General features: G+C 47.2%; 7 protein-coding genes across 11 annotated transcripts in view; 1 reads left to right on the forward strand and 6 right to left on the reverse strand.

Moving 5' to 3' along the window:
* Positions 1–5,456: 5,456 nt before the first annotated feature.
* On the reverse strand, positions 5,457–7,075 carry LOC124466214 (phospholipase A2-like). 2 transcript variants are annotated; one of them, XM_047017962.1, is made up of 4 exons: positions 6,920–7,075; positions 6,551–6,631; positions 6,057–6,190; positions 5,457–5,809 (listed from the first exon to the last, which is right to left on the reverse strand). In XM_047017962.1, the coding sequence occupies exons 1-4, from the start codon at positions 7,060–7,062 to the stop codon at positions 5,691–5,693; spliced, it is 477 nt and encodes a 158-aa protein (XP_046873918.1). In that variant the 5' UTR covers positions 7,063–7,075; the 3' UTR covers positions 5,457–5,690. The 2 variants fall into 2 exon arrangements, with proteins under 2 accessions (XP_046873918.1, XP_046873919.1); XM_047017963.1 differs by having other exon boundaries at positions 6,551–6,701; positions 6,920–7,023.
* A 1,337-nt stretch (positions 7,076–8,412) lies between these two features.
* prkab1a (protein kinase, AMP-activated, beta 1 non-catalytic subunit, a) lies at positions 8,413–12,403 on the reverse strand. Its single transcript, XM_047017896.1, has 8 exons — positions 12,093–12,403; positions 11,249–11,428; positions 10,947–11,116; positions 10,761–10,854; positions 10,492–10,606; positions 10,077–10,210; positions 9,822–9,890; positions 8,413–9,590 (listed from the first exon to the last, which is right to left on the reverse strand). The coding sequence occupies exons 2-8, from the start codon at positions 11,393–11,395 to the stop codon at positions 9,513–9,515; spliced, it is 807 nt and encodes a 268-aa protein (XP_046873852.1). The 5' UTR covers positions 11,396–11,428; positions 12,093–12,403; the 3' UTR covers positions 8,413–9,512.
* Positions 12,404–18,093: 5,690 nt separating this feature from the next.
* On the reverse strand, positions 18,094–32,816 carry phf24 (PHD finger protein 24). Its single transcript, XM_047017968.1, has 9 exons — positions 32,436–32,816; positions 26,296–26,724; positions 24,047–24,232; positions 21,594–21,672; positions 21,144–21,346; positions 20,691–20,857; positions 19,425–19,457; positions 18,378–18,479; positions 18,094–18,248 (listed from the first exon to the last, which is right to left on the reverse strand). Exons 2-9 carry the CDS (start codon positions 26,719–26,721, stop codon positions 18,152–18,154), a joined length of 1,293 nt encoding a protein of 430 aa, XP_046873924.1. The 5' UTR covers positions 26,722–26,724; positions 32,436–32,816; the 3' UTR covers positions 18,094–18,151.
* Positions 32,817–46,164: 13,348 nt separating this feature from the next.
* On the reverse strand, positions 46,165–47,589 carry ccl19b (chemokine (C-C motif) ligand 19b). Its single transcript, XM_047017921.1, has 4 exons — positions 47,426–47,589; positions 47,143–47,263; positions 46,804–46,937; positions 46,165–46,469 (listed from the first exon to the last, which is right to left on the reverse strand). Exons 1-4 carry the CDS (start codon positions 47,484–47,486, stop codon positions 46,441–46,443), a joined length of 345 nt encoding a protein of 114 aa, XP_046873877.1. The 5' UTR covers positions 47,487–47,589; the 3' UTR covers positions 46,165–46,440.
* Positions 47,590–49,452: 1,863 nt separating this feature from the next.
* pigo (phosphatidylinositol glycan anchor biosynthesis, class O) lies at positions 49,453–56,772 on the reverse strand. Of its 3 annotated transcripts, none has more exons than XM_047017964.1 (11): positions 56,609–56,772; positions 55,558–56,036; positions 55,253–55,396; positions 55,047–55,170; positions 54,605–54,764; positions 54,008–54,190; positions 52,119–53,709; positions 51,791–51,994; positions 51,380–51,570; positions 51,220–51,290; positions 49,453–50,845 (listed from the first exon to the last, which is right to left on the reverse strand). In XM_047017964.1, exons 2-11 carry the CDS (start codon positions 56,033–56,035, stop codon positions 50,716–50,718), a joined length of 3,276 nt encoding a protein of 1,091 aa, XP_046873920.1. In that variant the 5' UTR covers position 56,036; positions 56,609–56,772; the 3' UTR covers positions 49,453–50,715. The 3 variants fall into 3 exon arrangements, with proteins under 3 accessions (XP_046873920.1, XP_046873921.1, XP_046873922.1); XM_047017965.1 differs by lacking the exon at positions 56,609–56,772 and adding an exon at positions 56,363–56,599; XM_047017966.1 differs by lacking the exon at positions 49,453–50,845 and adding an exon at positions 50,895–51,123.
* Positions 56,773–56,991: 219 nt separating this feature from the next.
* Positions 56,992–61,881, reverse strand: stoml2 (stomatin (EPB72)-like 2). 2 transcript variants are annotated; one of them, XM_047017911.1, is made up of 10 exons: positions 61,712–61,881; positions 61,228–61,404; positions 61,003–61,102; positions 60,860–60,918; positions 60,653–60,754; positions 60,193–60,327; positions 59,684–59,828; positions 59,198–59,277; positions 58,061–58,189; positions 56,992–57,916 (listed from the first exon to the last, which is right to left on the reverse strand). In XM_047017911.1, exons 1-10 carry the CDS (start codon positions 61,751–61,753, stop codon positions 57,809–57,811), a joined length of 1,077 nt encoding a protein of 358 aa, XP_046873867.1. In that variant the 5' UTR covers positions 61,754–61,881; the 3' UTR covers positions 56,992–57,808. The 2 variants fall into 2 exon arrangements, with proteins under 2 accessions (XP_046873867.1, XP_046873866.1); XM_047017910.1 differs by having other exon boundaries at positions 61,228–61,413.
* Positions 61,882–62,881: 1,000 nt separating this feature from the next.
* The window catches only part of LOC124466199 (protein unc-13 homolog B-like), a 39,288-nt gene continuing 33,976 nt past the window's right edge, over positions 62,882–68,193 (forward strand). The window contains exons 1-2 of the mRNA XM_047017936.1: positions 62,882–63,132; positions 68,061–68,090. Of these exons, the coding sequence (XP_046873892.1) occupies positions 63,111–63,132; positions 68,061–68,090 (52 nt within the window). The 5' untranslated portion in view covers positions 62,882–63,110. The remainder of the gene's footprint in view (positions 63,133–68,060; positions 68,091–68,193) is intronic.

Consider the following 68,193-nt stretch of genomic DNA (forward strand, 5'->3'; position numbering starts at 1 on the left):
CGGGTGACCTTCGACTCCTGGAGGAGCTACAAGGATGTGCCCTGCACCCCGTCCGAGCTGCGCCGCGTCGGCCTGGGCGCCGACCTGTTTGTCTTCAGCGTGGCCGTGCCCCAGAACCTGGACCCCAAAGAACGCGTGGAGTTCTGTGTGTCCTGTCGAACCGGTATTGGTTCGACGCCTCTCTGGGATGACAACAGGGGGCAGAACTACCGACTGGTGGTGGAGCCTGAGGGCTCAGGGAACAACCAAGCCTCTTGGTCTCTGTCTCGTCCCCCCAGCCGCACCTTGCAGCGGCCCACCCTTGTGGTCCAGGATGGGAACCTTCGGCCCAAAGAACTCTGCAAACCCAGCCTGTACGCCTCAGATGTATTCACCCACCAGAACTGGAGAACTGAGAGAACTTCTCAGATCTAGAGCTGTTTAACTCTTTTGTTGACCCTGAGGGGAAAAGAATGTGAAGTTGTTGCTGATTGCTTCGTTTGTATTGAGCTTTAGCACCTTCCGATGCTCATTTGTGCCTTTTTAGTAAAATATGAATTGCTTTTGCACTTCTTATTTATTTAGCGTGTACTCTGCCTATTGACATGAAGCTCAGGGAAATGGGACCGTTTTTTTGTTGTTAAATGTTTATCACTGTGCACATGTGACCTTCTCTCCCAAAGCTGATACATAACGACTGTACTGAAAACATCACAGGCATCTTAGACTGAAGGCTGACAAATATATTTGTGCCAATACTTTTCGATTAAACATTTTTAAAGAAACAAGTCATTTTTGTTGTGTTTTGTTGTATTTTTCTATTCATGATCGATTAACAGAAAGAGAAAGTTACTCTCATATGAAGTGATGTTCTCTTGTTTCTCAGGGGGGTATTCCAGAAAGCAGGTCATGTGACATACCCGGGTATGTTAACTCCCCAGCTGACACCCAGTGTTGTCTGTAAAACTAAAAACACCATGCAGATCTATCGAAATGTTCTCTAACATTAGGACTAGGTTTAATCCATGTCTGGTTAACCAGGCCTAAATGTTCAACTGACTGATAATTAAAGTTTGATGAACAGAGTATTTTAAGCACAGGGGAAAAAACATTTTGAAAGCTACTTGTCAGAAGTTCTACCGTCCTGTTTTTCCAAAGGGCTGTCCTATTTCCCTTGGATGTTGACAGACTTCAGCGTGCCTTTGTGCCCTTGCGACAGACATTCCAGGTCAAGTTCACAGAAGACATTCTAGGAAAACTGAAAACCCTCTCCTCTCCCTTTCTGAGAACATCCTCCACCTGCTAAGACACACCCCTTACATGCGTGACCTTTCTGCTCCAGTACGCTTCTCCTTCACCATCTCCCATGTTCTCCTGCCAAGTGTTCTCCTGCCAAAGCTGTTACACCTCAGGCCACAGGAGTGTCAGTGTGTTATGGCGGTGAGCACGGAACAAGTGGTTGGTAACCATGGCAGCGTTTGGGCCTGTGTTTACATGCAGAGGCTGAGTCCCGGTGTCAAGTACAGATGGGCTGGAGGGAGAAAGTGTCATGCTGCGTTTCTCTTGTTCTCTTCATGACTCACTGCTCGCATGTCCTTTGGGCTGTCCTGTGTCCCAGTATGCGGCCTTTTGTGGCTATTTGTCCCCGGCCAGACTTGGGAAGCCAGCCTGAAACTCTACACTTCAGTTTGGGTCTTGTTTGCTCTCACTCTTGTGTGGTCGTTCTGAAAGCATTGAGCTGTCCAGACCCATTCCCCCACACACAACATCCCTCTTTCCTCTTTCATTTTTTAACTCAGGTGACTGGGAGAACCTTTTTGTTTCTCCTGAAAGATAAAGAACTTCTCACGCCGTGGGGAATGTGCAGTGATTCACTAGCCCAGTATGTAAACTTGATCAGAGAGGTTTGTCCTGTTTCCCTCTCGCCTCCCTATGATACTGATACGCCGCTGTGCCCGATGGTTGCCATGCGTGATTAGCATATCAGTAACCCAGAATGAACGACCGTATGGGTTCAAAAAGCACACGAGAGAGACTGCATTTCAACTCTGCGAGGCCTTCCAATCCCACGATGCATTGCGTTTCTACAATAACTTACAGCCCCGAGACCAGAGACCGTGCGCACATTGCTCTCAGCACAACAATAGGATCCGGACCGATGCGGTATTATTCCGGTTTTCAACCGGAGAATCACATAGCAGCACACTGTGTTCCCTCCAGAGGCTCTGTGAAAGGTTGGATGACATCCCACCCGGTGAGTTTCTCTCTCGGGCATTTCTCCTCCTCGCCCCTTCAGCTGGCACCATGGCAGAGAGATTCTGTTGAGCTGGGAACACTGTGTCTTTGTTGTTTTCACCCTGCTTACAGGGAGAGAGGGGGAGAGAGAGGGGGAGAGAGGGGGAGAGAGAGGGAGAGAGAGAGGGGGGGGAGAGGGGGAGAGAGAGGAGAGAAGGGGAGAGAGAGGGAGAGAGAGAGGGGGGGGAGAGGGGGAGAGAGGGGAGAGAGAGGGGGAGAGAGAGAGAGGGGGAGAGAGAGGGAGAGAGAGGGGGAGAGAGGGGGAGAGAGAGGGGGAGGAGAGAGGGAGAGAGGGGGAGAGAGGGGGAGAGAGAGAGGGAGAGAGAGGGAGAGAGAGGGGAGAGAGAGGGAGAGAGAGGGAGAGAGAGAGAGGGGGGGAGAGGAGGGGAGAGAGAGAGGGGGAGAGAGGGGGAGAGAGAGGAGAGAGGGGGAGAGAGGGGGAGAGAGGGGGAGAGAGAGGGAGAGAGGGGGAGAGAGGGAGGGGAGAGAGAGGGGGAGAGAGAGGGGGAGAGAGGGGAGAGAGAGGGGGAGAGAGAGGGGGGAGAGAGAGGGAGAGAGAGGGGAGAGAGAGGGAGAGAGGGGGAGAGAGAGGGGAGAGAGAGAGAGAGAGGGAGAGAGGGAGAGAGGGGAGAGGAGAGGGAGAGAGAGGAGAGAGAGAGGGAGAGAGGGGGAGAGAGGGGGAGAGAGGGGAGAGAGGGGGAGAGAGGGGGAGAGGAGAGGGAGAGAGAGGGAGGGAGAGAGGGGGGAGAGAGAGGGGGAGAGAGGGGGGAGGGAGAGAGAGAGGGAGGAGAGAGGGGGAGAGAGGGGGAGAGAGGGAGAGGAGGAGGGGGGAGAGAGGGGGGAGAGAGGGGGAGAGAGGGGAGAGAGAGGGGGAGAGGGGAGAGAGGGGGAGAGGGGGAGAGAGGGGAGAGAGAGGGAGAGAGAGGAGGGGAGAGAGGGGGAGAGAGAGGGGAGAGAGGGGGAGGGAGAGAGAGAGGGGGGAGAGAGGGGGAGAGAGGGGGGAGAGAGAGGGGGGAGAGGGGAGAGAGAGGGGGAGGAGAGGGAGAGAGGGGAGAGAGGGGAGAGAGAGGGGGAGAGAGGGGGAGAGGGAGAGAGGGGGAGAGAGGGGAGAGAGGGGGAGAGAGGGGAGAGAGAGGGGAGAGAGGGGGAGAGAGGGGGAGAGAGGGGGAGGAGGAGAGGGGGAGGGGGAGAGAGGGGGAGAGGAGGAGAGAGGGGGAGAGAGGGGGAGAGAGGGGAGAGGAGGGAGAGAGGGGGAGAGAGGGGGAGAGAGAGGGGGAGAGAGAGGGGAGAGAGGGGGAGAGAGGGGAGAGAGGGGGAGAGAGAGGGGAGAGAGAGGGGAGAGGGAGGAGGGGGAGAGAGGGGGGGAGAGGGAGAGGGGGGAGAGAGGGGAAGAGAGGGGAGAGAGGGAGAGAGGGAGAGAGGAGGAGAGAGGGGAGAGAGGGGGAGAGAGAGGGAGAGAGGGGGAGAGAGGGGGGAGTGAGGGTGAGAGGGGGAGAGAGGGGAGAGAGGGGAGAGAGGGGGAGAGAGGGGGAGAGGGGGAGAGAGGAGGGGAGAGAGGGGGAGAGGAGGGGGAGAGGAGGGGAGAGGGGGAGAGAGGGGAGAGAGGGGGAGAGAGGGGGAGAGAGGGGGAGAGAGGGGGAGAGAGAGGGGGAGAGAGGGGGGAGAGAGGGGGGAGAGAGGGGGGAGTGAGAGGGAGAGAGAGAGGGGGAGAGGGAGAGAGGGGGAGAGAGGGGGAGAGAGGGGGAGAGTGGGGAGAGAGAGAGGGAGAGAGGGGGGGAGAGGGGGAGAGAGAGGGGGAGAGAGGGGGAGAGAGAGAGGGAGAGAGGGGGAGAGAGGGGGAGGAGTGAGGAGGGAGAGGGGGAGAGAGAGGGAGAGAGGGGGAGAGAGGGGAGAGAGGGGGGGAGAGGGGGGGAGAGGGGTGAGGAGAGAGGGAGAGAGGGGGAGAGAGGGGAGAGAGAGGGGGAGAGAGAGGGAGAGAGAGGGGGAGAGAGGGGTGAGAGAGGGGAGAGAGGGGAGAGAGAGGGAGTGAGGGGGAGAGTGGGAGTGAGGGGGTGAGAGGGTGAGAGGGGGAGAGAGGGGGGGTGGAGAGAGGGGGGAGAGAGGGGGAGAGAGGGGGAGAGAGGGGTGTGGTGTGAGAGTGAGGTGGGGTGAGAGGGGAGAGAGGGGGGAGAGAGGGGGAGAGAGGGAGAGAGGGGAGAGAGGGGGGAGTGGGGGTTGAGAGGGGGGAGAGAGGGGGAGAGTGGGGGAGAGAGAGGGGGATGAGAGGGGGGAGAGAGGGAGAGAGGGGAGAGAGGGGGAGAGGGGGAGAGAGGGGGAGAGAGTGGGGAGAGAGGGGGGAGAGAGAGGGAGAGAGGGGAGAGAGAGGGGGGAGAGAGGGGGAGAGAGGGGGAGAGGGGAGAGAGGGGGAGAGAGGGGGGGGAGAGAGGGGGAGAGAGGGGGGAGAGGGGGGAGAGAGGGGGAGAGAGGGGGGAGAGGGGGAGAGAGGGGGGAGAGGGGGAGAGGAGGGGGGCCTGCCCTTTTATCAGAGAGCATTCATACCTGTGGGGCCCGGGGGGCTACCATGGACCGCCCTGAGGGAGACACTTTGTCTTTATTGAAAACATCTTTGTATGTCTCTGTATACAACACTGGGCTTAAGTCACAAAGGCAGTTTTACACAAATACAGAATCATGTAAGATATTGTGCATGCTGAAGACTTTTGCACAGTACTGTATACCGACATATTACATATTACATAAACCTCGCCGACGGGTGGAGGGGGGGGGGGGTGTTTCCAGGGGTAACCCTTGCCTAGGGCACCAAATGTGCTACGACTGACACTGAGTACAGCCCACCAGCTGTGGAATGGAGGATCAGTCTAAACCGGCTTCTTTAGTGCAATCTCAGTGCCAGGATGCTGCAAGCTGTCAGATATTTTCTTGCTATGGGACTTCAAATCCTTTCAGGCAACAAGGAAGGATTTTCTTGTCATAAATTGTTGTTGCATCCTATGAATATATTATTGAAGTGTGTTTATCATTTAAGCAAAAGATGGCATCCATAAACGATGTCTGTGACGTCCTTCCACTAAGTAGTCCAAAATGCAGTAGCGCTCTCTTGTGGTGATTGTGTAAATTGCTTTAATTTTAGAAATTGGGCAAGTGTTTACAATACTCTTAAATAATCTGACAGTAAACCAGCATGATGCAATGAGTCTTTTTTAGTTTATTGCTGGTAGACACCAGGGATATCTGAGGAGTAAATCTTCAGAGATTGACAATGAGTGGGACAACAGTAAGAGGTAGATTTAGATGTCCATGTCAAAATCAAAGGCAAGGTAACATATTTTCTGGCTTGAGGGTCTACTAAGCTTCTTGGTAATAGTAGTTTTTAGAGCAGGTGGCTTGTCCAGTGACTAAATGAACTACAGAAGCTTTTAATGACAGCGGTCGCTGGGAAGGTGATTGTTCTCAGGGTTGTAGCCGGCCGTGGCGAAACAATCGGCAGCCTTCCTGTCACAGTCGCAGATGAACATCTCACACTCGTCGTTGTTGCCTGGGAACACAAAGAGAGAGAGAAAGAGAGAAAGAGAGAGAGAGAGAGAGAGAGAGAGAGAGAGAGAGAGAGAGAGAGAGAGAGAGAGAGAGAGAGAGAGAGAGAGAAAGAGAGAAAGAGAGAAAGAGAGAAAGAGAAGAGAAAGAGAGAGAACCAGCAATGAGAAGCAGAACACAGAGATGCAGGTAAGTGTGGATTGTCTCTGATGAGGCGGAGTCAAGTCCACTTCTGTTTGGGTTCAACTCACTCTCACAGGTGACCTTCCTGGTGGCTTTGTCACACTTGAAGCTGTAAATCTCGGTGTAAGGGTTGTCAAAAATGGGCCAGCAGTCGCTGTGCTGCATGGCGTCAGAGTAACACCGGTCATGCACTTCACAGCACCTGGGACACGGTACAGAGTCGTCGCATTAGGGCGTAGGTCTCACCATACATGTCTCACAGGTTTTGAAAATGACCAATGTGTGCCCCCCCCCTCCCCCCACACACATACATACACACTTTTTACTAAGAAAATTCTATTTCATGGTTAGGATTAGAGATACCATCCTCAGTTGTAAATAACAAGCTGTCCCACCAACATTTGAAAACAAAACCTACAGCCCTACATCACAAGATGAAAAGAATATTCCTTACGCTCTCTTACTCCTAAAAAGGTTTAAATGTATTTATTTGGATCATTACTATGTCTATGTAGAACACACAACTACATGGCATCTAGGTCAGTAGCCCATGACCTCTGACCTGTCCAGATCATCCACAGGGGTTCCAGAACCTCCCTTGCCACAGTAGCATCCGTAGTCAGTGTACTCGATCACGGGCCAGCTGTCAGGAATAGTGCACAGGATCATGTCTCTAAACTGCCACAGGGCCCTGTAGTCAATGCCAGCCTGGGCTACAACACACACAAACACACAACACACGCATGGTGATGAGAAACGATGCAGCCAACTTTCAGCGCCACTTCAAAGATCTGAGGTTAAGCTTTTAGAGCTACCATCAGGTACCACCAGGTTTGTGGTGAGATTTTAATTTATTTCCTACTGGTGCTGTTTGCAATAAGTGCCCGCATTAAAATCGTTTTTTTAAATACAGTAAACTTTTCAAACTTACCAACAGAGAGGCAGAAGGCCACGAGTACAAAGGCTTGGGGGGAGTTCATGTTGAAATGAGGTTCCACTCAACACTTCTGTGACAGGGTGGTTATATACCAGCCCTCTAGCCTTGAGACCTGTCCAGTACAATACTGTGTACATTAAGGAACGTACGTGTCCAACAACATATGCACAGCCTTGAAAAAATCCCACACTTTAAATGTACTTCTGTCACATGTTTACATTTCCACCCACGGCCTGTTTGATTGGGTGCTGTGTGTTCCGGAGTCTTCACACTGGAACATGTCTCAGTGTACAGGGAATGTTCCTGTACTTAGTCTGCTAAATTTACGTTTAGTCATTTAGCAGATGCTCTTATCCAGAGCGAAATTACTAAATGTCAATGGCTTGAAGCATTTCTGTTTTTTGGGGGTAAATATTTATACCTCTACTTATAAAACTTTGATCTTTGACATATTTGTGGTTGCTCTCTTACTAGAAGTATTATCCTGACCTTTACGTAAGACGTTTTATTCATTACATCATTACATTAATGTCTTCAAATTATATGAGTGGTTGTGTTTAAATGTTTTATAGGTTTTACCTTTAATTATTTATTGACCTTGATCTTTTTTTGTTGTTGTATTATTAAACTTTGATTATTTTAAAATTTGTATTACAATATGCTTTGTAGCACTCGGATATTGCTTAAATATAGAGTGCAATATAAATATAATAAAGTACAGGGACATTCCCCCTGAGGCAAGTAGGGTGAAGTGCCTTGCCCAAGGACACAACGTCATTTGGCACAGCTGGGAATTGATCTGGGAACCTTCAATATAATAAATATAATTTATTATTATTGTGTCCCTTTTGCCAGATCAAACTAAAGATGGTGTTAGCTTCCAACCTGTTCTGCTCCATCCAGTATTTGTTCCACAGGTCAGGTGATTTTGTACATTTTACAATCTAAGTCTTCTAACCTTGAGGGCTCTGTTCTTTCAGATCAAACACACAGCTTTCTTACACAGTCTACTGGCCATTCTCTAGCACACTGCTATAGATGTTTCATGATAGAGAAGGCTTTTCATGGTCTGCTCTACAGTTCACATGTAGCTTGTAACAGTCACTCTCTAGTTACCATCTATGACTGAAGATATTCATTGGAGTCAGATGGCTGAGCGGTTAGGGAATCGGACTAGTGATCTGAAGGTTCCCAGATCGATTCCCAGCTGTGCCAAATGATGTTGTGTCCTTGGGCAAGGCACTTCACCCTACTTGCCTCGGGGGGGTTCAGGCCTTGCCTTGTGCCTTGCCTTGTGCCTTGCCTGTACTTACTGTAAGTCACTCTGGATAAGAGCGTCTGCTAAATGACTATATGTATGTAAATATTTAAATGTAAAGTAAAATGTCTTAGACATTCTTAATTATTAGAAATTCTTCTTTCTTAACGTCTAATAAATAATAAATCATTTTCTGTATCAGAAACTCAGAAAGAGGAAGTGTGTTTCAGTTAAATCATTTTATTTTAGAAATAACATTTATCGTGCAACACATTTAATTTTCATTTGAATAAAAACTGTGACACAAAGGGAAATAATTGACACAACAGCATAAAAATCAAGTTCACATTGATATGTCCGCCTCCTTCTCTGAAGTACTGGCCTCCAACTCAGATATGGACTATGTTACGAAACACTAATGTTCTTATAAGAACCCTCCTATTAGCTGTAACACCTTCCTAGACTGGTCCCTTAGACCAAGCGTACCACATGAGGAAATCATGTAGAAAATATACAGCTACATAAATACTCTTCTATGATTGAAAGAAAATACTATTCAACATTGTGTGAAGTGCTGAGAAGATGAAGGTGGACCACATGAAGAAGTCATGTAGAAAAATATACAGCTACATAAATACTCTTCTATGATTAAAAGAAAATACTATTCAACATTGTGTAAAGTGCTGAGAAAATAGAGTTAAATAAGTGCAACAAAAGTATACAGATGTCACCTTTGCCCAAATGTTAGCGGACACAAGAAGAAAAGGCCACTGAAGGAAGTCGGAAAAACTTGATGAAACAGTTTTTCATCACTAAGGTCCTACTAAAAAAAGCCCCTAGCGGATCCAACAGTGTTGCTGATCTATTATTTAGATCACAGAACGTCTGTTTGAAGCACATAAAAGAGTTCTTGTCGCGTAACGCAGACTGACAGCCTCTCTCCAGTCTCTACCCAGCGATTCTCTCTCATCAAACTTCCTTTCTGTTTCCAAACCATCATCAGAGTTCTGCCTGTTAGCTTACACAGTCTTCTATCTCCTACCCTCTCATTCTACAACTGAAGCAGGGGCTAGTGAACTATATACCGTGTATATATATACACATATACAGTACCAGTCGAAAGTTTGGACACATTTGGTACTGTATATATATTTCACGGTTCCTTTACAGAAGGAAAAGGCAGGCTTAGGAATATTGAGGTGATTGAGTGAGGTGAATCTCTAGCGAGGTATATGTATGTGCAGGTGCTGTGGGGTGTTGGGTTTGCAGGGAGGGAGGGAGGGAGGGAGGGAGGGAGGGAGGGAGGGAGCTGATAAGGCACACAACGGTTCATATGGGTTTGTACAGGAGGGTGGTCACATACTTCTTCTTGTAGCGGTGAGTCGCACTCAGCACCATCACACCATCCTGATGGAAAAAGATAGAGAGAGAGAGAGGGAGAGAGAGAGAGAGAGAGAGAGAGAGAGAGAGAGAGAGAGAGAGAGAGAGAGAGAGAGAGAGAGAATAAGTAACAAGTTGTATTTCTAGCAAAGCACCACTTTGGGAACCTATTCCATTACATGTTGCCGACTGGAAAAGATTCCGCGGTCTTCTCTCAGCAGGTGTGAAAGGGTCTGTTCTCTTTAGTGCTTGTCTCACCTTGATGGAGAGAGCGTACAGGTGGCTGAGCATGACGTGGTTGGGTTCAGGGAGCAGAGCAGGGTCACACTGAAAGCAGCAGGACAAAGTGCTCAACATTAAAAACACACATCTCCTCATGGACGTCAAATCATTTAGAATTCATCTTCATCCGGGAGCGAGCCTCGTCCATTACGGTACAAACTTAGGACAGAACTGACTAGTCATGAGTTTTGCTAGGCGGAAAAGGCGACAGCAAAGCAGCTGTGAACTCACAGATATCCCTGTGTCCTTGTTGAGAATGACCTGCAGCAGGTGAGGTGGTAGAATGGGAGGAGATTTAAACTTCTCTTCCTGTTTGGGGACGTAAGCCTCTTGATGATACGCTCCGGGAGGGGAACTGGACAGATCTGACTCAGCAGGAAAAAAGCATTTTAAAGTTAATGTATGAAAAGAGAATCAACATGAGTCTGTCTGAAGTTAATGTTTAGCTTTTTAATTTGACAACTCCATGGCAATTTTCTCCTCCCCCTATGCAGCTTTCTAATGCAAACCACTGTGTGGGATAAGAACCATACGTTTCTACGGAAACAGAGAGAAGCAGGAAGTCCTCTGAAAGCTTTAACCACGTGGTCAGTATAAATGTGACAGGTCAAAGGTCATGTTGAGGGACATGAGAGAGTGCGCTGACCTGACATGTCGGAACATTTCTGGGAGTCAACCATCAGGGCGTCAAACACCTCAAAGTCAGTTGTCTTCACCTGAATGATGTTGTTGACGGTTCCCAGTTGATTGGTTACAACAGGCTGAGGGTAGCGAAAACAAACACGAGATCATCGCATTAAAACAATAGTAACTGTACATCAGTTAACTGTAAGTCAATTATTAGTTAAATAATAATAATTGTTCATGTCCATAACAGCCAAAGTGGCACAAACAGTTCCTTGTTCTGGTCCTTACTTCAGCAGGGTCATGGGTCCACTGTCCATCTACATAAAACTTATACTGATGTTCCCCTTCTGGAAGATCCACGATCGCCACAAAGTTGTTCTGACTGTTGGGTCACGCAAGACAACAATTACTATGTTATATCGAACTCTCTTTTTTTCTCCCTCCAAAGCCCAAACCACATAGGATCTCCCTCACCTCTTTATCAGAGGAATCTTGTTGGCCCAGTTGTTGAACGACCCAGACAAGAACACCTCCCTTCCATCTCCAGTCCAGCGGAAGACCATGGGTCTGTCCAGGGTTGGCCCTTTGTCGTCCGCCTCCAAGTCCTGACGCCATGCAAGAAACTCCTCTTTCTCCGACGGCGCCTTAGCGTGCAGGGTAAACGTTTCAGGAAGAAAAACACACTATAATTAAGATTTATCTTGATTAAACAAGACAGAACCCCGTACTGCATGGGTGAGCACTGTTTTCTGTCATCATTAGCAACTGTGTCTGACCTTGATGTCTTCCCCGTGGAAGATATCGGCATCCTCGGGGCTGTCCATCAAGATCTTGGGTCTATCGCCGTCCTTAACCCGACTATCCCGCCGGTGACCCTTATCTCCCTGGCCCATTCCAGCCCTCTCGCTGTTGGTATTTCCCATGATCGTCAAGCCGTTGCGACTGAGTTCAGATTACTGTTCGAACAGAAGTCCGAAAACACATTTAGTTCTATCGACACAATGAAGATGACAGAAATTTACAAATACAATCGCGTTTCTCCCGGTAGGACCAAGCAAGCTAGCTGAAGCTACCTCAGAGACTCGTATAAAACTACACAACTAGCTAACGATATATTGGCTTGCTAGTAGTAGTATACATGCATGTAGCTCTACAGCTGCAGTACTGTTACTGTAGTTGTAGTAGCTGTTCGCTACTGTAGTTTGATATAAAAGCTAGCCTAACGTTGTTCTAATTTCTATTCTACCACACCCGTACTGTATAGAAACGGTAGGCTATTTGTGCAAGGGTACGGTCAGTCGGCTGGCAATGTGGTTAGATAGCAGTGAGGCAATAGACTTAGTGCTAGCTAACTCGGTTACATTTTAATAATGGCCAGGTAGCTAACTAGCGAATGTGAACGCCAATAATGTATTCATTTTCTTGACCACCAAGTTACCAGTGGAAACCAATGACATTACAGTAGTTAGCTAGCTAGCTAGATGATGGAGGTAGATAGAACAGTAGTCTACTGTAACTAGCAATAGCTAACACGATGGATTCCAGTGTTGAAAGCCTCGCGATCGCTAAAACTACATTATATGATGTAGACAGTTACACAACGAATAGAGATTTGTCTACCTGAAATTAAATTCCAATATACGCCACAAACGATGTTTTCATTTTTGATATCCGAAATTACAGTAACAACTTTCACAGCGTCATTGCAAAATGCCCCGCCCACATCATCCTTTCTGCTGCTGATAAACTGATAATAGCTTCGTTTCTGTTTAGATAAAGAAGCGAACGGACTTCTTGATCGGGTAAACTTGCATTATCTTGAGCATATCCTTATGTACAATGCAGACCTAATTGACACATTGAGTGCAACAGCTTGATCAGAAAGCATTTAGCCTAAGTACACTCGTCTACGTTGTCACTGTGCGCCTTTAACCATCCAACGTGTCTGTAATGGTTAAACCGTAGACTACGTTCATTTATAATTTGAAGACGATGCAAAGTCATATCTGTCCAGTGTTTACTGACAGAAGCGCAATTCATCTTTATCATCGCTAGATGGCAGTGTAGACTAGGGAAAAAAGCTTTTTGGAACTGGTTTGAGCTAGCCTGACGTTGTCATACTCATAATTCTAGTCAGAATATGAGTCTGAGAACTCTCCGTTGGGCTTTGACTACAGGGCGTGTTTCAAACGAGCCTGGAAAACAAATGCCTCTTCGCTCCATTGGATAGATCTACAACCAATCAGAGCAACAGAGTATGTGACGTATGTTAAGCACCGCATAGTTGTTGTCAACAGAACTAAACTACAAGCAGACTTGAAGTATGCTTGAAGAATGAATACAAACGATTTTTGCCGGTGTTGTAAAATTAATTTAAGGGTAGGGAGAGTACTTGTTCACACGGTCTACCTTTTTGAGCAAAACAATAAAGGGCAATGCATATACGAACAAGTTCTCCGTTTAGGATTACAACTCCATCGGGGCCAGCTGATAAATTAAACTTTTACCGAATCCCGTAGGAAGGACGGCAAAAACATATTTTCCATCGACAAATGCCTTGATTGCGTCTCTCTGTTCCTCTTTCAAAATTAATGCGCTGTCGATGTCTTCTAAAACAGACTCCATGGCAGAATCACAACATCCCAGATCTCCAGCGGTAGCCATGTTTGTTCAAAACGAATTCAACTTAAGCGCTCTTTTGTGACGTGGGTGATTACGTTACTGTTGATCATCTGTCCATCATCGTATAAAGCCCGCCCTGGCAATTTCATTGCTTCGCCCAGATTCTGGTTTTCTGTAGTTGGTCCCCAATACGAGACCCTCCAGACCCAATTTCCCGAACAAATTTCTTTTGGGCGGGGAGAAGTTGGGCTGGCAGCCAGGCTAGGCTTGAGCTAGCGTCATACAGAAATCCATGTTGAAAGCCTATTATACAATTGACAACTGATCGCTGTTTTAGAATCTATGTTGTGTAGTCCTCATAACTATGCAATCTATTTAGCAAGCATTTTAGAACATAAATTCTGCGTTTTGGTTTCTCTACAGTTAATTGGCAGGAAATATGAAGTCACACAGAGGTCATTTATACTGTCACTTATCCTGGTGCTGTTGATGGATTTGCATATTTTATACCATGGCTGTCAACAGCTTATGAAATGTCTCACAGCCTCAGTAACCCCCCTCCACACACACACAAACACTCATTCACACACACACAGACACATACACACACAGACACACACACACACACACACACACACAAAAACCCCGTCGGTGGCTGTTTGCACTGTCTGAGGGAGTAGCCTACTAGATGTGTCAGGATGTGAAGAGAACATCTGCCGAAAGACTGCAGATTGTCATCCTCGGCTTTCCATCCTCTCGCTGTCCATCCACACGCGCCACAACACCACCACTTACTCATCGACCGGCATATCCGTTTACACACAAACACACGCGCAGACACACACACGCAAACACACACACGCAGACACACACAACAGCGCGTTCTTTGCCGCGTAAGCATGACAGAAAGCTTGATTTCATAACGAGGGGCCAGATTTGACTATCTCAGACCACGTGATTCCCACGGAGAAGGGTGCTGTAGCTGGACTAATTATTACGAATCTATCTAGAAAACCGTAATGAACACAAATATGTCCTTTGTCTAGAATGTCAGGACCCGGCCCTGATGAAAGACTATTGGCCTTTGCTGCGTCACACTGTGCCACAGATGTCCGCCTGCATGAGGTATCCAATTAAAAAGGGAAAATCTGTCATGACCCTAAGGCCACCATTATGAAATATTTAACTTCACTTTGTACTTTATTTTCAGCCTGCAAATTGACTCAATGGGCGCAAGGAAATAAAACCCAGATCTCTGTTAATAATCATGTGAAATGTTAGTCTGATGATGTCAAGTTCGCATTCATTGCCATGGCAAAATGCGCTCTACAAGGCTTAGTCAGGCAGTATCTGCTTGACTGCTTGCCTTGTTTTGTGCTGCATATAGTGTGTAGTAGCCCACACCACATGCTTGTTTTCGTGTGTTGCGCGAGTGTGTGTCGTGCGAGCGCGTGTTGTCTGAGCAAGTGTGTGTGCTGCGGATGTGTAGTTGGAGAGTGGGTGGAGTTGTGTGCTGTGTAACATTTGAACAACGCTTCAGCAGAGCGCTTCGGCGTTTCATCAAATGGACTGTTAAAAAAAAAAAAAAAAAAAACGAGAGATGTTCGAGGCTTGCCCTGCAGTCAGACATCTCAGTCCAGCACACACCAAACTCAGAGACCAGCAGAGCAACCGAGGAGAGGGGTGTCAGGCAGCCTGATATGACGGAGGTGGTGTTTGGTTTGTGTGGGTGAGCGTTAAAACTGATTCTTTTTTTATGTGGAGACTGCGGTTCGTGTGGGATGTTGAAGTCGTTGTAACAGTGAACTGTTTGAAAGCGGTTAGCTTGGGTACTATGGTGGATTAATGCAGGTGGGGTGGAGGGGGGGTCGTAGATCGCGGCAGATGGTTTAATGATCAGGACTGTGTCTCTGTCTCTCGTCCTCCCACATCACATCACGGTGCATCCATGGATGTACTAGGCTGTAAAAGATCTAAAAATGGCTGACCTGGCTCAACATTCCCTATTGCACATGGACACCCAGAAGCAAACTGTGAAGCACACACACACACACACCACCTCTGATAGACCCAGCGTCCCAGGCGGTTCCTTTTGATAAGACTGTTGATGAACATCCAGACGTGACTGATGTCCTGACCTTTCAACATGACTCCATTAGGCAGCTGGCCAAGCAGCCAAGGCCTGCTGTGGTCTCCCCTAACCCACCCTGCTGTGGTTGTTTACCCCTGCATCCCTGGGGACCACTGCCCCCCACCCACACAGACAGACAGCAGCCAGAGTCTGGGACACACAGCAGTATTCCCACCACTGTCTAGAGCAGTGATTAACCTTTAGACTGCAGGTCACGTCATTCACTCACACAGGAGTCATGTATGGGGGGCGTAGCACTCCAACTGCTGTGGAACTCATCTAATGAAAAATGAGTCTGCCCTCTTCCTCCTTCTCCCTAACCTCTTCCTCCTCCTCCCTAACCTGCTCTTCCTCCTCCCTAACCTCCTCTTCCTCCTCCTCCTTAACCTCCTCCTCCCTAAACTCCTCCTCCTCCCTAACCTCCTCCTCCTCCCTAACCTCCTCCTCCTCCCTAACCTCCTCTTCCCCCTCCTCCCTAACCTCCTCTTCCTCCTCCTCCCTAACCTCCTCTTCCTCCTCCTCCCTAACCTCCTCCTCCTCCCTAACCTCCTCCTCCTCCCTAACCTCCTCTTCCCCCTCTTCCCTAACCTCCTCCTCCTCCCTAACCTCCTCTTCCCTAACCTCCTCCTCCTCCCTAACCTCCTCTTCCCTAACCTCCTCCTTGGCCCACTTCTCTCTCACTCTCTCTCATACACTTTGTGTTTATCTTTCCATGCTTAACTTTCTACATTTTGCCTTTCTCCTCCCCATACAAATGAACCTGCCCCAAGACAGCTCTTAGAGGGCGCTGTGACATAGGTCGTCCCCGTGACATTGTTCCAGAAGCTCTCCCACCAGCACAAGCCGAGTGTCCTGAAAACACAAGGCGGCCGGGAGGAGGGAATCCACCGTCGGCCCTTCGCTCACTGGAGCCCACACTCCTCCAAGGGCCTCCCTCTGTCTCTCTCTCTCCCTCTGTCTCTCTCTCCCTCTGTCTCTCTCTCCCTCTTTCTCTCTCTCTCTCTCTCTCTCTCTCTCTCTCTCTCTCTCTCTCTCTCTCTCTCTCTCTCTCTCTCTCTCTCCCTCTTTCTCTCCCTCTTTCTCTCTCTCTCCCTCTTTCTCTCCCTCTTTCTCTCTCTCTCCCTCTTTCTCTCTCTCTCCCTCTTTCTCTCTCCCTCTTTCTCTCTCTCTCCCTCTTTCTCTCTCTCTCTTTCTCTCTCCCTCTTTCTCTCTCTCTCCCTCTTTCTCTCTCTCTCCCTCTTTCTCTCTCTCTCCCTCTTTCTCTCTCCCTCTTTCTCTCTCTCTCCCTCTTTCTCTCTCCCTCTTTCTCTCTCTCTCCCTCTTTCTCTTTCTCTCTCACTTTCTTTCTCTCTCTCTCTCTCTCTCTCTCTCTCTCTCTCTCTCTCTCTCTCTCTCTCTCTATGTCTCTCTCTCTCTCTTTCTGTTCTCTCTCTGTTCTCTCTCTGTTCTCTCTCTCTATCTCTCTCTCTCTGTTCTCTCTCTCTGTTCTCTCTCTCTGTTCTCTCTCTCTCTGTTCTCTCTAAACAGGGGGGGTCGTTTAAATGCTTAAAATGAATAAAGTAAATGAGTAAAGTAAGACACATAATAACTAGTTAATGCCATGTGTTTATTTCATAGTCACAATATCTCGACTTGTACCGTCTACAGATTCAAGTCACACTCCAGGCAAATCAAAATGACATTAAATGACCTCGTACAACCCTCAACTTTTACTGTAAAAAAAAAGAGAAATGCCGACAGATGACTCCAGTTTTTCTGGGAGCGATAGCCTGAGTAGAACAGGAACCAGTTTCTCTTAAAGGGCAGTATTTACACGCCTGGTAGAGCGGATTAGCTTTTATTAATAAATTCACAATCTTCATCACAATCATCACTGGAAGATAACAGAGAAGTGGACCTGGAACAAGAGAACGGACTACTAGGTAGGATACAGGAATAAATACAGCTTTTTAATGGATAATAATATAGGTCATAATATGATATTTATAGCATGTCCTTATATAATATGTAGGCAGAGAGCGTTCATTCCTGTTTGGTACATGTGCTGATCATGGGAAATTCTGTGACAACGCCATACATCTCTATTCATTTGAAAGAAGCCAAGCCCCCTAAATGATAGATACAAAATTCGGTTAGTTTACCTCATATGATGAAGAATGCAAAAACGAGTATGAGGGGATTCAATCTTTTAGGGTAACGAGTAAATACACCCAACGTGAACCTCAAACCACCTAAAGGCAGGATATTTGGTACCTCAGCACAACCCACTGTCCTGTTCTGTGGGTCATTCTGATCGAATCGCTGAATTAAAGGTAGGTGCTTTAAAGTGTGTTGGCTGTGGAAGTCTGTATCTATCATTTAGGAGAACCTCTTTGTGTTTCGTATCCTCGTGTGTGTACTCTGAGCCGTCTACACATCAGTGACTTGTAGTGAGTTTGTTGTCCTACTTGTTTCATGTGTCTTCTGAGACACGTGTCAGTGTGAGTTGTAAGTTTTGTCGTCAGTGTGTCAGTCCATCAGAGGGTCCTTGAAGTCAGTATGTTGCAAAGCAGAAGCTCTGTAGATGGCTTTATCGGTCCAGTCTGAGTATTGTACAGTACTACAGTGCCACGGTATCTCTCTGACCCCTTCACTTTTCATCCACAGAAAACAGGGCAGGCCTTTTCTCTCTCTCTCTCTCTCTCTCTCTCTCTCTCTCTCTCTCTCTCTCTCTCTCTCTCTCTCTCACTCTCTGTCATTGACTTTGGCTCCCTCTCTGCCTCTCCTTCCCCCCTCCTCTCCCTCCCTCCTTCCCCCTCCCCTCCTCTCCCTCTCTGCCTCTCCTTCCCCCCTCCTCTCCCTCCCTCCTTCCCCCCTCCTCTCCCTCCGGCCGTCTCTCCTCCTCCCTCTCTCTGGTGGGCTCCAGGTCAGGGCTGTTCCTCTGGGACTATAGAGGCAGGCGGATGTGCATGGCAGGGCTGTTGGTCCGGGCTGCCAGGGTGAAGATGGCACTCTCCTTCAGGAAGTCTGGCCAGGCCACAGGGCTGGGGAGCGGGGAAAGAAAAGGGGTTTGATAGGCTGTTGTTCCACACATGCGCACATAAACTTACATTTACACACCACACACTTACTGTTTCACATACATGCACACACGTGCACACACACACACACACCTGTTTTCCTCTTTCTCAGAGTTGAACAGCATCTTGTCTCTGCTCCGGTCGCTGTGGTAGCTGGCTGGGCTGCTCTCAGAGATAGGGCCCACGTGACTGATGCTGCATGACGACAGAAACACACAACACACATACACACACAACACACATACACACACAACACACATACACACACAACACACATACACACACAACACACATATACACACAACACAAAACAAATACATAAACAGACGATGGGTCACTTTACACTTCAGGTAATACAACGCCAGAGGACAATACAACCCTCTGATTGATGTCTGCAGCAGACACAAATAGTGCAACAACAAAAAAACACGGCGACTGAAAATATCTTTATGGATTGTAGATTCTAGGTGGCTAGCTGCCAAGCCACAGCCAAGCCATGAATATTTAACCATTTTATGTGGGAGGCAGGAGACTGAGGTCTATCCAGTGAACCCAAAGAAAACAACCGTTTTTTTATTGTTTTTTTTAAGACTCTCTAATGCTTAATGAACACCGGCTTCTGTATAGAAAGAGGAGCTCTTTCCACAAGGTGTGAACACCAGAGCAGTGTCTCAGCCAGGCTGACGGTGTTCACTGTAATGAGGCTGAACCGGGATGTGCGGAGGACGGCATATCCACTCAGCCTCCAGTGGCCTCTTGAGGCTGTTGAGTGATGCTCACGGCTCCTCACGAGGGGGGAACAAACCCCTCTTCTTTTGATCCCTCTAATGAATGGCCTGGCTGTGGTCTTGTCGGGCGGCTAAATCTAACAAGCGAGGGATCTCGTGAAGGGGCCCTCTGCGTCGACGCGACATAGCATTCGTCAGACTTCTTTCGTGTTTATTCGAGTTGTCTTACGTCTCGTGTCTGTGGCACAGACGGGTTCTGTCTGTCGGGGACTCTGAGAGCGGGAGGGATGTGAGATGTGAGGATCGAGGAGTGGAGAGGTTACACAAGAGTGTTTGGGGATTACTTTGAGGGATTTGTGAAGGTGTTGAAGTGAGGTAAAGGAGACAATCCATGCAGATCTGGATCACTTACCCACAATTCATAGGGGAACACAATCCAATGAGTCTGTGAGTGAAGCCAGAAGGAGAATGGAATGGTTGGAAATGACTCGTGACAACGTGAGATGGTGAGACACACACACGCACTCACACTAGCTGTCTAAATCAGGGACTCAGTCAAAGTCTAATTTCCTGTTTCAGAAAAACTGAAATGAGATGCTGTGAGATGAGAGGTTCGTAAAATATTCATGGACCTTTTTGGTCTCTGAACAAAGGCAAACCTTTGGCAAGCTTATATGCTGCTTGACAGAGAAATACTCATAACAAGGAAGCAAAAACAGACCTTTAAAGATGAGGCCATCACCTTACTCTACACTGTGTCACTGGCCTGTTTTCTTCATATTTTGACTGTACTGATCACTAGTGGTGGGCACATTATCCTAGAGTACAGTCCACTAGCCACCATTACAAGTAAGGACTTTCATCCTACACTGTAGACAATGCTTTTAGAATCCCCATAACTTTAGTGGAAAATGATTACCTCAAACTATACAAGCATCCAGTAATTTCTTAATTTATACAATTTATTAATCAATTCAATTAGGTTAATTGTATTCTTTATTTAACAGATTAGATTACTTAAATAGTTTGATGTAATCAGTCTCCACAAAAGCTTGGAGGAAACCCTTTATTGAGGTTTGCAGTGCATCTTCTTCCCACCGCTTGATAATGGATGTAAACTGGGGAAAGTTAAGAGACACAACTGTCTAAAAATGACTGTGTGATGGGAATTTCTTAGGAGCAGTGCAGCATGGAAATGAGATCTCTCTGACAGGTAAGAGGAATGACTTAAAAGCATTCTGTCATTATCTCCTGGTATCTCTCCTCTCTCGCTTCGATTTTCTCTGAATTTGGGAGAAAAAAAAACGTCCGCATCCGTGTCTTTATCGGAATAGTCTGAATCAGCTCATTTGAATGATTTATATTCGCTAACAGCACATCCGCATTGCATGCAAAGCAGAAAAGGCTGCTCATTGGATGGAGTGGAGGAATGGCACTGTCCAACCCTCGACACTCAGCGTTTTCTCTCAGTCAGTCACACACAGAGCCAGGTCGCAGCAGCACATTAATAACATCACCGCATCGACCGTGTTGTCTTAAGGATGGCTCTACAAACGTACGAGCGTCGATTGAGCTTTATTCTTCTCGAGTGAGACAACTGTGAATTGAAGCCTCGAGGGTTAGCTTCCCGTAGGGGTATCGACAGCATCTTGGCGGAGGGCTCCAGGAGGGTGCTTACCTCACGTTGCAGGACTGTGACTCTCTGCTCAGCTTGTGGAACCAGGACTGCTGTGCCCGGCGGCATTCCCCTGCCGTTATCACCAGGTCCTTGTCCTGGTCCAGACCCAGGAACACAGACCGGGCACGGTCACGCTCTTTGGCAGTCAACAGACGCACCAACGAGTTCTGGAGACCGGAAACAGAATTAGTTGCAGGTTGAGTACGGTTTACGCTCCTCTAGTGATTGATCTAAGTTTTCTTTTTCTCGCTGATGTATTTACGATGTGATTTGATATGCGGATGTGCCACATTGAAAATGGGCCAAAAGGAGATTCTTAAATAGATTTTGACATGAATTTGTGTCTGTCAATGTCTTTACGACCGCCCTGGTAACAACTCCCAAGTTAGATGGGTTCTGGTGGGTTTGTGATGGTTCTGGGGGATTCTGGTAAGTTAAGGTGAATCACGGTACCTCTGTACGAAACTTCATCAACACCCCCAGAGACTCCTGGTACAGGAAATCGGACCACTCAATCTGCCCCTTCTTGTCAGGGTCCAGGGCCGCAAACTGAGCCAGGACCTCCTCCTCCTCCTCGTCAGACAGGTCCTTGTCAAACAGCTGCTTGGACACAAAGTGCCGGTACTGCAGGAGCTCATCAGACACCAGGCAGGACTCTGTCGAGGGAGCGAGGAGCAGAGCACCCCATCAGGCCAGAGCAATCGACAGCAGAACATCCAGCGTTAGATTAGGTCGATTCATTTTCGCAAAAGCCAACCAATCGCACCCTTTGTTTTCTGACAGCCACACACAGCTGGATGAGAAACTGGACGGCATGTTCAATCCTTTGACTACTTGTCTTATCTAAGTGTGTATATGTTATAGTCATCAGTAATTATAGTAGTGGGATCCATGGTGACTCACCAGGGATGATCTTACACTGCTTGAAAGTTTCCATCAGGCTATACATCTCCTCTTCAGTCAACAGCAGGTTCACGTTGTCCTGAAACAGAGACGGGGGGAGAACAAGATAGAGAGACAGAGAAAGAGAGTGGGGGGGGGAGGGGAGAGAGAGAGAGAGAAAACGAGAGAGAGCAGGGGGGAGAATAGGCGGAAAGAGGTCACTCTTCATTGAATAGAGAGAAAATGCATTTCATACAAACTCCCTTGCTAGTGAAAAAAGTGCTTTTTCAAATTGTCCCGAGAAAGAAAGGGAGAGAGATGGAGAGAGATGGAGAGGGAGAGAGAGATATGTAGAAGGAGAGAGAGAGAGAGAGAGAGAGAGAGAGAGAGAGAGAGAGAGAGAGAGAGAGAGAGAGAGAGGGAACAGGGAGAGGTCACTCCTAAGCTCCTAATTAGATTGAGGGACAACAGGTTTCATACAGCTTCCTGTATGGAGGTGAGTGAAAGGGAGTCCACTACAGAGGACCAGTCATGATGTTGCTGCTTTCTGTAATGGAACACGTGTCACCATCAATGCATCCATGATTAACGGTATATGGTGCGTTTGTCCCTGTACAGACCCCATAGTATACTACATGCTCTGGGTATGGTTGTAGTCTTTGCCGATGATGTCACTATCCAGTGTATTTGCATAACAGAATGTCAGGTTTTTTTTTTATGGAAGGATTTGAAGACTAGCCATAGAGACAAATTGGCAAAAAATCCTGTTAAAACACTGATTGAGATCCACATTTTAAAGATTTTAATCATCAAAGTCTTGAAAATATTTGAATCATATGCTACCAAGCATACCGGGATGTCACATCGTGGAGTAAGCAGCAAGCCAGCATGCTTTTCCGGCTGTTCTGACCCACCATTCTCAGAACCGTTGAAGATCACATCGACTGAACTGCTTATATGACAAAGTAACAGCAGCAGAGTTTTCCTGGTTGCCCCGTGGCCAGCTCAGCTAATAGCATTTTTTTGTATCTCAGAGAGAGAGAAAAATATGGAGCGCCTAGCGTTTTTTCAACAATATTCATATATGCCCTGGGAAACTGTTATGGATATATGAGCAAAAGAGTCACAGCTCAAGGCAGAATGTTATCTCAGAGTGGGGAGCCTGCATCCTAATTAGATGCATCCTGCACGCAACAGCACGTTATAATGACAAATGCAGTCAGTTATAAAAGTAAAAAAGAAAAGGTATGAGATTTTCAAGACGGTATGTGTCTAATCTGTCCAGCGCCAGAGGCGAGTTGGTTATAAGTGGATTTCAAACGGAGGATGAGTTCTAGGGAAAACCAGAGGATTATGGAAATCAGATGACCCTTCACAGCTAATTTGGAGGTCAGAGGTCAACAGATCTAGGTCAAACTGGAGATGTAAAATTGAATGTGTCTGCATGTGTTTAAACGCAAGTCTTTTCGACGTGCGTTTGACCACTGAAATTCTGTTACAACTGCACTTCCGGCCGGCTATACTTACCTATATGCCCTGTGTGTATGTCGCTTGGGATAAAAGCGTCTGCTAAATGAATAAACCATAAATGTTACGTGAGCAGAAGAAACCGGGTCTACTATAATCACCAGAGACAGCCATCAAGGTGACACATTTGTGGTGCTGCCTTTCCCTGGCTGGCACAAGCACACAAGGCTCCATACCAGTCCAAAATAATCCCCTGATTGTGAGGGCATTGATCAGCCACCGTCAGGAGTCTGAGCCCTGGCTGTGGACCATGACCACTCGATATCCACCCCAGTCCATTTCCTCTCTCCCGGTCACAAAACAACTCAACGACTCTGTCAGAAAAGGAACAAGATAAGCCGGCAGACTCTTTGTTGAGCTGGTTTCTTCCATCATTAAAGCTACTGTGTCTATGTTGTACACTGTGTGTTGGATCAGCTCACAGTCTATGCTGATGCGTTGTTCTCTGTTCCTCTCACACTTTAAGATAAGTACTGTAGTAACTCAAAACTCAAAAACGCCTACGGTAAAGTATAATAATTAAATTGTCTCTGGGTCACTTCCTAACCCTGCAGTGGAAACAACAGCACGCACAACAGTACAAATTGTGATTACATTGTCATCTCCTGACTAAAGCACAGCGTGTTTTGTGAACATATGCGTGTGTGTATACTGGTATATTTGTCCCCGGCATGTGTGTAATGGTCTTCAGAGTGTGTGTGTTTGTCTGATATGTGTGTGTGTGTGTGTGTGTGTCTGGTGTGTGTGTGTGTGTGTCTGGGTGTGTGTGTCTGGTATGTGTGTGTATGTGTCTGGTGTGTGTGTGTGTCTGGTATGTGTGTGTGTGTGTGTGTCTGGTATGTGTGTGTGTGTGTGTCTGGTATGTATGTGTCTGGTGTGTGTGTGTGTCTGGGTGTGTGTGTGTCTGGTATGTGTGTGTGTGTGTGTCTGGGTGTGTGTAAACTCACACAGTAGTAGCAGCTCCAGCCCGGAGCTGTGTGTGCAGTCTCCCTCATCTCCTGCAGGGCTTCTGGCTTTAGGACCCCCATCTCTCGTAGGCAGCCGTCGTGGAACACCCGCGTGCACGTCCTGCAGGGGAACAACACGTCCGCCGTCCACACCTCACACACCTCACACATCTCGTCGTTCACGGGCTGCCGAGCCAGCCGGGATGCCAGGGAGGGGAGGAAACAGGGAAGGGAGACGCAGTCAGGGAAGTTATTGTCATTGTGTGAATTTGTGATTCCAGAATCAAACTTGAACATTGAGCTTCTGGTATACGGCTGCTTCAGGTTTTAAGAATCTCAAATCGAAACGTCTCAGAGTCCTGATCAGTTCAGGTCAGTCACTCCAGACACCATTAGCAGGCAAAGCATGTTTTCCTGTCAGTACAATGGTGAACACTGAATCCCGGAAGTCACACTGTCACTGCCATCTCTCTCTCTCCCCCCCCCCTCTCTCTCTCTCTCTCTCTCTCTCTCCCTCTCTCTCTCTCTCTCTCTCTCTCTCTCTCTCTCTCTCTCTCTCCCTCTCTCTCTCTCTCTATCTCTCTCTATCTGTTAAGGAGCTCTGCCTTCTGTGTCACAGCCAAGGTCGTCTCTGAGAAACCTTAGAAACCCACGTCGAGAGAGGAGACGAAATCCTACCATGAGGAGACAACAGCCAGGAGAGAGAGAGGCAGCACACCCTCTCCTGTTGTGAAACAGAACACACGTGCACACATGCACTTTACAGGCTCGTTTCTTACAGTAACGTCAAGATGTAACGTAGTCGAACCAACGGTTTCCTTTTGGAAACACGGTGTGTGAGTGTGGATGGTTACAGTGATTTAGTAAAGGGGCTGACAATTGTTCATGGATTCTACTCTGGGTATTGAGTGAGCTGCGATTGCCTGCCGAAGTGTAATTATATTTGACACAGGCATGACATCTTTGGCAACTCCTTGATGACCAAAAAGTATTCATAAAAGTAAAATCTATTGTGAGAATGACTCAAAAATCTAATTCAAAGATGCTACAGTATCAAAAAATAGTTACTTACCAGGACTCTATGTGGCCCTATTTTTTGTTCAAACATCATTTTGTAAAGGATGTGCTAAAACAATAAGTTTGCTTATTGTCTGCTAAATGCATAAATGTAAATGTGTTGATGCACGCAGTATATCATCATCTTAGGATGTTTCACAGACTGACTGTGAGAAAATAGTTCAGCATTTCTTCTGCAGTAGTAGTACCAGGAAGTAGCTTTACATTTTGACAGTTGTTATTGGTATCGCATTAATCAGTACGCCAAACAACAGCTCAATCATGAATCAACTTTCCCTGCAGTCATCGGCTCTAGCAGTGCACCAGCATGTGTTGCTATGACTCAGCTCCTATTTCATAACACAAACTGTAAAAATGTTAGTATTTAATGCTTGCATTAGTACCGAAAGAGCTAGCCTCTCTTCTCTCTTTTGATGACGGTGTGATTTAAAAGCACGGCCTGCCTCTCAGAGAGTCAGGAGGTTTTCCTCCAATCAGCTAACAGCCCCTGGCTCCTGTGGGATGAGTCTTCCCCCCACGCCCCCCGGCTCCCATCGCTACGTCGACCCCAATTAGTCAGCACCGACCTGGACGGCGGGACGTGCCCCCCCCCCCCTCTGAGCCTGAGTGGGACACCCACAGAGTCCTCGCCGTGCGAGCAGCCGTATCACACACACACTCACACACACACACACTCACACACACACCACACACACACACACCACACACATACTCACCACGCACACACGCAACACAGAAGAAGAGCTGACCTATCACACCCAGACACCACAGAAGAAGAGCTGACCTATCACACCCAGACACCACAGAAGAAGAGCTGACCTATCACACCCAGACACCACAGCAGAACAGCTCCTGAACCAAACACAAACACCAAAGCTTGCCTGCAACAGTTCTGAAAAATTGAATTTTAACTGACTTTTTATAATTAATTAAAACAAACTCCAGCGTTATGTCACCTTGAGCAAGTAGTGCAACTCATCCTCTCCACAGCTAAAGTCTCAACAGGCAACAAAAAGCAACCTTCAGGAAGGGGGAGACAAACCTGTACTGTCCCCAGGTCAAGCGTCCAACAGACATCTCGTAAAGGTCAAATCCCTGATAAAGGTCTGTCAGGATTGTAAAAAAAAACGGTGGTTCCGATGATCCCTGGTACAGCTGAACATGATCCTCACCTGCTCCATCTGGCCCAGGTCTACCTCCACGGGCTGCCCATCATTGGCCTCTCTCTTGGGACGAACGAACGCCGGCGGGGTGAGCTGGTGCCCTTTCTTGTCCAGATCCTCAGGCTCCACCCCTTTTCCGTCCCGCAGCCTGGACCAGGCCTCCTGGTTCACCTTGCACTCGTCCTTGGTGTGGGACGAGGCAGGCGTGGAGGTCGACGGCCCCGCCTTGCCGTCGGTCTCTCTCTGCTCCACCTCCTGTTTCTCCTGGTCGGCGACGGGGGCGGGGGCCGAGGCCTGGCCCTCCCCCTCGTCCCCGGAGCCCTCGGCCTGGTCGGCGGGGGACGGGGCCGGGCGGTCCTTCAGCCCCTCTTTGAAGGCAGAGACGACCACGCTGCATTTCTGCACCTGCTGCTTCTTGGACATCAGCACTCCCATTGTCTGTGGAGAGAGGGGGGGGCGGGGCAGGGGGAGGGGAGGGGGCGGAGAAGTTCTGACGCTGTTTCGCAAATCAACGTCTTGGGGATTGCAGCGGAGGAAAACGAAAGATCTTCATCGGTAATCAGTGTGTGTGTATCTCCATGTGTGTGTACGTGTGTGTGTGTATGAGCATGTGTGTGTGTGTTGTGGTATAACTAATGACTCCCATTCTCAGATCCCCTGATTGATCTATTCGTGCTATAAGCTGAGCCGATCCTGGACAGCTGCCCTCATTAATCACGACTGATCGCCGCATGAAGCAAATTTAATGAACGCAACCTTTATGGAAGACGCCATCGACAAATCACCACGAGGAAAGGAAGGGAACTGTAAAAACATGAAACAAACCGTCCCACCTTTAACAACAACCCTGGGGAAGGGACAAAAAATAAACTGAAAAGTCTATTTTGATGCTTCCCTCATTGAAAACGCTGCTGTTTGCGTGAATTCTAGTTGATTACACAGAGCTTAGAAGACTAGGGTCATGCCCGGAAACGCAATCTCATTCAGACACGTTCCGGATGAATGCTTGTGTGAAATCCAATCCTGTCCACAGTAGTACAACAGGAGTTGTGCTTTACTTTCAGCCTGCACCAATGGGCTGCTTGCTTTGGGATGATGCCCAGGTGTGTATTTACAGGACACCTGACTACACAGTTTTCTGTGGTTGAATCAACAGAACTTTGCAGCTCAGGTCAGGGATGCTTGGAGGAGGAGGAAGGCGGGGGAGAAGCCTGTCTGAGACTTCTGGGGGGGGGAAGAGGAGATTAATGTGAGGCTGTAATTTACATTAACATTTACATTCAGCTGACGCCGTGATCCAGAGCGACTTACAGTAAGTACAGGAACATTCCCTGTACACTGAGACATGTTCCAGTGTGAAGACTCCGGAACACACAGCACCCAATCAAACAGGCCGTGGGTGGAAATGTAAAATGTGACAGAAGTACATTTGAAGAGTGGAATATTTTTCAAGGCTGTGCATATGTCGTTGGACACGTACGTTCCTTAATGTACAGTATTGTACTGGACAGGTCTCAAGGCTAGAGAGCTGAGGCAAGTAGGGTGAAGTGCCTTGCCCAAGGACACAACGTCATTTTGCACAGCCGGAATCAAACCGGCAACCTTCTGATTAATAGCTCAATTCCCTAACTACTCAGCCATCTGACCCATTAACCTCACTAGCTATGAGAAAGTGTCCCAGTGAGGATGTGTCCCTGCTCCTCCTGCTCGTGTGCAGTAGGACAGAGAGACTGTGTCAGTCGGTCTGACTGGCTGTCTGGTGTCTGTTGAAATATGAAACAGGAAACGGTAAGTATCAATATCAAATATCAAAGTTTTGAGGGCATTTCAAGGGAGCTTAGCGAGTAGAACTTAAGACGTTTCTAAGTCCTCAGATGAAACAAACAACAGTGGGCGCTGTGGGTTTTTAATGCGAGATCACAGGTCAACAGATAGTGAGCACAGCAAATAATGACGTGAAGGCCCCCGGTATGCGGTGAGCTCCCTGCGAACAGAGATAAGCAGTAGCCAAGACCGACCAGCTCACGTCAAGATCACCGTTTCCCATGATGCCTAGCGTTGTATGGGGGGGGGGGGTGTTATGCAATGTGATGCTCAGAGCAGAGGGCACCCCAGAGGGAACCCAGATGCAGGATAAGACAACATCTCTGGCGGTGAAAACTGACTTCCTGACTGGCTAGCCCCCCGCCCCCCGCCCCCTTTCTCCTGCGGGAACCAAAGCTAGATTTGCCACTGCCCCGAGACTTACTCCAGCATCCCTCAGTGCTTTGAGGTTAACTTATGAATTTTAAATGAGGTCCTTATTTATTTTCTTCTTCTCAGAGAGTGGGATCTGACACAAATGGGTCAGCGCTTTGATACCTTGCCACATCAAACACAAAAGAGGAACGTGATCCTTGGTTGTCAAGTAGGACTTCAAACCCCGGAGGAACTGTGAAATGCTAAACGCATAACAACATGACTTGCAGTACAATTTCACAGGATTAAACACCTGCATTTCTAAACGACAGGAAAATGTTGAACATCCACGGCAAAATACTTAAGTGCAGAGCCTTGTCAAGGGATTTGACATCCTGTAACTGCTGAATAGCTTGTGTTTACCGGGTTTGGAAGTACCTCCAGATGAGGTTGAGAGGAAAGTGCACTATCATTATCTCAGGAGTCTGTGTATGTGACTGTGAATACATCAAATCACCTGCCAGATATCATCCACTCCCTAAATCGATGTGAGACTTCTCATACACGGCCAGGATTTTCACATCTTTTTCTTTGCGATTATTATCATCATTCTGCTTAGCATTCAGCTGGGGACCAGGCTGGCGTGGCGCTCCTTCTGCCCAGCCTGGTTGCTCTTGACCGGGAGCAGCTGTCTCCTCTGCCGCCCCCATGGAGCTCTGCCTCCCAGACCCATCTGAATGATTTAAGTGCCCCTGGATAAAAAAAGAACCGGATGATGGGAAGAAAAACATGGCTACTCCTCAGGGCAGGAAGCGACATATGTGACAGAGAAGCCCGTTCGAACGCACTGCGACAGCGAACCATCTCACAACGACTCTGGAGATGTTTTCTTTGCAGGCATGCTTCTGTCAAACGCGTACATCGAGACTCTGGAAGACACAGGGTGTATGTCACTTAAATCTCTGATTCAATTCTGCTTTTGGTTTCTTTGTGGTGACGTGTGGGAGCAGTGAATGGTGAATCTGCAAGGCTGAAGAGCTCTCGAAGACCCATCCTTTGGTGCTAATGACTGTGGGCCACTTGATCACTCATGCTCTTTTGAATGCTAAGTTTGTCTGCATTTCAAAGGTGTGGTTATTTGAAGTATTTCCATATGCCTTGTTGTCGCTTTCAAGTGTATATAAATATTGATGTTGCACAGTTCGTCAGCCCCAAGACTTGATTAACATTTAACGTTCCATAAAGGAAAGAACATAAAGGGGCACATAACAGGATCGAGATTTAATAAAATGTTAATGTTTTTCGGAGATGGCAACAGTAATGCTCTTTAGACTGTCATGCTCTCTCTTTCATTCTCTCTCTCTCTCCCTCTTGCTCTCTCTCTCCCACACTTTTTCATTCTCTCTCATTCTCTCTCTCTCTCTTTTGCTCTCTCTCCCACTATTTTTCATTGTCTCTCTTACTCTCTCTCTCTCTTGCTCTCTTTAGCTCTCTCTCTGTAATCCTGTTGTTGCCTGTCCATTCCCCAGTGGTCAGATATGATATTTCTAACCAGATCTTGTTTGGTAGCACCATCCTAGCTCCCTGCAAAGTGAAGGAAACATAAACATTACCCAGTCGAACAGCCAGCGCCACTAAACCCCGAACCTAAACTCTCGATATCTTGAGTTCACTTCCTGCACAGTACCATAGAAATTACATCAATCACTTTTTTTTTAACTCATGTGTTGTGGAAAGTGTACTTGTATAATTTTGCCACAGCATGAATGTGTGGCAAACAGGAACTGAATCTTGATCTTAGGGTCTGATTGGTTGGTGGCTGCAGGCTGTGTCATTAGCTCCAGACACCTTGGGACGCCATTAGTATTCAGGGACAAACGTCCTCTGCACAGGTGGCACAGTGGAAAGGCATCCGGGCAGAGCCCAGACGACAACCGGCTTTGTCTTTCCAGACAGAACAGTCAGACACTTAAGAGAAACCGTCAGTCAGTAAAAGCCACCAGTTCATTTAAAGCAGTTTTCATCTGTTTTCATAGTGGGCCATAGAAACAAATGCTGGACGGACTTTTTCCCAAAGGCCAAAATTCTAAGATGCCTTTCTACGGACCCGGTATTGGATCCTGATAGGGTGGCTGGCTCTGTGTTTTGGATGAGACTGTATTGACATGTTTTTCTCTCCAGACCCTTCTCTGATGGTGGTATGTGCTGATTAGAAGTCTTCCCTTCAACCCTTGTTTTGAGAGGGAGCGTCTATGAATGGAGGACTCACAAAGCATTTCTGTTCATGGGAATCAAGGTCCATTAGCCAGAGATCCCATCCACAGACCAGTAGAGCAAGGACCTGGAACTAATTACACTAACGAGTTCAGCTCATCCCATCCTTAGTTAGTGAGAAGAATACCACATGCACACACACACACACCACACACACACACCAAAACCTACAAAGCTAACTGCTGGACTTTTGTCACCTCGAAATCGTAATATCTCAGTCAAGCTAGCCACCATGGTCTTCAGTGTGTAATATTACACCTCCCCTTCTGCTCTCTCTCTCTCTCCCTCTCTCTCTCTCTCTCTCTCTCTCTCTCTCTCTCTCTCTCTCTCTCTCTCTCTCTCTCTCCCTCTCTCCCTCTCTGTCTCTCTCTCCCTCTCTCTCTCTCTCTCTCTCTCCCTCTCTGTCTCTCTCTCCCTCTCCCTCTCTCTCTCTCTCTCTCTCTCTATCTGTCTCTCTCTTTCTCTCTCCCCCTGGCAGTACTCCTTTCCATTATTACACCACCACCTTTCTCCTCCGGGCCCCAGGGGGGCCTGTGGGTGGTGTGCAGCCAGCACAGGGAGCTGGGCATGGGGAGTTGATATTCCGCTGGTGAACCGTCTGACGGGCAACGGGGGGCGCCAGAATGTGGCGGAATTTAAATCTAAATGCATCTTTGGAGTGGAGCCCCCAGTTGGCATTCAGACGGTAGACAGAGAGAGTGTACCAGCCAATGCCCTAAAAGGAGGGCAGACAATGGGCTCAGTGAGAGCCAGCAGAAGGGGAAACCAGAGGCTGCAGGGGACTGTCACAGACTGTGGAGCAGGACTTGATCTGCAGCTACTTGACACACACACACACACCCAGGAGCATGGGAGCCGGCTACCCCAAAATAGCTCCTAGATACGGGGGCTTCTGTCCTTGAGAAAGGGGGTGTTGGATGTGGGAACTATACGTGGTTGAGCTGGCCTGTGACGTATCTGCTGTGCTGTGAAGCAGACGATGATTTAGATGTGCCTGTGTAATCACCTGAAGCCATCAAGCTAATTGCCCTGGCAGGGGTGTCTTTCTCCCAAAATAGTCTTGAAAACTCTAGGTGGGTGATTAATGAAAGTTTCTATCTAACAATATCAACATTTGTCCACGTTTGCCGCTATCTAACAGTGAGTGTTTCATCATTAAACTATACTCGGCCTACAGCGAAAATGGGGGCTACTTCATTCAAAATGTTCGTACATCGTGTCGATGCAATCAAGTTATTTATGTAGCCTAAACTGTGATGTATTTAGCTTCCTCGTAGACAAGCCAGATATTAGACGTGCTTTAACGCAGGAATTCTGTTGCTTACGTTGCGAATGTAGGTTGTAAAACCCTGACAAATGATGATGTACGGCTCGCATCCACACCCGTCTCGGAGACTGACCTAAATGCAACTGCGTCCCACAACCCGCGAATCAATTTCTCACTCTGGGCAGTGGCACAATTCAGAGCAACTTTACAAAGACACAAAACATCCCCTCGCTACTTCTTTCAGCAAATATATAGATGGATAACAGGGCAACAAAAGCAATATTAGATGATAAACAACATCTGTCAAACAACAAGAGACCGTTATTTTTGTTGTCGTGCCAATCAACATGATGTGAAACGCTACGTTTTAACACGGGACAGTGTCGCTCGTGCATGTCATTGGTAATGGAAGAACGGACAATCGCCTTACCTTTGATATCTGAAAACACTGTCCGAGACTTGGAACTTCCTTGTTGCTCAGGGACAACTGCCCAGCATCGCAAGGATTCGCTTGTGAATGAAGTGGACTATTTGCGCCTTCACTGGTGAGTTCCTACCCAAAAACAGTATAATCCGCTAGACAAAGAACACCGTTCTAAACCGTCAATACCAAAAGCTTCTGTCAGATCACATTGAGCAGTGAGGAGTCTTTCAAGGAGACTGGACAGCTCCAGTGCTGAAATCTTCTCGCCTATCGCTCGTATTACACCGAGAGCGAACCCGTTGACTAGCTCGATCGCAGGGAGCGCCCTTAGAGACTGTACCCCCCTCTTCACGATGACAGCTACAAGGAAGTTGCACCCTTGGTAACGGTATGGACTTAGGAATCACAAGTCTTTACAGTCAGTGGTGAGCTTTGGCGAGTCTGACAAGTTGAGGACAAAGCAGCCCTTGATTGGCCAGTATGCATCTCTCAAAAATGACGTTCATAACGGCATAGCCAAATAACCAATAACCTTGCAGAATAAGTTAGAACGTCAATAGAGAGGTATTCTGTGGGCTTGTGGACACTAGCTCAGCCTTACAACTGAAGTAACATAACACCGAATTGCAGCAATATGGATATTTTATCAAATCCCTTCAATAAATCTCATATTTCTTTAAAATAACGTCACATAATCCACAAAAGTGTTGCATACTGAGGGAGCATATCGTGCATTCTGACACAACTACAATGGTTTAGGCTACAGTCTAAATTCCCCTTGGATGACTGCTGTATGGGTTCATAACCACAGTGTATTTTCTCATATTCAAGTGTGCTGAAGTGCACCAAAGCATTCTGGGTTTAAACAGAGGCCTCTGCATTATTCATGTGGAGGTATATGCATTCTGGCCCACAGTTCTCTGGGATCACAGTGTCACCACAGAGCAGGGGGAGTGAGGAAGGAAGGACTGGTATTGCTCTGTGTCACACTGGAAACACGACCCCTGCCGACCTCCATTCATTCATCCATGAGTCGCCACGGTGACAAGCAGGCCACCGCTGGGAGGACTTCATTCATAAGATATGAGGATTCCTGTTTTTGTCGTTGTTGTTATTAGACGTTGTGATGTGGGGATATGGTGGAAGTCGACACTGGTGCTCCTGAGACGGAACGGAATGAAGACACGTTTGGAATTCGCCGACGAGCCCATTTGTCTTGCTGAGTCACGGCCTTCTCGTCGTCGCCGCTTCCCGTTCTGCGGTCGGGGGAGAAACAAACTTTCGCTTTGAGTAAGAGCGAGAGAACCACGGCGATTCGGAGTTCATTACCGCGGCCGAGTCTAGGCAGGAGTGGAGACGACGTTTGTCTTCATTAGGAAGACAAACGTCCTGGAGAAAGCCAAAGTCAGGCACTCGGTACCAGAGCAGGCTGGGAAAACCAAACACGAGCGGTTGTTCTCCTCTGCGTTTAAAGGCCTGGGTTGGACACGACAGAACAGAGGCAGTCACGATTAGCAGTCCATCCACAATGCAATCGAATTACCATTAGCATCCATTTGGCAGGATGTGTGGCATAGCTTTGGCTGCTCTGTACCATGATGAAGCCCACCAACTAGCTGCCAGCGTCCAAGTTCCTGGACAGGAATCAGTCTCTCGTCTCCCCCCGGTTTGGCTTCATCTGAGAAGACTCCCTCCGTCTCACGGCCTGTCCACCTTTGATAAGACGATGACATTTACACAGGGATTTCATCACGTCGACGGGATGAACTCATTTGATTACCACTATGTCAATTCGGTTGAATCTTGACAGTCAGTTGGGTCTTGGTGGTTCATCCAACCACACATCCATCCAACAAAGCACATCAATCTAAAACACAGTTTCTGTCATGTATGGAAATCAAAGTTTGATAAGCTGTGGTGGGTTGAGAGCATGGCCACCAGGGGCACACAGAACGATGGACGAAAGGGATGGGTGCACCCCCAGGATAAAAAACTAACAAAAAACTAATAGAACACAATGTCCTTTAAGAGAAACCAGGCAGACTTTCATTCCTCAAGCCCTTAAACCATCATTTTGATCCGATCAAGTTTCCTCTGACGGTGAACAGACCCCGCTACAATAGATCCACAGTACTGATACAGCTCTACTGGCCCCAGGGACAGTCAGTTGGGGATCTCTTATGTTTATAAAAGACAGTTTTAATTTCTTTGGCTCGTCATTTTACAAAGCGCTGTCTTCCATAGTTCTGTGAAATCTACACAGTTTGCATTACTGATCGCTTTTTGTCACTTCAGAGACACACAGTCCACAAATACAAGTCGATGAGGCATTGCTCCAAAACAATAATAGGAAGCTTTTACCTATTTGTTTACAGAGCAGCTCCCCTTATGTTTAATGGCTGCATGTTGGTTGTGTGAATTACATATTCTCATCCACGCAGCTGAACTGAATGGCAGTGAGGATGAGGGTGAGAGACAGACTAGTTTAATTTGACTTCCCAGCATGATCTCATTAACCGGAACATGATCCAACTATGCAACCCGATGCCCCACGGTAGAAAGTGTTTTGTTAAGACTTTAAGTGCTGAAAGAGTGGCTCTCTGCTGATGTTCAAGTTGGATCTTCAGTTCAGAACTTAATTAATCATTCATGATGTATTGGATCATTTTGATAGGACTGCACATCTCTATATGAAAGGGATCATCCTTCTTAGATTGTAAAACATTTATTGTTCACAGAATCCCTAAATCTATCTTGAAACGGTGGAGGTAGGTTGCAGTAATCGGTTGATGACCATGCCAAGACTGTTGCCTAGCAACAAAGCAGCCCCCCCCGACTGATTTAGACGTGCTCCAAATGATGAAATATTGTTCTTTCGAAAGTTTAGAATATGACTGCAGATTTAAGGCTTGACCCAATTTGATACAGGTCTCATCTGTGACCTGATTGGCACTGAACAATCTCACTTTCCCACTTGATAGAGACTGTCTGTTGTCTCTCAAACAGATCATAACCGAAAGGTAATTGAATTTGGGTCCTAAAGTGCTGAAATGTGATATATAGTGCAATGATGTGTTCATATCCACATTGATATATGTTCTATATTACTTGATAATTTGTTATGAATTCAACAATGGAAAGGCACTTCACTGTCTTCAAACATTATTCTTGCATGTGAGACCAAACCCATTGATAATCATAATGACTCATATAAATCAGTTCTTTAGTTTCTTATCTTTACGATTGGTTCCTGGATGGTAGAACCAGTCCAATCTCACCCAGCCCAGCCCAGTAAGACAACATTCATCCCACCGTGAAACAGGACTGTGTACCAGCCACCACAAAGCCGTTATGAACCACAATCATCCATTAGGCCCAGAGAGAGGTGAGGCAAGCAGAGACGCTGACAGCTCGAGTAGTGAATTAAATTAAACTTATCGCACATTTCTGCCTATTTATGGCTCAGTTTGAGTATTGGGGGGACAGGCTATTACTTCTCTAAACCCAAAAAGAAATTAACTCAATGTATCTCCCTCGTAATACAAAATACAAACACAGACACACACACACAACGATATATTTTCTACATCCATCTCCACTTTGATGTTTAACTAGTCGGGAGGTCAGGAAAAAAAAAATATTATCAGCTGATTAACTGAATGTATTACATAGGCCTAGTTTGTACGAAGTGACGCTGCAGTGTAATTAAAGAAGAATCCTCTGACAAACAAGAACCAGCAGTGCTCCAGTGGCGCAATCGGTTAGCGCGCGGTACTTATAAGACAGTATTCTGCAGAGGAATGCCGAGGTTGTGAGTTCGAGCCTCACCTAATGTAAGTTACATTTGATGAAAGCCAATGAGCTTGATGCATTCTCTACACATGTGACAAACGGTAAAGATTAGGCATTTTGTCAATTTTAGGTATATTTATTTGTATTTTATTATATGTGGATCCACGTCAATTCAGTCACCTACTTCCTTTTTTCAAAATCACCTTTTCTTTTTCGAATTTGCCACTGTCCATCACACTTAACCATGACTAAGAGCTGTGTTTGTAATTCAGAACTTGAACCATCCAATGCCCCACTTATGGTTTGAATAGGTTGTCTACTGTTCTGCGGGCTACCGTCGATTCTAGTCATCATACACACAAACAAGAAACAGCTGCGTTATAGCTGCACTTCCTGTCATTGAGACAGGAAGCAGAACGAGTGGGGGGAATTAAAATGAAATGAAATCATCCCTGGCACAATGGTACAAGTAGCATCAGCAGAAATGCAATTAGCAGCTTATAAAATGATTGGTCACAGAATATCCCACAGTGTAATGGGGGATGATTGCACTTCATGCACCTCATCGGCAGTTAGCGCTGATTGAGCCTTGTCAACATAGCTGACTGCGACCCATAAACACCAGCACTTTGAAGCCCCCGTATTGATTTTACTGCATGATGGATGAGCAGGTGATGGATGGAGCACCTTTCATCACCAAAGTGAAACTCTGACTTGCTTTTCATGGAGACCTGTGTTGTCCTGCCAAACCCATTTGTGATGTCTCTTTTCCTACCTTTGCATTTAACGTCAGTGACTTTAAAGTAGCGTCACGGTATACTCAAGTGCTTAGGCCTGCATGCATAGCAACAGTAAAATAATTCCCTAAATAGCCTATGCTTTTGAATAAGCCACACATTGAATTAAAAAAGTGGTAAAATCTAAATTGTCTTACGCTAAATTAGTGTGTCAGAAACAGACTAAAAGGGCTTTTGAAGATACCGTTTTAGGACGAGAATAGAAACAGGGCCAGAGTAAGGTTTTGGACAAAAATAGGTGCGTTTTTAAATACTATTTTTACACCAAAGAACAGTGTAACTGACATCTCTAAGACATGTACACAACTCCCAATACCGCAGTGTCTAAAAACAGTAAAGAACACGGAGAGTTTAATAGGAAATTGTTCCTAATTTTACAATGAAGCTGATTGGTCAGACATGAAGTGAAGGCAACATCGGAGGCAGACTTAAAAGTGCCCTTATAATTTCGCTTTGAAAGAGCGAAGAGAATAAAGTGGTTTCATTAATAAGCTGTTAGAAAAATATATACACTTCTTCTAATCCATTTATTTAGGTTATAGCGCAAGACGTTCCGATAATTTCCATTTAACGTTTTATTTATTGCATAATGTATTCTTTTAGCAGGTCTTGCAAGGGCACTTCACTATATGCCTGTCTTCTTCGTTAAAAGGTCCAAGCTTAAAAAGTTGGACGGTAATGAATAGAAAGTGCATTAGTTTTAGATAAAGGAGAGAGAGAGGTCTGCTTCTATGTCTGCCAAACTGGCACAATATCCTATCTTACTGTGGCAAACATCAAACACGATATTTTAGCAACACTTAACATGTGAAAGCACCTCTTCCTGGTAATGGAAACCTTCCAGATCAGCCTGATATGACTTCATGAGACTCAGAGAGGAAATGTGATAAGTGGTTTGGCACACTCAGGTTCTGTTGTCCACATGGCGCAGCGCTACCCCTTCTCAACCTTTGACAATTATTATCAACATTTTATTTATTGTCGTTGTTTATGGTATTCTGTTGCGACCAATGCATGGGAAATAGCCGTTAATCAATTTCCAATTAATGAATTCACTGGACGTGGTTAATGGAAAACTAAATCACTTTTGCGGTGGTGGAAGAGGAGTTTCTGGCGTATCATACGAACAGGAAGCAGTGGGACAGGGAGCCGGCTGCCAGAGAAAACACACTGTTGTAATGATCTCATTAGATTCTTCCGCACATCCTCTGCAATTAGAGTACGGCTGTCTCTCCAAATCACCGGTTGTTTAATAAGCAAAAATACGCCTTCTCTCCCAGGCAGTGTGACACCATGCAGACCGACAGCAACAGAGATATGTAGGCCGTAGTACGGCCCTATTAACCATAGCTGTCACCGCGAGCGGGAACGGGGAGAAGACGGACAGTGACGTTGTTGTCGTTGCATTGGTCCTGTGATGATGCGCTAATGTACTCGAGTCAGAAAGACAGGTTTAGCTTGCATGAATAATTAATTGTGTCGCAGGGATGGAATAATTATGTGGGGGGGGGGGGGGGGTGCTTGTGCATTGGGAGGAGGAAAAACGTTTCCGTTTGGTCTGTAGTGGAAGGAAATGGGTTGCCACTTACCCAGGGATGGGCTGTTATGAATGGCTTGTTTGTTGGCTAAACTTTTGCGACATGGATACAATGTGTGGGTTAGACAGAACGAGTGAGAAAGATAGCAACAGAAATATCTAGGGGTCAAGTGAGCAGATCAGGTCTGGCCTTCTGCCCTTCATTGGAGGTTGTGAGTCAAATGGAACAGGATGAGTCTGAGGTCCAGTACTGTAGGTTAGTTATGGATGCAGGGTTTAGATGTGGATTCTGAGGGATGCGCAGTGTTTCTGGCTGTTGTCTGAGGGAAATCATCAATATCACACTGATACTTGTGCAGATGGCAGGGTCGTCTGCTGCATCTGCTGTTCACAATCCTCCCCCCACACGCCCCTCGACCCCCCCCCCCCCCCCCCCCCCCCCCGGGCCCCGACCCCCCTCCATCCACCCTGCCACCCCCCCAGGAGTTCTTTCTGCATACATTGGCAGGAGCCGAAAATCTGTACTCCAGAATTTCTTTGCCGATTTTCCGTCTTATATCTGGGAAAGGCATGGATGTGACTGTTGGGACGGTTAGAAGGATGATACTGTTGGAGGGATGAGTCCACTGGAGGGATAAAGGATGCAAGGGATAAATTGGAGGATAACATTTAAGCCTTTGTGTCACCAAATCCATTTCTGGGCCCTGTTCCTTCAAACATACATCGCTTATGACAATATACGCTTCACTCCAACAGTTTATGGCCAGTAAAGTCAATAGGGATTTAGCCTTACATGCATGTAGAGAGATGGATCGGTGTTTGGAAATCTGATTTAGATTGAGTTGGAGCGATGCTTCAGCTGAAACTATGGGAAGTTAAAACATCTTCAGTCAACCCATGTTTGCTGGATATACAGCTTCTTTCTCCCTGATATTTATAGCTTCATCTGGTTGCATAGACCACAGCAGCAGAGGAAAGCAGATAAAGATTAATTGATTAATTTCCTCTCACTCTACCACAGTGAAATAATCAAAATCTTTATTGGATTTCACTGTCTATCTCTTCAATTGGCAAGCCTATATGTGCTGTTACAATACGGACTACTTAGTCATAAGATTTCCATACGAGATCAATCTTCTGAGAAATATAAGTTATTAAAGTCTGCATTTATACGTTCTGATTTCTGCTCAGAAGTATTTTCCCTTAAAACTGCTTTGCCATTTTACATGCTTTATGTTCTTAATTATATTCTGAGATATTAGCTGTAATAGCTTATATACAGTGCCCTCCAAAAGTATTGGAACAGTGAGGCCAATTCCTTTATTTTTGCTGTAGACTGAAAACATTTGGGCTTGACATCAAACGATGAATGTGAAACCAGAGATCAACGTTTCAGCTTTTATTTCCAGGTATTTACATCAGGATCTGATGCACAAATTAGAAAATATCACCTTTTTGTTCGAACCCACCCATTTGTCACGTGAGCAAAAGTATTGGAACATATGACTGACAGGTGTGTTTTGTTGCCCAGGTGTGTCCTATTACATACATTATTCAATCAATAAATACCACTGAATGTCTACACTCAGGTTCAGATTGGGTAAGATAGGTTTTGTCTATGCAGACTGTATTCAGAGGTGAAAACAACATGAAAACCGGAGCGCTGTCTTTGGGTGAAAAACAAGCAATTGTGAGTCTTAGAGAAGATGGAAAATCAATCAGAGCCATTGCAGAAACATTGGCCATAGCCAGTACAACCATTTGGAATGTCCTGAAGAAGAAGAAAACTACTGGTGTACTAAGTAACAGACGTCGAACAGGTAGACCAAGGAAAACATCAGCAGTTGATGACAGAAACATTGTGAGAGCTGTAAAGAAAGACCCTAAAACAACTGTTAGTGAGATCAGCAACAACCTCCAGATGGCAGGAGTGAAGGTATCACTATCTACTGTTTGCAGAAGACTTCATGAACAAAAGTACAAGGGCTACACCAGAAGATGCAAACCACTCATTAGCAAGAAGAATAGGAAGGCCAGGCTGGAATTTGCCAAAAAGTACAGAGATGAACCTCAAAAATTCTGGGACAAAGTTTTATGGACTGATGAGACAAAGATTAACTTTTACCAAAGTGATGGAAAGGCTAAAGTTTGGAGAAAGAAAGGAACTGCTCATGATCCCAAACACACAAGCTCATCTGTGAAACACGGTGGAGGTAATGTCATGGCTTGGGCTTGCATGGCTTCTTCTAGGACGGGCTCATTAATCTTCATTGAGGATGTAACACATGATGGCAGCAGCAAAATGAACTCGGAAGTCTACAGAAACATTTTGTCTGCCAATTTAAGGAAAGATGCAACCAAACTGATTGGCAGAGCCTTCATCATGCAGCAAGATAACGACCCAAAACACACTGCCAAAACAACAAAGGAGTTCATCAGGGGCAAGAAATGGAAGGTATTAGACTGGCCAAGTCAATCTCCAGACTTAAACCCTATAGAGCATGCATTTTACCTGCTTAAGAGGAGACTGAAGGGAGGAACCCCACAAAACAAACAACAACTGAAAGAGGCTGCAGTGAAAGCCTGGGAAAGCATCAAAAAGGAAGAATGCAAAAGTTTGGTGACGTCAATGGGTCACAGACTTGCTGCAGTTATTGAAAGCAAAGGATTTGCAACTAAATATTAAGTCTTATTCACTTAAATATGTTTTAAGTATATCTGTTCCAATACTTTTGCTCACATGACAAATGGGTGGATTCAAACAAAATGTGATATTTTCTTAGTTGTGCATCAGATCCTGATGTAAATACCTGGAAATAAAAGCTGAAACGTTGATCTCTGGTCTCACGTTCATTATTTGATGTCAAGCCCAAATGTTTTCAGTCTACAGCAAAAATAAAGGAATTCGCCTCACTGTTCCAATACTTTTGGAGGGCACTGTACGTTAGAGGCTTAGCAGTTATTAACTGAAAAAGTTTATAACTTCTGCCTCGAAATTTCAATCTCTCTAATTGCCTAATAAAAATCTTTCAAGGTCCAATAACTGCAGAGTTCTGATGCACCACCTAATCGGGTGGATAGCAATTACTGGGAAAACTCACTTTAGATGAAGACAGATGGACCTTTGCAGCACAGAGTACTGTAGAGCAAAGCACTGCTCTCACCTAAGTAGTGGGAGTGGCCATATTGTTTTCCTGTAGTATATCTCCAAGTATCGATTCCTTCCAGGAAGTCAATCAGTATCTGCCGGTGGAGATTATGCTATACTCTACTTCTCTCCTGCTGTGTAGGAAACACTCACCCAGCAGGAGTGTATATCACAAGAGACGTCACTGGGCAGCCTCCAAGACCCAGTGAATCCTAACCCAATGCCCCAGCGAGAGGTGATAGCGTTCAGGCCTTACTGCGACGACGTTTCCCCTGAAGGCTTCCAAAACTCCAGCCTTGCTATTTCCGAGGAGCACTTAGGAGGATTACTGCAGAATAAGTGACTGCCAGAGTATTCACTCACCTCTCAGACATATATCTAATTCACTGTGCAACAACAAAGCATACCATCTAGATGCCCCGGTAGCCTTTGACCCGGACTTGTGGGCCACTCGCTCTACGTCTCTCCAAGTCAGTTAAGGGTTAGAGGCTGGCTATGGAAGAAAATCAGTGACATAGGCCTACTGTTTTGAATTTACGGTTCACGTTTTTGGGGTTAAAACGTTTTGGGTTTGAATTTTTGGGGGGTTTGATTTTTTTGGGATCTGAATTTCATCATTTTAAATTGAGCAGCCTGGATTGTGTGTAATAAATTCATATTTCAATATTAAGAGGTGAATTCAAAACCACCAAATTAGGTGGGGTTTAAATTTCAATATTTCAATAAACTTCTGGGGGTATGTTCCCCCAGAAGTTTTTGGTTGAAAATATCCTTTTAAATAGTGTCCTCTAGTGGGTTTTAGGAAGAGAAATGAACACATTTGGATTAAAAATATGAAGAAAAAAATGTATTAATAATTAAAAAAAATATTAATAAAATAAAATTGGGGGGATAATAAAACTTTTGGGGGGCTACAGCAAAACATACCAACATATCTACAGATCATCTGGCTTGGATGTCTGTTCCAGTGATACGTTTGCGTCTCTCGCGTCGCGTCATCCCGCTGCCCGTTTTCATATGCGACCACTGGCAATATGTCCTCATCTCCCTCCAGCCATCCGCTACGCTAGGCCGTCGGTGTTATTGACTTGGCGTGCAGTTTCACCACGTCTGCCTTTGCATCCTCTACCCATTCACTGTCCAATTATGTTCAAGTAAAAATAGAAGCGCGGGAACATGATGCTGGAACCGTCTGTCGTGATCCTCGTGACGGAAAAAATTTGCATCACTGATGAGATCCACATTGACCTAATATATTAGAAACAATATTTTCCATATATAGCATGCTAGAATGTGTGTTGATATAAGGATTTAGAGTGTGAATTAGAACCTCAAGATTAATGTTCAAACCGTTACCGTGAACTCAAACCCTCTCTAAACCACAGTCACCCACATATTGTTATAACTCTGTTGAACAGTTTCAAACTGAGGAAGTTATTGTTTTAGACAGGCTACCCAGTGCAGAAGCCTACTGCAATAGATCTGTGATTTTACTGGGAGTGACATAACCCAGCAGGGCTTCGGTGTCCTGCTGTGTGTGTGCACACTCACACACCGCGCACTCACACATTACAGCCCCTCCCTCAATGCTGTCTGTCCGGCTGTCGGTGTAGGGCTGGTGGTGGGGTGTGTGTGTGTGATGAATTAATCAAAGATCCCTCGACATGCATGTTCCCTGTCTGAGAGGATTCATCTACTGTCTGTCTCCACGGAGATGGAGCGAGTGGGTTGAGGACATTCTGAAAGGGATAGCGAGACGGTCAGAAAACAGTCAGGAATGAAGACTACATTCAATGGAGAGAGCAGAGGAAAATGTGAATTTAGTTGTTGTTGTTGTGTATATACGTCAGTGCCTGCAATCCAGTGTCAAGACCAGGACGATGACCTCATAGAAATGTGAAATGTGTGCATTGTGAATCCTCACAATGACAGTAGACTTCCACGAGACGCTCTCCAAAACACGCTCCCATTAAAAAGTCTGCATGGTCTGACAGGTCTAGCGATGACCTAGCAGGCTGGGGGCGGAGGCAGCCTTAGTGCTGGGAGCTTGCAGGGGTGCGGGGGTGAGGCGGGGATGAGGCTGGGGTGGGGTGTGTAAGGAGCCAGGGAGTAGGCCACTGGCTCCATCCATTAGCCTAATGTAATGTTCCCTCAGCACCCCCCCCCCCTCTCTCCTATTCACTCTTTCTTTCTCTATTTCTCGCTCGCTCCCTCCCTCTCCCTCTCTCCCTCTCCCCATCCACCTTTCTCTCTCACATACCTCCCTCTCACACACACAACATTCTTCTATGAATGCTGCAGAGTTCTCCTCTGGGGAAATGATAGAAAGAGGGGGAGAGTGAGAGAGCAGAGGGGGAGAGAATGAGAGAGAGGGGGAGAGAAGGAGAGAGAGGGGGAGAGAGGGAGATTATAGGTGTGTGACCACAGGGTGGGGTAGCCAGAGCGGAAGATGATGGATGGAGAAATTAATCGCAGAGACTTTCAGATCCAGGTGATACCATGCTGTGACACGAACTGAAACGATAAAGCACAGCACTGTGACTAAGATCAGAAACAAAACCACAAGATCCACCTGCTCCAACCTCTCCAAGACTAAACACATTCGTTTGAACGAAAATGGAAACGAAAAAAAAAAAAGCAGTACGGTCAGTTTTAAGGTCAGTTCAGAGAGCGCTGCGGCACGAGGATTCCGATGCGAATGATCGCTCACACCGCTTTCGCCAAGGAGGGGCTGAGAGCGAACCATGTCTTATCCGATGGTGTGGGAGAGCTGGAGAGTGGGGACAATCTGTGCTGCAGGCGGGAGAAGATTGTGGGCATCTGGGACGAGTGTGTTCTGTCGTCCAATCTATGCCTCGGCTTCTGAGGAGAGGGATCCATCTCTCCACAGTAACAGCTGAGACCAATACCTGGGACTACCTGGCAGCTCTAAGAATGACACATTAAGTATCTGCATGAATGCATGTACAATCAACAAACCCACAATATGAGCTGTTGTTATTTGGCAGCTTTTTTTTGTTTTTTTTTAAAGCTTTTAAAATCTAAATGTTACCATGAGCACTGAATACATGTTGACATAAAACGCACTTTGTGATTAGACGCAGTACAAACCTCATTAGTGGGAATGATTATGGTGAATGTGTGTCGATTAATGTTTTTTCAGCATCATCGGTCACCAATAGGGGATGCACTGCCGCTAACAACCTGGCTTGGCTATGTACAAATGATGTGTTCCGACTTTCCACGATTTTTTTTATGCTCACATTCAGACCCACATCCAGGATGGTAGTCAACACCAGAAGAAGAAAACAGCAGAGATATAAGCTGATAAAAACCTGTCTGAAAACAGTAATAGACTCATAGCAAAAGATGACAACAGGGTCAAAGCCATCATTTCTGGTAGGAAAAATTAAATATCTAAACACTGTATATCTGAAGATGCCAGAACCCACACATACCATAGAAGGCTCCATCTGGCTGGCAGTGTTTGGGTGTGCAGCCAAGATGGAGAGCTTGTTCAGACCTCTCCCACACAAAGTTAAGCCTACTTCTCTTCCAGCTTTTGGACTTACGCCTGGGAGGTGAGCTCTGAATAGGAGGTGATTTCTGAGAGGGAAGGAGGTGATTTCTGAGAGAGGAGGAGGTGATTTCTGAGAGAGGAGGAGGTGATTTCTGAGAGAGGAGGAGGTGATTTCTGAGAGGGAAGGAGGTGATTTCTGAGAGAGGAGGAGGTGATTTCTGAGAGAGGAGGAGGTGATTTCTGAGAGGAGGAGGTGATTTCTGAGAGAGGGGGAGGTGTGTTCTGAGAGAGGAGGGGGTGATTTCTGAGAGAGGAGGGGGTGATTTCTGAGAGAGGAGGAAGTGTGTTCTGAGAGAGGAGGGGGTGAGCTCTGAGAAAGAGCGTGTTTGTAGTAGTTTTGAATCCTCTAGGCTTCGTTTTATAGAATCACAGGTCAGGAGAGGGCAAGGGAAAACAGTAGCTCCCTGTATTCCATATTATTTTGTTGATCTGCCATAGATACTGACACGACATCATACATAACTATGTCAACATTGATTCATTCATGAATGAAACAGTTGACTGGTGGCTCCAAGGATCAAGCTATTTGGTGGTTAATCTTCCATGGGAATGCAGTGCATCAGTCAGTCAGGGTGAGGTGCCGCTGCCCACAGCGACACAGGCTCGGCTTCCAGTCACATGACCTTTCACGTCTCTCACATGGACCTTGGCTGACTGTGGCGTGTGCGGTGAGAGGGAGTTCCTTTCTGGATGTTAATGATCTCTACTCAGCATTGCTCAGCCCTGGATTACCTTCAGGGAGCGTGTGGGTTTATTAGTTTTAAATCATTAAATGTGGTTTTAATGTGCTGTTCTGAATGTGGACTTGAGTTTAAAAGACGAAGCGCGTGCAGGAATAGTGGAGACAATTTCTACACAAAATAAAGACTCTGACTTCACTATAAAATACATTTTCTTTATTTACATAAAATATAAAAAATAGCTTATAAAAACCATGAGAAACTTTATCAAATAGTAAATGGTGAAACAAAAAACTGAGTTAAAAAATGAAAAGTTGAAATGAAAAACAGATTTTGGATAGTTTTCTTTGATCGAAGAAATGCACAGTTTGATCTCATTCACATATATACACGACAGACCAACAGCCATGCCTTTGCCCCAGAGCCAGAACCTGTCAGAGGATCAGCCCAGCCTCAGATGATCGTTAACAGATCTCATCAAGCACGCCGTTCCCCTTTTCTCTTCCCTAAAGAAAAAAGAAGCAGAACATAATTATTGCAATCATGATACCAGACGGGTGAGAGACATGCAATCTGTCATAATTGTTCTCGGCATGATTAATAGACTCGCTTCTGACACCTGGTTAATCTGGGCTGCGTTTTAGCGTCACTGAAGAACCTCATTTACATTACATATTGTCATTTAGCAGACGCTCTTATCCAGAACAACTTACAGTAAGTACAAGTAGGGTGAAATGCCTTGCCCAAGGACACAACGTCATTTCTGACACGCCCGGGAATCGAACCGGCAGCCATCTGATTACTAGCCCGATTCCCTAACCGCTCAGCCATCTGACACACCTTTTTTGTTTCTTCTGGTTTTGGTTGGTCCTTTTTGATTGGTTTGGGGTTTCAGCTTCCTGATTAGCCGGGCCACCCAGTTGTTTCTCGAAGCCGGGGGAGCGCACAGCCTGATATTCTTCCTTGTGACAAACCTGTTGACAGGAGGAGAATCTCAGGTCAGGTCCAGCTGCAGCCGTAGAGAGGCAGACAGTAAACATTCACCTAGCTGTGAGTCTTCAGCCAGGGTTTGCACCCGAGGTTGGGGTGGTGGTGGTTTATTTAAGTCATTTATTATTATGATGATTAACTGGATATCCAAGCTCAGCTAACCATCTTGTGATGTGAATAGTAACTTACACTGTAGCAGGGATGCGACAGCCTCCACTGACGCTCTGGATGAAGTAGGACTGTACAACATCCGGGGGGATTTTGCGATTGGTTGTTGACAAGCAGCAGTCCACCGCCTTGTCTGTGTTTGCTGCAATAAAACACACACATAAAGAAACATGTCTTTACTGGCTAACTCCTATCTGCAGTTCAGTGGGTAAAATGGACATACAGTGAACCTCAAAGTCCTTTGACACATCTTTCCTATGCAATTCTCACAATTAAAAAATGTAGCTGTGGTTGAGCATCTCACCTGATACATGACTCCAGAGTTGTACCGTCAGCAGAAGAAGCGCAGCCACCCGGAAAGACATTGTGTCTCAGTTCTCTGGTCCGTGTCTGTTTCTGTTCCTCCTGACCCAGGTACAAGGACCCATTGACAGAATCTGTTTGTCCTGCACACCTTTTATATGTTCCAATAACACTTTCAGTTTCACTCTCCCGAAGTCAAACACCGACTTCCCGTAAATCCCACCCATTTCGTTCACAAAGATAATGGGACACTAGCAGCTGCCAGCTTGGGGAACTTTCACACGTTCCGCAGGCTATTGTCAAGAAAGTAAATCTTTCTTTGCCCTTTGTGAGTCTGTGCATGTGTGAACAGGGAATAGGCCTGGCCTATATTGTGCCAGTCTGCTGTTACCTTGCCATGACATCCTACTTATTGGTGTGAATTGTGCAGAACCGTTTTTAAAAGCGTTCTAGCATTTCTTACCCTCTACCGTGTCTGTGCTGCCTGAAATGTCTTCGGGGAAACGTCTCCGCTGTCTAGTCTGCTGTGTGCTCAACGGTTAGCTCCTGAACACTGATCAGGCATGAAGGCAGAGATGAGGCCTATGAATTTACTTTGATCGCGACTCCTAAGCTATTTCCATCGTTCACTTTCTTCCAGCTCATTTAATTCTACCGTTTTACAGCAGGCCACACCACTTAGACCACCGACAAATCACGGCCGAGAGACGTGTCACTCATCCAGCGATTCAAACTACTGTTTTCTCTGGGCCTCATCCAAGAGCCAAGAAAGGATGCTTGTAAGGAGGACAGAGTGCTGAGGATTTGTGATCATTAATAACCCTAACCCACTTACTTGTTTCTGTTGAATCCGAGGAGTCACAAAGGACGATAAAGATAATTTATCGTCCTCCCCTTCAGTTGTTATTATCTCCACGGATTCAACAGTAATCCCTAGCCAAGGTGCCTAAACAAAAGTGTTCCTTTCCTGTTATCCTAAACCAGAACGAACCCAACACATGTGGTCGTCATCCACTTGTTCAATCTTGTCAACCCCGGAGGAATTTACACCCGGTATCAGTTGGGGCTCCTCACAATGACAAGGCGTCCTACACACCACTATTGTGTCGTCGATCTCTCAAACACACACATTTTCTCGTAAACGAATTCAACCCGTGCCAGATCTGTGCTCTTATCTCTGTTGAGTAAACATACTCCCTTAGTTCACCTGTAATGGCGTGGGACCTGAACACATGCAGGTAAGTCACTGCACCGCTGGCAGCCTGCCATGGGAGGGGAATACCAGTCAGGTCTTTGTTTCCTGTGAAAGTGACGGGTAATATGATGTTGCGAGAAAGAGAACAAATTGGGGCCAACCAGTTACGACGTTTAAACTTTCAATTTCTGATAGCATGTTCATGAGTTTGACTTCACCATAAAGGGTCATTCCTGCTAGATCGTGGACTGCACTCATGTTGTAGGTTATCTGTACCTCAAGTCTTCGTCAGGACTGGGAATGTAGCAGTTTCAAAAATAAACGTTTTGTACTTTTTATTTTACAGAAATGCTTTTCTATTCCCCGAAAGGAACATTGAGTTTTTAGTTTCATGCACTAAACCTTTTTAACCTTTTTCTCACAACAGGTAAACAATTTCTAAGTGTTTTTACATAATAAGGTTAATTATCTACCAGCTAAGAGCACCAAACAGCTCTAACTGCAGAAAGCCCCAGGCTGGAGATACGAGAGGTGGAATTCCAGCCTGACTGACCCGAAGCCAGAGCGGAACTTTCCGGTAGGGACTTTCCAGTTACACCAAGACACCATCAGTGCTGGTGTGAGAGGAATTTGATGAATCTTTATCACAAATTTCACAAGGCATATACGTAGCCTGCATACATCTACACCACAGAGATTACAATTATAGACAAGCGATAAAAAAAAAAAAGAATTGTGTAAGGATGTGTGAAGAACAAAGCCCTCTGTCTCGAATCACGATCCCAAATGTGGTCGTCCATCGTGTGGTCTCCTCAATAACGTTGCACACAAACGACACGGTGACGCTTCTGTACAAAACTTTTAATTTGATTCTCCACAAGTAAAATCCCTCGGGTTTACCTGTAATATATTAAAACAAATGCCTTTTCATGTAACAAAAACTGTGCCGATAAATCAAATCCTCCCCAATCATCATCCTCATCATCGATATTCTCTACAATGCGTGCCAGTATGGGCTGGTAGCAGCAGTCGTCTCCAAGGTCGTCTCTCCAGGGCGACTCGCTGGAGCTAGACAGCTCTGTTGCATACCCATTAACATCAACCTGAGCTCAGACGAATCCCTTCTACTCCTGTGGAAACATCTGTCTTTCACCGGAGCTGTACTGTACTTTACCCACAGGAAATAAACAAACATGAATCCATTTACTCTGCAGACTAGTCTCACACAAGGCATCCGTTAAAGCTAGGCACCTGTTCCATAGATACATCACTGGACCTGGTCGAAACTACACATATTTAATTGAAAATGTAAAAAAAAGATTTAAAGAGATGATTAGAAAACATTTAAAAAAGAACTTGTTTCTAAGAATCAAGCCAGAACCAAAGTTAAGACAGTTATTGCTGATATCGTGGAATACCGTACTATTATAATATTAGTGTACGGCAGTAACCGTGAACAAAATAAAAACACCAAGAACAGATCGCTCCCACCAGTAGACACACCTAGACAGAGTGAGTCTGAAACAGGAGTACAGCCATGCACTGTTCATGGCTCAACTCATTCATAGTTTCTGCTATGCTTGGGCTTGGGCTTCCTGAAACCCAACGCTGACCCCCTCGTGACCCTGTCTCAAGACGAGTCCAGACCGCCGTGCGTCACACGCTGCCCTCGCTCGGCCCAGCACAGCTTCCATGATGGCTCTCTGGATCAATGACGGAGGAGGAGGAGGACACGTAGCTGTGGCGTGGTTTCGGTGGATTGTGCTAGTTTGAGTGTGGTGGTTGGATGCCCCGGGGCTAGGGTTAGGAGCTCCAGGCTGGAGGGGGAGGGGAGCAGCTGGCTCCACTGGAGGAAGGGTTCACATCACTCACATCTTTCCTTCTAGATCTTTCTGGCAGATAACGACGGCTGACTCTTTCTGGCTGCCCGAGGACTTCCAATGATCTAATCTAGACCGCACCTCATCCCGGACAGAAGCATCCTGGACAGATGAGTACGGATGCACAGTCTAGTCCAGACCAGTCTAGTCCAGACCAGTCTAGTCCAGACCAGCCTAGCCCAGCCCAGTCTAGTCCAGCCTAGCCCAGACACGGCGCTACCTGGATGATTCTGGGAGGAGTCTCTTGAACCAGCCACCCACGGCACCGTCCACCCTCATCACCAAGGCAACGCCAATTAGCACAAACACACTGCTGACCAGGAACCCGGAGGCCTCGAACATCAATCTGACAGGATGACACAGAAGAGGTTGGGAGGGGTAGAGGTGGGGGGAGGAGACAGAAGGGGAGAGGAGAGGGGGAAGGAGATGAGAGGGAAAGAGGGAGATGGGGGGAGAGGGAGAGGAGGGAGAGGAGGGTGATGAAGGAGAAAGCCTTTAGTCCTGTCGCAGACAGCACCCCCCTGTGGACATCCCGGGTAGGGCAGGATGGAACCAGGCCAGAGGATTTACCACACGAGTAGGGAGCGGAACAGGGTGTGCGCCCAGGGAGGAGGGAAGCTTCTCCTGAAAGCATGATTACAGTCCCGTGGCTGCACTGCCTGTCCTGGAGGATATGGACGGTAACAGGTTGGAGGGAGAGGAACTCGTTCCGGTACTTACTTGGGTGCAAAAACCTTCCACACCATTAGATGTCTCCTGAGGAGGGCAGCTGCACAGACAGACGCCAAAACCTGAGAGGAGGGCATAGGAGGTCAGGGCTCTGTTTCAGTGTGTGTGTGTGCAATGTGTGTGTGTGCGTGGGGGTACAGTGTGTATTCACCTGGGCTCCGTTTATGAAGAGGTATCGTGTTGTGAGCTGCAGCAGAGCAGAGCCAAACTGCTGGGGATTCTCCCGTAATCTCATCTCCATGACAGCGGCATCCTCCCCTCCTTCCTCCCCCCCTCCCCCTCCCGTCCGGGCGACACGAACCTCACACACCAGCGGCCAGAACAGGAGCAGTGGGCAGCCGACTACACACAGGAGGAAGGAGACAAACGTACATCATCCAGCAGTTCCCAGAGACCATCATCTCTCCATGCTGTGGAACTCCAGCTGGGCCACATATCAACCGGTTCAAACAGCTCGATATAAAAAGCTTTGTGGAGTGGACTAGAGTAAGTGACCACTCCCGGATGCATTAAAAAGAAAATCATTCAAAGAACCACATGAAAAGATGAGGTTCTCCTTCACCTGCAAACAGGATGTGGGAGGAGAAGGTGTTGAGGGTGACCAGGGAGGCTGGGAGGAGGGTGCCCACGTGCCCCCGGGGGAACCCCACAAAGGCAGCTCCCCACTGGATAGAAGTGAAGGTGGGCAGGTGGCCAGTGGCGTGGAAGAACTGGGTGGCAGCCAGGGACCACAGCACCAGGGGGGTCCAGGGCACCTGGAAGCCACCTGGGGGAAGAAATAGGAGGGGACACCCAGACTAGTCAGCATGCATCACATCCAAACAACAAGATATTAAAATCACACGCAACAAACCTAGCAGTGTTTCCCCTCTGCTGTATGGAAGTCTTACCCGAGTGCGCCCCCTGCAGGGCGCTGAGGGTGGTTGCGGAGGCGTGCATGTGCAGCAGAGCTCCCATCTCCAGCATGAGCAGCAAGAAGGCCAGAGCCATGCCCTCTGGGTGCAGCAGTAGCAGCCCCAGCCCCAGCAGGCCGCACAGCAGGACCAGGGGCGCAGAGTAGACGCTCCCCAGCCCGTAGGCCTCCACGGCGGGCCGGCCCTCGTCCTCCGCGCCCCCGCCGGCCGGCCGTCCGTCCTCCATGGAGAGCCTCATCCGCTGGTACAGCTGGGGGATGAGGTGGTGGAGCTCCGCCTCGGGGCTGATGCCCGTGCTGGCCCGGTAGCGGGGCGGCGGCGGGGGGAGGGGGGCGGAGGCGCCGGGGGCGGGGCCGCGGGTCTTGGTGAACACGGTGAGAGGGTCCAGCCAAAGCAGGAGGAGGCCCAGGCCCAGCAGGGTGAAGGCCGCCCGGGGGAGAGCCTCCTGGGCCAGACTAATCAGCTCCGCCAGGTTCCGGAAGCCGTCCTCGGGGGCGGAGCTCACCGCCCAGTGCAGCCCGGCGCACACGCACGCCAGGGGGAGGAGCCAGCGCGCCGCCAGCACCGTCCCCCCCGAGCTGTTGAGGTTGCCGTAGTGACGGAGCCAGCGGCGCAGGAGGAGGGCCCAGACGGCCAGCGCGGCGAGGGAGAGGCCGTACTGGAGGTTCTTGATCTGGCTGTCCTGGATGCGGGCCAGCGGGGAGAGGAAGGGAGAGGGCAGGCAGGAACCCTGCTCCTCCCTGCAGGTGTGGAAGGACAGGGAGAGGTAGAGGGTGCCCACCAGCAGCCCCACGCACGCCAGGAGGGCCCCGCTCTCACGCCGCACGGCCGAGGGGGACGCGACCGGGGAGGGCAGCAGGCCGGGGGGCTTCTGGGGGTCTGGGGCGGGGGGGAGGAGGAGGCCGTCCCAGTTGAGGCGCAGGGGCACGTAGAGGCCCAGGGAGAAGAGGAGGAAGGTGGCCGCCCGTCCCTCAGCGATCACGTAGCTGTCGGACAGCAGGGAGAGGCAGCGCAGGAGCAGGACCAGGATGGGAGGAGTCAGGAGGGAGGGCGCGGCCAGCCAGACACGCCCACAGACTCCAGTCCCGCCCCCGGAGGTCAGAACCCGCCTGGTCCTCCAGAGGACCAGCACCTCAGAGGTGAGGGCTGCCGCGCACAGCCCCCAGGACACCTCCAGGTAACCCTGGGTGGCCATCTGGCCCCCGGCCACACACAGCCCCGCGGCCACGCCCCCCAGCGCCGGGGTCCGGAGGAAACCTCCCTCCCCCGCCAGCGCGAACGACAGCTCGGACACGAGGAGAGTCACCAGGCAGGCGAGCCCCAGCACGGCCACGCCCGCCACCATCTTGGCCGGGTGGAAGCGGGCCCAACAGGCCCGGCAGGTATCCCTGACAGAGGTCAGGTAGGCCTGGAGGGAGGCCTGGAGCTGGGGGGAGGGGCGCTGGCCCTGCCGCAGGGCCTGGAGGTACTGGGAGGAGAGCTGGGAGAAGGTGGACTGCAGCTGGGACAGGCTGTCTGGAGGGATGTCTCTGGCCATGCTGGAGTAGGTCTCCAGGAAACGGTTGACCTTCACAACACAGGGGAGGGGACATGTCAAGGATAGCCCTCGTTAGAGAGCACAGAGGGACTCAATAATAATATGATTAATACAAATACTATCAAATACTATCACATACTATCAAATGTATTTGTAATGGTATTTGTAATGGGCCTTTCTTGCTCTTAAAGTGCTCCAGTAAAGTTCAAATCGTAGCAGGTGTTGCACGTAAACATTCACCATGTGTTGCAGATAAACATCCACCATGTGTTGCAGATGAACATCCACCATGTGTTGCAGATCTAGAGTGGGTTTGAGGGGGCCGCACCTGTTTGGCGTTGATCCACAGCGCCTCCCCCTGGCTGAGTCCCGCCGGTGCACCCTGTGTCTGGCCGTTGGGAGAGAAGACCGGCAGAAGGACCTGGCCCACGCTGCTGTAGGGGATGGGGACCCCCAGGAGCAGGGCCAGGGTGGGCACCAGGTCGGTCTGGGGAACTACCTCCGGCTCGCTCTGGCCGGAACAGACCACAAACCACAGGTAAAACACCAGAAACAGGAGAGTCATCTGACGAGGGAGCCACGTGCTTGGTCATTAGCTTTCTTTAGCATTTGTGGTTTGCGAGTGTGTGCCCTCTACGCTCTTAAATCTGAAGAGGATCGGGAGGATGTGGTGGAGATATCTATTAACAGTCATCCCCCTCTTAAAAAGCACTTGGTAATGCCGTCCTAAAATATTCATCCATCAGCATAAGAGAGAGAGGAGCAGGGAGACAGGAACAGAATCAAAGCTAGTATAGATCTCCCTTTTACACAAAGGAGTCAGTCTGCCAAAGACCACTGTTCTCAGACGTGCAACCATCGTCTCCTCCTGATGTGTTCTGCTGGGCTTCAGCAGGGATGGAGAGACTGGAGTGGGCGGGCTCACCGGAGAGGAGGATGCTGGGAAGAGGGGGGAGGGGCTGTAGAGGAAGATGGCGGCGTCCGTCTCCTTCTGGCTCTCCCCTCCGTGGTCCCCCGAGTCGGTCATCCCGTGATCTCCCATCACCACCAGCAACGTGTCGTCCTGGAGACGATCCAGCACTGACCTGGAGCAACGAGCAAGCTGGCTTATTGGGGGTCTCTCTCTATCTCTCTCTCTCTCTCTTTGTCTTTCTTTCTCTCTCTCTCTGTCTTTCTCTATGTCTCTGTCTTTCTCTATGTCTATCTCTCTCTTCCTCTCTCTCTATCCCCCCTCTCTCTTTCTCTCTCCCCCTCTCCCCTTCTCCCTCCCTCCCTCCCTCTCACCCTTCACATAAACACTGTCCAATAAAGCATAACAACTACTACTAGCTAGAGAAACTAGCTAAGAGAAGTATCAGTTTTCTGACCTGACCACCCCGTCCATCTGGGTGAGCTTGTCGGCCATGGCCGGGTGGTCGGGGCCGAAGCGGTGACCACAGTGGTCCACGCCCAGGAAGTGGGCCACCAGGACATCCCAGTCGTCCCCCATCACTACGACCACACAGGAGGTCAGAGGTCAGAGAAGGCGGGTCAGTGCGTCTGGAGGTGGGCCGGTGTGTTGGTGGATACTTACTTATGGGGTAGAGATGCTTGAGGATCCCATCGTCCACAGTGTGCAGGTCCTTCACGTTGAACGAGGGGAAAGGCAGGGAGCGGTGAAACTTCTTGGGGAAGAGATTTTCCCAGGTGTCGTCCCCCATGAACACCACACGCTTGCCTAGCAGGTAGAGAGAGGTTGTAGGGAGGGAGTTTAGGTGGAATTCGGTGCAGTTCTATGTGAAGCCGTCTGAGACACTGCTTGTAAAAAGCGCTACGCAAATCAACTTTGATTGGGTTTCAAGAAGGGCCGACAAGAACCGTGGTCATGCCAATACTCACCCACTTCACCCAGCTGGTGAATCAGGTTGTCTTCCAAGATGGCGCTGGAGGCAAAGTTGTTGCCGATGTCTATGAAGGTGGGTAGGGACCCGGTGGTGAAGCCTTTGATCCTCTGCATGGTGGTGGTGGGGGGGTCCGCTCTGAAGGGGTACAGGCGGGCCTGGGAGGGCCTGGACGATATCAGCTCGTCGAATACGGGCATCTTGTTCTCATAAGGGCGTGGCTGCGTGTTGGTGGGGTCGAAGTGGGCAAAGTCGAATTTCAGGGCGTCGATGATGAGGATCACGGCCTTTCGGAAGCGCTGGCGGCCTGGGCAGAAGTCCGCTGGGCCTCCTTCGGGGAGCAACACGTCTGCGCAGGTGCTGGTCCTGTTAACCTCCAGCCTGACCAGCAGGAAACCACCCACGAATAGAAAGATGCCCACGTAGAAGACGGCACACAGCCACAGGAGAAGGGCCAGGGTGGGGAGACGCTTCATCCTAGAAAGCGGATGATGTGGTCAACTGACGTTTAAAAAAATACCGTAATATGTCGAAAAAAGAATTGGCTATTGGCTAATAAGCTGTTTTATTGCCAGAAAGCTTAACTAGGTTAAATGTGTCATTCTGATGGCTTAGCTACAGATATCTTCTCATGTACCTCTAAAGTTGTCCAGACTAACAAGCGGCAAGTCGAGGTTATCTTTAATGCTTTAGCGGTGCCTACAATTGAATGACGCTGAGAAACCCGCACTACTGCTGGTATCTATGGTGAGCACAAGCTACCTGGCTAAGCTGCTAACTAGTCTGGTATATCCTAACGTTACCTGGATGCATGCACCAACAGACAGCCAACTCTGCTAGCTGCAAGGTTAAAATTCCCTTAGTCGCATGCACTTCTGCTACTACTTTAGTTGGGTCAAGAGAACTAGCGTATCTTGACAAAAGTAGAATGTCTTTGGCGAAATCATCACACATAGATGAGAGAACAGTCTAAGGATCTAGTTAGCTTCAAGACCGGTTAGCCGGCTAGCTAAATAACTGCCACAATAGTTTAAATCAACGTTTCTGACCTTGTGGTGCTCCGTGATGTCCTCCGTCGGACAGGGGCAGTCGTTAATATGTGTGTGCAGTGTACACAACACTCAGCGCTGAGACAAGTGCCTCAGGTACACAGAGAACGATATCGCGCCCCTCTCACCTTCATTGGAACCACAAATTTGGCATGCATGGGGGTTAGGCGGAAACGCTTGTTCCCACACGGTCACCTTTCGGTGTAACCTCGCGTTCTACTGACATGCGCAGTGTAGTGGAGGCATGGACGCATGATTCAATTCTGGTTGTGCATATGAAACATTTTACAGTAGTAACCTTTTACAAAATTGAACATGGATCCGTCAATCGGACGCAATGTATTTTTTTCATTTGACCAAAAAAGTTAAACCAATGCTTTTTGCTTGAACAATATTTATTGACAGCTTAACATCACCTATCCCTTAGTACCAATTACTTAAATTGGCTATATCCGTGATATCGTCATCAAGTGTAGCATGGTTCGTCAATGGTGCTGGATACTGGGTTTCTGTTGTGTTAAACATAATACATTGTCCAATAATGAAAAAAAAAGAAAAAAAGAATGTTCCACACTTCCCAGTTCTTTCAGAGGTGATCGTACGTGCTTTGTGAACTCATTATGCATTTGAGACCATACCAATCTCTCCTCCCCAACCAATGACACAGTTCTTACTTATTGAAGTACATAAATAACATTATTTGTGTCCAAGGGAGGGATGGAGTCGGCATTCAAAACCTCAAGTACATAAAAGTCTATAATTTATGAGAACAGAATGAATACAGCAAACATGGTAGAGGACAGAAATTGTAACTCAAAAAGTCTGCAGAGAGGATAACACAACACTACACGTCCCTGACAGTTCATACCCTTTTCAACTGAAACGGTACTTTGGTTAAGAACTGAGAAACACACTAAAAAGTTACATCCGACTGTATGATTGACCCACACTGGCGTCTGTAAACAGACAAACTGCGATGTGTAGGTTGTCTAGGTATTGACGATGATCATGAGATCCTAATCTTGGGCCGAAAGCTGATCAAGGCGAGTCCCTCCACGTCGTTTTCCAGCTTGCTGCAGCTGGTAATGTTCTTTGAGTCATAATGTTCTTAAGACGGGAACCCGCGTTCGAGGTTCTGCTTCTCAGGGTTCCGGGGGGGGGGGGGGGGCTTGTTGTTCTCGCGAGTGGTCCAGACGTTCTTCACTGCTGGGGTGCGGAACCTTCCGCTGCTGAGTTTGGGTTCCCCGAAGAGGCGCTCTCCACCTTCATGGGGTTCTGCTTGGCCAGGGTTCCATAGATAGACATGGCCTGGAGAGACACACACACACAGGTGGAACCACGGTCACAACAAGCTGCCTGGAAGTGACAAGTTGGAATCTAGACTTTTCTACTGGATTCATAAAAGCGAATTGAATCGTGAACTGAAAAGTGGCCGTGCTGAGCGAAGCGGACCTGAGTGACCATGCTGCTGATGTCCCCTGAGTTGGAGGGCAGCAGGATGGTGTTGGACTCTTTGGCCAGGTTGGAGAAGGCCGACACGTACTGTTCAGCCACGCTCAGGGAAGCTGCTGCGTTCCCATTCTGGGGAGAAACAACAGGACCCTCAGACACAGATCAGACAGACCCTCAGACAGACAGATCCTTAGACAGACAGACAGACCCTTAGACAGACAGACAGACAGACAGACCCTTAGACAGACAGACAGACAGATCCTTAGACAGACAGACATATCCTTAGACAGACAGACAGACAGACAGATCCTTAGACAGACAGACAGACAGACAGACAGATCCTTAGACAGACAGACAGACAAACAGACAGATCCTTAGACAGACAGACAGACAGACAGACAGATCCTTAGACAGACAGACAGACAGATCCTTAGACAGACAGACAGACAGATCCTTAGACAGACAGACAGACAGATCCTTAGACAGACAGACCCTTAGACAGACAGACAGACAGACAGACAGACAGATCCTTAGACAGACAGACCCTTAGACAGACAGACAGATCCTTAGACAGACAGACCTTAGACAGACAGACAGATCCTTAGACAGACAGACAGACAGACAGATCCTTAGACAGACAGACCCTTAGACAGACAGACAGATCCTTAGACAGATCCTTAGACAGACAGACAGACCCTTAGACAGACAGACAGACCCTTAGACAGACAGACAGACAGACAGATCCTTAGACAGACAGACAGACAGACAGATCCTTAGACAGACAGACAGACAGACAGACAGACACACAGACAGACACACACACAGACACACACACACACACACACACACACACACACACACACACACACACACACACACACGCAGGCAGACAGACCCTCAGACACACAGATCAGACAGACAGACCCTCAGACAGACAGATCCTTAGACAGACAGACACAAAGATCCTCAGACAGACAGACAAACACACAGACAGACAGGCCCTCAGACAGACACACAGACAGAAACACAGATCCTTAGACAGAGAGAAAAGGTAGCTCTGCAGCGGAGGGGTTGGATAACGAAATAAACAAACGTATAAATAGTCATCTGATCTGTCAGATTGTGAAGGAACTTTACCTGTTCAGTCAGAGCCAGTGACAACAGGCGGATGGCCTTCGCTTTAGCCTCTGCTTTGGCTAGGACGGCGTTGGCCTCACCTGGGGTAACAAATTGGGACATCATAAACACAGGCTCTTCTTGCTACATGTTATTCGCTTCCAAAGTCTTTACCTGACACAAATCCAACAGAAAACAGTACGACCAATCAAATGCATTTGAATAGCCCTTCTTACACGCAATATCACAGAGGGCTTCACATACGCCATACGGAACCGCCCCCAAACCCATAAAGGAAGAAAAGGATGCCATAAAGCAGGGGTTCCCAACCCTGGTCCTCAGGGACCCCCTGTCCTGCATGTTTTAGATGTTTCCCTGCTCCAACACACCTGATTCAAATGAATGGGTCGTTATCCAGCTCTGCAGAAGCCTGCTTATGACCATTCATTTGAATCAGGTGTGTTGGAGGAAACTAGTAAAGTGTGTCGGGGATGCTATGGAACCCACCGAAGGCTCTGTTGATCTGCTCCTCTCTCTGGCCCTCGGAGGCCAGGATCTGGGCCTGCTTGTGGCCCTCGGCTACGTTGATGGCTGACTCCCTCGTGCCCTCCGACTCCAACACCGTGGCTCTCTTCTTCCGCTCCGCCTCCACCTGAACAACCGGAGGCAGACGGTTCAGAATCAGAATCAGCTCACCAGAGCGGGATCACGGAAGTCTCGCTGTCGTAATTCAATTCTAATTTGCTTTTGTTGGCATGAATGCCACAATAATTGTTTTTCCAAAGCATCATGTAAACAAAATAAATGTCATAGATGAAAAGCAGCACGAGATTAAGATGAATATAAATTGTTTGTATACAGTATATTGTGTGTGTTCTGTCGTGTGTGTCAAGGTCATTCACTATCCCCTCAGGATGTGTCATGATGAGAACTGTGAAGCCGACAACCCAGGTGGACGTGAACCTCCACTTTGTTTCGCCAAGTGTTGCTTGGTGGCATGAGCCGTCTTCTCTCACCTGCATCTGCATGGACTCCTTAACCCGCGGTGGGACGTGGATGTCTTTGATCTCATAACGAAGGCAGCGGATCCCCCAGTCATCAGACGCCTGGTTGATGGAGTGAACGATGTTGGAATTCAGGCACTCTCTTTCCTGCAGACACGGAGAGATGAGAGACGGTAACGAAAGAATGAAGGAAAGCCAATGGAGCAAACTCGAATCCCCTCAGGGCAGGGTTCTCCAATCCTGGTCCTCGAGGGGCCGCTGTCCTGCATGTTTTAGATGTTTCCCTGCTCCAGCACACCTGATTCAAATGAATGGTCATAACCCGGCTTCCACAGAGCTTGATAACGACCCATTCATTTGAATCAGGTGTGCTGGAGCAGGGAAACATCTAAAACATGCAGGACAGGGGGTCCCTGAGGACCAGGGTTGGAGAACCCTGCCTTAGTGGATCATTCAGCGTGTTCTCTCTCACCCTGAACACTTTGTCCAGGGTCAGCTTCCCCAGCTCAGAGCGCATGGTTGTCTGTGCTAGCTGCGTGACGGCGTATTCGGGATCTTCTACTCCGTAGCTGGCCTGGAAGGAGGACGTATCGGTCAATATCCAGACACAACAACACTTCTTTCCTTTGTTTTGATCAGAACTAGAAAGAGGACGCTAGAAAGAGGTTGCCATACAAACCTTGAAAGGATCCAGTATCCTGAGATAGAGCACGCCATCTATCTGTAGGGTCACATTATCTGTAAGAATAACGTGACGTTAGGTTAGCCACTTCCGCGGGGATGCTTGTGTGAACAGCTTGGATGACAACCGGGATTACTAACCAAGAGAGACAGCAGATTGCTCCGGTACATCAATAACAATCTCCTTAAGACTCTGCACGTAACGGATTTTGTCCAGAAACGGGATGAGAAAGTTCAAACCCTAAAGGAAGAGGATGGCAGAGGAATATATCCTTAATTAGATTCGTTTTCAGTATTGCAAAATAAAATTATGTCATTGGAACATGAAATAAACTACGTCTGTAGAATATAAAAGCAATGATTTACCGGTACTAAGATCCGATGAAATCGTCCCATCCTCTCAACGACCCAGGCTTCTTGTTGGGGCACAAAAAGTACCAAAGTGTTCATGGGTAGACTGGATGCCCATCGCTGCTGGGCTGGTGTCACCCATAGCCGCGGGGTCGTTCCCTGTGACAGCTGTGTTAACCGTGGTTTCGTCCCCTGTGAAAACTGTGTTAAACAATCAGGAAACATCACACGTGACGAAAATGTACCGCAAACTGGAACTTGATGGCTAGTTGCAATTACTATTTAATTTGAGATATATGCAGCTATCTCATTTGATTGTTGGGTGAAGTTGTTGTAAAGGTAGCTGGCTTGCTCAATTCAACATGGTATATAGTACAACATGAGTGAACACATATCCTAATGAAAATATTATGTAGCTCCCCTGAGCCGCTTGCTAACGTGTTAGCTAGCTGGCTAACCGGATAATGACACACAAATAACATTACATGCCACACTTTACCTTTAACAGGGCACCGCCAGTCCGGCAGAGTGTTCGAAGCATATTGTCGAAGCTAACTGATGACTTCTACGTGTTTAAGCTGAACGAATGAACCTTAACTAAACTCGGCGCTCATGTGTGACCCTCCGTCGATCACGAAAGTTACAACATCAAATGTGGTACACGAATACCGCCACCCATCTCAATAGGAAACACATCACAGAACTTTAGTTCCGTCCCACTACACCAATTAAATCTTGACCTGTCGAGCATCCTAAAAACAGGGTGATCATATTTTATGAGGGGCCGTTTAGGAAATAATTTAGACTGTCCTAACATAAACACATATGAAACACATACACATTCACATATGAAACGTTCACACATTCATACAACTGTTACTACTTGCCTAAACAGAGTTAGCAGGTGGTGCGTTTCTTGGCATTTATTTTATTTTTTGACCTTTCCCCCTAAAAAAATAACGTTTTTTCTAAATCAACCTTTCAAAACGTTTTTTTTAAAGCTTTTAAAAAATATATTGTTTCAACCTAAAGCAGAGAACAGTAAAATACACAAGTAGCCTACTCATCAATGATTCAAAGTTTTATTTAAAAACATATTTGCGAACATTTTATATCAACCTTTCTAAAGTTTTTTTCAACCCCTTTCTTCGATTTTTTTTTCAACCTTTCAAATTATTATTTTTCCCCGACGTTAAAGACCAAGGATGACGGAAAACACTAAGCGGCGCTGTTGTATTAATTCAAATGATTGACAAGGGCTTTAACAAATCTGTTTTTCAGTGCTAATGCATTTTGCCTGGATTCCCATCAAGAAATATTAACCAATGAAAAGAAAAAAGGCATGATTATTGTAAGACAGCCCACGTATCCCCTGTCATGTCATAAAACTAAACAATATGAATACGAAGATTAAGAATATGAAATAGCATGCAAATCACTAATAACTGTATACGAATTTCCTGAATCTCTAGGCTGAAATTAGAGAGCCAGGGAGAGAACTCAGGTCTTACCATCTACCTGTTCATTCAACCTGTAGCTATCCCTACCTTGTAGCCTTTTGATTAGTCAATCTATTATGTTGGTCCGCCCTACTTAGATAAGGGTGCAACCTCAATGGATACTATAGATGTCATTTTACAAGTACCTCGGTACCGCCCTCTTAACTCTGCTCACCCAGGTTACACTAATGAATTTTGTTATGGCGTGCCCGTGGCAGGGGGCTATCGCTCTCTGCCGAACATTTGTGTCGCCTTCTCCATCGTCTCAAGTCCACTAGTGAAGCGAGAAGTTGTAAAAGTTGCCCGAGTATAAATTTGTGATGTTACCGAACGGACTACACATATTTTGAGACGCTTTGCCAATATTGAAACCAAGACTGTCACTGGAAAGCTTTTGCCATGTCTCTGCTATGTGTTCGAGGTGAGTTATTACTGATTTATGTCTGTTATTTCAGTTATGTATTCCATGGAATTGCATTTACAAAGACCACATTTAATTTGGACAGCGAATAAAGGAAATACCATCCTTTGACCGCAGGCTCATGGGACATTTCGCCTAAACTTTTAAGGCTGTGATTTTCCTTTCAAATTGAAGACAAGGTTATTTTATTGGTTGAAAATACTACTCTGGTATTATTTGTATTTATTATTAATGCACTAGCCAAGTCCTTTGGTTTTTAACTATTGATTTGTAGGCCATCCGTATTTGAAGGATGGCAGCTCCATTACATAATTTTGAGATCGGAGCACGTCACCAAACCGAATCTTTCCAGCTTCCCACAAAGTTCCTGTAAAGTAGACATGATCCAGTGAGTTTCTGAGCAAAATATTCAAGGAACATGAATTAGGTCTATTCCATATTCAATATCAGGCTATTCAGCAGGTGGACGTTTTAGAATTTACACTGAAATGGTTTAATGCATCTGATCAGCATAAGTCTGAGCCTAATTTTAGAATAAATAAATAGTGGGGTTCTTAAACTGCTTTTTATAGTGTATAAAGCATTCTCGGCAGTGTCCTCCTCTTTAAGAAAGAAGCACACGTAGGCCCTAAGACGACATTGTTATGTGTTTATGCAATACTAACGAAATGAATCAATGTAAAATGTCATTATAGTCAAAATACAAACATTGTCCAACAGCGGCGGAAAATCGGTCACGACAGGAAGATCAATGTCTTCCTATGAGAGAGTGTAGGTCCATTTGTGTTGCAGATAAACTGATAGATTCTACCGGAGAGCCAGCCTCAGAATCATGGGTAATGATGCAAAAATATATCATGGCTGTGGCTTGCTGTCAATTATAGTCCTTCAGATGTATCTGAATCAAGACTATGATATTGTTTAGTGCTTTCCCTGGCATATTTGCAATTTTTATGTTCTTTTCAGAATTACATTTTTAAAGAATACAATTGTGCTACTAAGTGACACTTAACTAGAAAATGACCTAATGTTAATTCAAATGTAATGTAGCCTAGGCCTAATTAAGTTTGTGTTCTATAGCGATTTTCCATAATTGACATCTTCTCCTACTCCACCCTATTGTCTAGTCATCTAATCATTCAGTGCAGAACGTCTATATTTTCCACCGGAAAGTAATTCAGTACAGTTCAGACGTTCAACAAAACAAGCACAAAGACAGAAGTCGATCCTGAAACATCCTGAAGGCTGCTCCAGTCTAAGATGTTTTTCTAAAGAGGAAAAGGAAGCCACTCAGAACCCCCCTTCAACCTCCACATATTCATGAGTGAGCGCGTTGACACCTGGAGGCTGGGGGGAGTTTAGGCGGCTCGCTACAGATAATGGTGTCCTGCTTCTGCCGGGCCGGGCCGACGCGATTGGCTGACGTGAGTCATCCCTTCCCCCGTTCGGCAGCGTCATGGTTTTGTTTTTCTATCGCCATAGAAAAGGCCCGTCTCCATGGTAACGTCTCCACACAGTAGATAAGTGGTCTCCCTTCCGAAAGGCCATGTGTGGCCCTGCTGGGCATCAGGCCGGGTTAGGGCCAGGGCCAGGAAGAGAGCCAGGGCCAGGGCCAGGGCCAGGAAGAGAGCCAGGGCCAGGAAGAGAGCCAGGGCCAGGACCAGGGCCAGGGTTAGGACCAGGACCAGGACCAGGACCAGGACCAGGGTTAGGACCAGGACCAGGACCAGGACCAGGACCAGGACCAGGACCAGGACCAGGACCAGGGCTAGGGCTAGGGCTAGGGCCAGGACCAGGGCTAGGAGCAGGGCTAGGACCAGGAAGAGAGCCAGGTCCAGACACACATGGACCCCCTGAGCCCCTGCACAGGGCCCAGAGAACCACTAAAAACACACCAAACAGCCATTCTCACCGCACGTCGCGGGGAAAGGACGCCCAGCCTGTTCAAACACTAGGTGTGCAGTTGAGTTGAATAAGTCTTGTGGTTCCTCCTTGAAAACATGAATGCGCGTGTGGTTTTTTTGGGGAGGGGATGGTGCTCACATATATTGTGTGTGACCATCTGAAGCAATAGAAGGTACACAGTGTGCATGATAAAATCAGCAGTGTTGACTTGTAGCCTGCGTGGTTTACTTTGGCAGAGCTAGCTTGTCAGTTGTGTCAATAATCTGTCATTGAGGAAGTGAAACTGACGGAAGGTTATGTATTGGCCCAAATACTATTGATACAGCGTGCGGTTAATAGTGGACTGGATAGTTTGGGAATACGGGAAGGAAAAGGAAATGATGAGAGGACCAATGGACATAGCTGTTGATAGATGGGATAGTGGAATTATAGAGAGCAAGAGAGAGGGCGGAGAGATTCTGTCTGTAATCCTCTGGCCATCTGTTGCTCTCTCTCTCCCCCTCTCTCTCTGGCCTGCTTGCTCAATAGGTGCCACCTCATCAGCTCCAGTTGAGCGTAAATACAGGACAATACCAGCTGCAGTATTCTGAGCCCACTTCCTGCTTCTCACTTCCTGCTTCCTGTCTGACCCTAAAGCAGTGTTTACGGACAGTATGGTCCGTAAAAGGTAATAACGTCACGTGACCATAGCCCTGCAGCGCCCTAATTGACCCCAACTTAAAGGATGTATGGTAATCCTGAGAAACACAGTCACTACCAGACAGTCATCCAGGGGAGACGCTGGCAGAGATCCTGTCGTTTAAATTTAAATGTGCCTTATTTCTGGCTACTCCTAGTAACTACTAGTTATCTTTCCCAATGGAATTAGGAGTGTGTGTGTGATCAGCTGTTACATAGATATGTCTGTAGAACATCATGGGTAACTGTTTGTACGAAAACCCTGAAATTTGAGATGTCGGCAGAAAGTCTTTAAATGTATCTTGTTTGCTATGGTAAAAAAAACAACAACAAAAATATATACTTCATCGTGACTCATGATTTTGCACAAGAAACCCATAAGAGTGCTCCTCAGGTGAGTAAAGTCCACAGCCAGCTGGACAGAGACAGGCTGATGGGGGGGACTGCAGCAAGGCCTCAGGCTAAACAGGAAGGGCTTCCCACTGCATCCAGATCGCAGGGATGCGGAAAGGGCCGAGTAAAGGAGAGATAAGGATCAGTTTCCGCTATAATGGCCTCCTGCTTTATGGGCCAGTGTAATGTTTACCCCTGGTCTGAATGACGTTATGCTGCTTCAGACATAAGGCCTGTCTGCATGCTCCATTCCCAACTCCCTCTACACTGGAGACATCTCTTTCACACACACACACACACACACACACACACACACACACACCCTTTCTCTCAATATTCCTTTTCCTCTTTCCATCTCATGTCTCAGAACGGAGAGTTTTCACACGCCAGGCAGAAAATGATACCTGGACTTTGTTGGAATTGTAAAAAAAAAAAAAGAAAGGATCTTTGGAGGTGCTCCATTGTGTTTTACCTCTATAGTTTTTCTCTCCATCTGTTTTTCTCTCTCACCTGTTCATTTTCAACCCCTCTTTCTTTTGTGTGTGTGAGTTCATGCTCTGTCCCAGCTACTCGTTGTCACCACCAAGATGGCAAACTAACAACGTTAAACAGCTAAAGACACGCTCGTTTGAGGCAGCTGGCCTTCAGGCCCTCAGAGAGTAGTGACGGCGAGCGAGCCGTACTCGACGTGCACTGTAGAGTTTAGAGTCACGTATAAATGTCTGCCTGCCGTCAATTCTGTCCTCTCGGCCCATCTGGCATCTCTGGCTGGCTGGTTATTCCCTGGTACATAACGCTGCAGCAAGGATCACCCTTAATCCCCTCTGATGTGCCTTGCAATCCCATAACCATTATTGTATAGACACTGAAAGAGGTCTTAAATTCAGACACTAAAAATAAACTCGGAGAGGTTTTTTCCTTTTTCTTCTAATACAGATTTGCTGGCCCCGAGTTTTAGAAAAGGAATGACGATTTGAAGCCTGTAATCATTCATTGTTCTGTTGTTGTTTACCTCAACTGTTTTGCAGGCTGCGCTGTGTCAATCTGTAAAGATGCCTTCTGTCGTCATGGACACAAACTGATAAACACGTCTATAAATGTATACCTCAGCGCTGTGATGGTTTGTGCTTCACACACCTCTGCAGAGCAGTTGCGGAGGGTGATGCTGGCCATACTAGTGAGGGCTTTCCTAAGCCCCTGTGCTTTGGTCCTGGAAAGGTCGGCATTATGAATTTACTGCATCAGGGTGGGCTTCACGTAAGAATGGATTGTGTATTAAGGGATTTGAGTTTGGAAGATGACAGCTGTTGCGAGTTGGAGGTCAATACGAGTGGTCGATTTGATGGATATTAGAAATCCGTGAACGTTTTCAGGGAGTCTTAGGAATGTCTTGAATGTATTTACACAGCGTAGGGCGGATGTTACTATTGGATTCCGATGCCGGGGTCAATTTTAGTACGTTTGTGTTTGCCACGTGACTGTCTTGCTAAAGGGGACTTGGTAGGGTGGCCAGCTGTTCCATCTGAGCTTGTCTCTACTGTCCACCTGACGAGATAATGGACACATTATCCACATATTAATTTAGCCGACAGATTTGATCCAAAGCGAATTATGGTAAAGGTGAGGGATTTGAACCTGAGACCGCTTGATCTGCAGTTGAGAGATCTTAACCACTGAGCTGTTTCCTATGCGGGTGTCTCACCCGATGAGAGACTGTCTCCTAAGCATGTACTTTTGGTAGTCTGTATATTAATACGCTCCAAGCCTCTAATTTGTATTTGAATCTCTGTGGTACTTCAAAACACATACAGTTTTCAGTCAGAACATGTCGCCAGTCAGAGAATGCTAGGTGTGAAATCTCTGGGTACTAGCATCTCATCATGTCCAGAACAAGCTTAAAAACATACATTTTCTGATCACACTAATTGGTGTTGTCTCTCTTCTTTTTCCAGTGAAAAAAGCCAAACTTCAAGGATCTTCAGGTGAGTGTCACATGTTCTACATGATACTACAAAGTCAGTGACACCAAAACAAACTCTTTGTATGCCTTCTGCATCAGCTGCATTCTCTTGTAGGTCAGTCAGT

This window comes from Hypomesus transpacificus, unplaced genomic scaffold, assembly GCF_021917145.1.
Source record: "Hypomesus transpacificus isolate Combined female unplaced genomic scaffold, fHypTra1 scaffold_84, whole genome shotgun sequence".
Taxonomy (NCBI): domain Eukaryota; kingdom Metazoa; phylum Chordata; class Actinopteri; order Osmeriformes; family Osmeridae; genus Hypomesus; species Hypomesus transpacificus.

Excerpts from the sequence above, each read along its gene's own strand:
- LOC124466214 (XM_047017962.1), bottom strand. The coding sequence starts at position 7,062 with ATGTACACAGTATTGTACTGGACAGGTCTCAAGGCTAGAGGGCTGGTA. Across the intron at positions 6,191-6,550 it reads CCTGTGGATGATCTGGACAG|GTGCTGTGAAGTGCATGACC; the intron begins GTCAGAGGTCAT and ends ACCGTGTCCCAG. Across the intron at positions 5,810-6,056 it reads CAGGAAGGTCACCTGTGAGA|GCAACAACGACGAGTGTGAG; the intron begins GTGAGTTGAACC and ends TTGTGTTCCCAG.
- prkab1a (XM_047017896.1), bottom strand. The coding sequence starts at position 11,395 with ATGGGAAATACCAACAGCGAGAGGGCTGGAATGGGCCAGGGAGATAAG. Across the intron at positions 10,855-10,946 it reads AAGATTCCTCTGATAAAGAG|TCAGAACAACTTTGTGGCGA; the intron begins GTGAGGGAGATC and ends GTGACCCAACAG. Across the intron at positions 9,591-9,821 it reads TGTACGCTCTCTCCATCAAG|GATGGTGTGATGGTGCTGAG; the intron begins GTGAGACAAGCA and ends TTTTTCCATCAG.
- phf24 (XM_047017968.1), bottom strand. The coding sequence starts at position 26,721 with ATGGGAGTGCTGATGTCCAAGAAGCAGCAGGTGCAGAAATGCAGCGTG. Across the intron at positions 21,673-24,046 it reads GCTGGAGCTGCTACTACTGT|GACAACGTGAACCTGCTGTT; the intron begins GTGAGTTTACAC and ends TCTCTGTTTCAG. Across the intron at positions 18,480-19,424 it reads TGTTCCCCTATGAATTGTGG|CATCAGTCACGTGGGCCCTA; the intron begins GTAAGTGATCCA and ends GTCGTCATGCAG.
- ccl19b (XM_047017921.1), bottom strand. The coding sequence starts at position 47,486 with ATGTCTTTCCGGGTGGCTGCGCTTCTTCTGCTGACGGTACAACTCTGG. Across the intron at positions 46,938-47,142 it reads TGTCGCATCCCTGCTACAGT|GTTTGTCACAAGGAAGAATA; the intron begins GTAAGTTACTAT and ends TCCTGTCAACAG. Across the intron at positions 46,470-46,803 it reads AACCAGAAGAAACAAAAAAG|GGAAGAGAAAAGGGGAACGG; the intron begins GTGTGTCAGATG and ends TTTTTTCTTTAG.
- pigo (XM_047017964.1), bottom strand. The coding sequence starts at position 56,035 with ATGAAGCGTCTCCCCACCCTGGCCCTTCTCCTGTGGCTGTGTGCCGTC. Across the intron at positions 55,397-55,557 it reads TCACCAGCTGGGTGAAGTGG|GCAAGCGTGTGGTGTTCATG; the intron begins GTGAGTATTGGC and ends TCTACCTGCTAG. Across the intron at positions 55,171-55,252 it reads CAAGCATCTCTACCCCATAA|TGATGGGGGACGACTGGGAT; the intron begins GTAAGTATCCAC and ends GTGTGGTCGTAG.
- stoml2 (XM_047017910.1), bottom strand. The coding sequence starts at position 61,753 with ATGCTTCGAACACTCTGCCGGACTGGCGGTGCCCTGTTAAAG. Across the intron at positions 61,103-61,227 it reads TTCATCGGATCTTAGTACCG|GGTTTGAACTTTCTCATCCC; the intron begins GTAAATCATTGC and ends CTCTTCCTTTAG. Across the intron at positions 59,829-60,192 it reads AGGAGTCCATGCAGATGCAG|GTGGAGGCGGAGCGGAAGAA; the intron begins GTGAGAGAAGAC and ends CCGGTTGTTCAG.